This window comes from Rhinolophus hipposideros, assembly GCF_964194185.1.
Source record: "Rhinolophus hipposideros genome assembly, chromosome: 9".
In the NCBI taxonomy this organism is placed as follows: Eukaryota; Metazoa; Chordata; class Mammalia; order Chiroptera; family Rhinolophidae; genus Rhinolophus; species Rhinolophus hipposideros.
In genome coordinates this window covers 9398864-9459811 of record NC_138055.1, presented here as the reverse complement: position 1 = coordinate 9459811, position 60948 = coordinate 9398864, and the positions used below count along the sequence as shown (strand labels likewise).

At 53.6% G+C, this 60948-nt stretch overlaps 1 protein-coding gene across 2 annotated transcripts; it reads left to right on the top strand.

Moving 5' to 3' along the window:
• The first annotated feature begins 1733 nt into the window (after window positions 1-1733).
• Window positions 1734-31114, top strand: CYTH4 (cytohesin 4). 2 transcript variants are annotated; one of them, XR_013994002.1, is made up of 14 exons: window positions 1734-1879; window positions 9414-9496; window positions 11429-11493; window positions 12798-12864; window positions 14342-14460; window positions 15732-15812; window positions 17252-17364; window positions 19233-19381; window positions 24297-24408; window positions 25843-25919; window positions 26275-26346; window positions 26690-26844; window positions 27014-27126; window positions 28149-29935. XR_013994002.1 is itself a non-coding variant. In XM_081059568.1 (13 exons), the coding sequence occupies exons 1-13, from the start codon at window positions 1861-1863 to the stop codon at window positions 28219-28221; spliced, it is 1185 nt and encodes a 394-aa protein (XP_080915694.1). In that variant the 5' UTR covers window positions 1734-1860; the 3' UTR covers window positions 28222-31114. The 2 variants fall into 2 exon arrangements, 1 of the variants encoding a protein (XP_080915694.1); XM_081059568.1 differs by lacking the exon at window positions 27014-27126 and having other exon boundaries at window positions 28149-31114.
• The last annotated feature ends 29834 nt before the right edge of the window (window positions 31115-60948 follow it).

The window sequence follows — 60948 nt, the reverse complement described above, 5'->3', positions numbered from 1 at the left end:
CTAGTTTACCATGGAGATAATTTCAACAAGTTTCCTAGAAAATAACCTTGAGTTATGCAAGAACCTGTAGATGGGGGGCGGGGAGTGGCAGTTTCATGGAGGCCTGAGGGCACTGGACTGGCAGTAGGCCTGGCCTCTAGTCCTGAGCTGGCTACGAAGTCAAATTTCAACTTGGCCAAGCATGCCCCAGAAATGAGCCTCAGTTTTCCTCTTCAATGAAACGAAGGCACTGAATTTCATCTGTATCAGTGAGCTTTTGTTGCATAACAAGCCACCCCAAAAGTTGGTGGCTTAAAACAACAAACACTATTTCTCCCAGTGCTATGCAACAGCGATCAGGGTTGGGCTCAGCTTAGAGGTTCTTCTTCTGGTGTTGGCTGGGCTCCCTCCTGAGACTGTAACCAGGAGGCAATCCTCCATGTGGTCTCCCATGCTCCAGTAGACTAGCCCAAGCTGGTTCCCATGGCAACTGGGCAGGGGTCCAAGAACAAGGGTGAGAGCTACAAAACTTCTTAAAGCCTAGCCTTGAAAGTCATATAACATCACATTCTGGTAGTTAAAGAAACACAGCCTAGATTCAAGGAGAGAAGGAATAGCCTCCACATCTTCATGTGGAATGTCACAGTGCCCAGAGATGTGGATACAGGGAGGGATGGAAATTAGAACCAACTTTTGTACTAAATACACCGTTTCCCTTATGCTCCTTTTATTCATTCATTCACTTATTGCAGCCTTGAACAACCTCTGTGTCCCCAGCATTTGCCAGACATGGGGACACAGAGGTGACCTTGTCCTCATGGGGCCTCCAGACTGTTAGGGAAACAGAAGAATAAAGCAATATGTGCCACAAAGTTATAAGGAACGAGCATTTATTTTATAAGTATTTCTACCATACGTTTTTCCACAAAGGATTTGAATCAACCTGTCAGAAAAGTTACAAGCAATAAAATGGTGAATTTTAACCAAAAAAGAAAATCAAAACCAGAAGTAGAAAGAAGACAGAATTGATTGAGTACCCACTATGTCCCAGCATCTTATACACGCTATCTCCCTCCATCTTTCCTATACCCCTTTTATAGGTAAGCAAACTGAGGCTCATTGCAGATAAGTGACTTGCCCATGGTCACAAAGGGCTGAGTGGCAGAGCTGAAAGTCATACAGCTGAGTCTAGCCCCAAAGTCTGTATGCTGCAATAGACAGCTATAAAGGAGCTTCAGATTTGACTGTGAGTTTCCTAGTAGCCTGGAGGAAAAGAGAAACTGAACATATTGCCCAACTAGTCACTAGACAGGAAAAAGCCAGACATTTCATTGAGGAGAAGCAAAGCCCTTCCTAGCACTGAATTAATTTTTCTTTTCTCAAGGGAGAGTTGATGAAAGAGAGTTTGTGGGGGTAGAATCTGTGGAGCCCAGCTTAGACTGTCCAGGTTAAGTGACCTTTCACTTTACATGTGGGGAGGTTGCTGATTGAATACCCATTGTTCCCTGGTGAAGATTCTGTCCTCTAGTAACCATCTTCCTTTATGTACGTGTGTATGTGTGTTTCTTTCTGTCTCACTGTCTTTCCCTTTTTTCCCCCCACTCTCCCCCTGTCTCTTTTGCTTATCCCTCCCTTGTTCACACCCAAAATGCAGGGCCTCTGCTACTCAAAACTGCTCATTTTTAGGAAGTGCTGCTGCTACGTCAAGAGCCTACGCATCAGACCCCAGCAGGACGGACTTCCTCCCCACACGGGGCTGGGCGGGGCAAGCGAGAAAGGGCCTGTGGCAGCCGAGGTGACACATCTCTGCCTGGCCAACCCAAGGAGCAGCTGGTCAGTAGGCAACGGGAGCTCAAGCCACCCTTCCCTGGGGGCTTCAGAATGGACTTGTGCCACCCAGGTAAGCCCCTGGGGCCAACCTCTCCAGGCCTCAGTTTCCTCTTCTGTAGAATGGGGGTATTAGTGCCGGTCTCATAGGATCCTGGAAGGAATCGATGTGTAAACAGATATAACAAGGGTGGGAAATGCAAAAGCAAGTTGATAAGCTCAGGCTAGCTGCCAGGTGTGTTCCAGGGGCCGAGAATGCAGTAAACAAAACAGGCACTGTCGCTGCCCTCATGAACTTACATTCCAGAAGGGAGAAAGATAGTAAATATATGAATGTCATCTGTCAGGTGGTAACACAGAGACGGAGTGATCCTTGCGGGTTTCTGGAGAAGGAATACTCCAGGAGGAAGGAAAAGCCAGTGCAAAGGCCCAGAGGTGGCGCTGAGAAAGGTTGCTTGTGTTGAAGGTGACAATGTTGGTGACAGTGATGCCTATCTGGGTGTTACAAGAGCCCTGAAACCCGTTTGGCCTTTTGCGGGGGTGAGGGCGGCCTTTGGGGGCACTGCAGACACCACCTAGCGCCCATGGAGAGGGCCAGGAATAAGCAGCTGCGGGCCGTGGCTGAAACTCTCCCAGGGAAGCAAGACTCTGTGTGTGGAGGGAAAAAGGAAAGAAGGAGGCAGTACAGTTGGTGTGGGAGAGAATGGGATGGCGCTGTGTTTCTGTGAGGCAGAGAAGAAAGGCCCAGCCTCTGTGCCCCGTGTCTCAGGATGTCCCAGCATTGCCTGCAATTCCAGAAGACAAGGGCTGCCAAGAGCTGTCTGGTTGCTTAGGTCAGATGCCCTCAATCCTGTTAGCAACAGAACCCTTTCTTCAAACAAAACCTTACACAGAGCAGTCTGACCTCGCCCCTTGGGCCTCCCCTCACCCCACCAATCCATTTCAACAACCCCATTTACAGATGGAACAAAGGAGGCCCAAGAGGGAAACAGTCTTGCTGAAGCAGATCATTGCCCATCTCCCGAACAGGGATGATTGTCTTCATAATGCAAATGAGGAAACTGAGGCTCACTTTAGTGAACTGGAGGAGAGAACTGACTTGTCCAAATTCAGGTGGTCGGTAAATGGCAAAATAGGGACAAGCCCCAGAAAGGAGCGCGAGCCCAGGTTAGCCCGGGCTGTGGCGGGCAGGGGCATTCAGGGGAGGCCAGAAGGCGAGTCACTGTTTTGCTTTGGCTGGCCCTGGAAGGAAATAGATTCAGTGGGGTCAACACAAGCAGTCTCTTGGGAGATTTGAAGTCTCTGTTGACTGGTGCTTTTATTCATCCATTCATTCATTCTATACATAGTTCTCTGGTGTGCGGGCCCTGTGCTGTGCAATGCTGGGGACAGCACTAACCAATCCTGGGGAGATGCTGGTCTGGGGTGTTGGGGGAAGGGGGACAGATCTGCAGGACAATGACCCAGGGCAGATGTGCAGATGGGCACAGACCTGGAGCATGGAAGGAAGCGACTTTCCACCCAGGCAGGAGAAATCTGGGATGACTTCCTGAAGGAGGCCAGAGAAGGTCATTAATCTGTTTTCCAGACTGGGTCTTAACCAAAGCGCCTCCACGGCCTGGTGACTACCTCTCTCTGAGCTCAAATTTGTCATTTATAATCGAGTACTATCATCCCAGCCTGACCTGGGCAATGAAAAGGAATTTGGAATCAGCCAGACCTCGCTTGGGTCCCAGCTCTACACCAACCTGCCAGTGGTCATGATGGGCCTCAGTTTCCCCACCTGTACAATGGGCAGGTCTGTGGTAAAGGTCCCCCCAGAGTTGCCTCCCCTCCTCCAGTCATGGGTGTGTGACATCCAGGAGCAGGTCAAGCCCCCTCCCCCACAGCCTGCCAGGAAGGTGAGAGGTCCAGGCAACAAAGCCCCGACATAACCAAAGACAGCCCTGGGCTGGTGCAGCGACTGACCGACCGGTGCAGTTAAAAATAGAGGCAGCTCAGCCGCTGGGGGGAAGCCACACGGTGCACAGTGCACCCTGCACCCTGCACCCGCAGGGCAGGCTGAGGCTTGGAGCAGGTCCCTCCCCACACCCCCTCTTGCCCAGTGGCCCTCCCACAAGACTCAGAGGAGCCTCTGCCCTCAGGGCCCCAGGATAGCACCCTCCTCCTGCCCTGGAAAAGAGGAAGCGAGGCCAGCTGTCCTGGAAGTGGGGCTGCAAGCAGAAGGATTTCTAAAAATACGATGGGAAAGAGGAAGGACAAAGGGGAAGTGGAGAGGAGTGGGGCAGATAGTCGGGCGGGGGTCAGACCATGCATGGCTGGACTGAGCACTGGGGCCAGAGGGCAGCCCCAGCCCCAGCCCCCGCATGGGTGGGGTCATAGTTTAAAGGCAGCCCTTGGGAGGTGTGAAAAACACAGAGCCAAGTGGGGGGTAAACAGAGCTTGGGGGGAAGTGGGGGTGTGACGACTGTTATTACCATGTTGTTATTTTTTGTTTTATTACTGTTGTTGTCATTATTATTGTTGTTGTTGTTAAAACTCTACCTGCCCTGAGCTACACCAGTGACTGAAACATGCTTGGAATCAGAAGCAGCCATTCTCACCCTCCGTGAACCTCAGTGTCCTCAGCTCTGAAATGGGGAGAAACCCCCAATTTTTACCAAATAGGTGAAGGGTGGGAAGGCCCTCGTGTACCACATGATGGTTGTAGCAGTCTAGGAGCTGTGCCCACTGTCTCAGAGGTTCAAATGCACTTGGCCAGCTGCACCTGCTGGGGTCATGACCCCAACAGAGGGGACAGTGGACCAAGAGTATCCACGACTCTGTCAAACCACAAAAGGAGCTGCTGTATGAAAAGAAATGAAAACAGCCCCCTCACCCCCACCACACTGTCCCACCCTCCTGGGAAAACCACCTCCATCCACACCTGTGCCTCAGTGTCCCCAGCTCTATGATGTTGGCTTTGTTTAATTTCTTACCCCAAAGGGGCTCAGACTGTAGGCATCATTCTGCATTTCTCCTTCATTCTCAAGCATGTAACTATGGTCGGCATTTCCATGTCAAAATATCCAGGGTTAGCATCTGATGGGGTTTTGATGGTTTGTAGGGTGATATTCAGATGATTCACGTCAGGGTTGAGTCCTCAGAAGCCCAGATGGGCCTGGATGTGAATCCCAGCCAGCTCTATCCCAGTGAGTTTCAGCCGTGTCACCTTGGGCCAGTCACTTAACCCCTCGGAGTCTCAGATGTCTCATGTACAAAATGAAATTAGAAATATCTTCCTTCCAAAGCTGTTATTAGAATCAAATGAGATAGTGGATGGGAAGAGCCTAGAGCACACAGGGTCTGGCACATAGTAGGTGCCCAACTATTACTCCTGTCCTTAACCAATGGCTGGGCTTGTTTATTGAGCTACGCAGATTCAAGACCTACTACAGTGAGTGGTGAGAAGGTGAGAGAGAGGATAATGCCCAGTAAGCACCTGAGAGGAAAAGTAGGAGCTCCTGAGCAGAGAGGAGAAGGAAGGGCATTCCAGCACAGGGAACAGCATGCGCAAAGGCCTGCAGAGGGAGAGAGCACCTGGGAGCAAATGTAGGGCAGCCAGTGAGGCCTCAAGCCTAGGGGGCGGGGGTACACAGTGTGCGATGAGGATGGGGGGGGGACACAGCAGGACTGGTGAGCCCATACGATTGGGAGTCGTTATCCCAAGAACTATAGGACACCAAGGGAGACTGCGTTGGAAGGGCAGAGTGGAGGCAAGGAGACATGGGCAGGCTCTACATCAGCCAGAGACGGGAGCCCATGGTCTGGGTGAGGGGAGGGGCCATGGGAACAGGACGAAGATAGATGGGGCTTGGTGAGGGAGGAGACATGAGGGTGAGAGAGGTGTGTCTCCACCTGCCTCCTGGGCTTCTGGCCCAGGTATCTCGGGGACCATCCCACAGCTCAGGAAAAATCGAGGGGAAATTCTAGGCCTTCCATTTTGGTCGTAATGACAAGCCCCGATGACAAGCGAGATGATGGCCAGTGCCCAAGGGGATACAAGTGTCTGAAACTCAGGGAGGGGTTGGAGCTGAGGGTGTGCAATGTGGCTCCTGGCCTGGAAGAGGAGCTGGGAGCTCAGGAGAACTGGTGAGAAGAGGAGTCATCCTAGGAACTGGCTACCGGAGCCCATAGCTCACCTGTTGACCATCCACATTAGGGATTATTCATTGAAATGCTAAAACCTGGCTTCTCTCAGACGAGCAGTCTGTCTAGAAATATGTGGCCTCCAACAGTGCATCGCAGAAACTGGACTCAGGACACAAGCCCCAGCCAACAGAAAAACAATGGGAAGCAAACAAACAAAAGAAAAAATCTGATCTTTCACCCCAGAGTCAACTAGAGGTGCCTGGGTTTTTCCATGAGAGCACTCAGCCTCCCTCCCTGTCCTGCCTAAGGAGTTCCAGGTCCCAGCCTCTAGCACTGCTATGTTCTTGCTAATGTCTCCATAGAGATGGCTCCTCACGTCTCGTCTTAGTCCCCGGAATGTCCCCATAGCATGCAGAATGCACCTCTACTGGGACAGAGTGTTAGGTGTCAGCAAACCAGAGTTCTAATCCCAGCACTGCCATTTCTTGGCTGTGGGACCTGGGGCAAATCACTTCACTCAGACACTCTCTGAGCCTCAGTGTCTTAAATGGAAAAAGACTCACTTCACAGAATTGTGAGGATTGAACGACACAATTTAGACGAAGCTGATGGCATGGAGTAGAAGTTTTTGATCTTAAAGTTTAATGGAACTCTTGCTTTGCCTTCTGGTATAAGGGCCACTTCCCCCATCCCCCCACCCCTGGAAACCAGGAACTCTAGAGCTGCAGAGCTGCTGAGTTGCAGGAACAGAAAGGAAAACTCCCAAGTGAGTCACTAGGAAATGGTACTGGATCCCCTCCTCCTCTTTGTTCTTGGATCCGTGTAGGTGACCGGGGACAAAGCACCGTCTGATGGTCATTAATTTAAGGTGTCGAGGGTATCCTGAGGGATGGTGCCCATCCAAGCAGAATAGTATCTCCAAGCTGACACCTCAGCTGCACCTCCAAGATGCTGGTCCATCGTTCCACCAAGCCGGCGTCTTCTGGTGGGTAAACGCTGACTGGCCCACCAGGTCCTGTGGTCACATGCTCCTCCCACAGCTCCTTTACTGTAAAGAAGGTCCTTCAATCTAATGTAATGCCATGAGTGCTCTGTGTCAGCAGATCAAACCCTCTGGATATCCTTGGCAGCTGATGCTGGCCGAGGCTCTGAGGGCAGGAGAGGTTCCCACCTGTCCAGAACGTATGTGGATTCCAGTAAAGATGAATTGCTGGCCTCTGCAGCATAGAAGGGATGCAGAGTACTCAATTTGCTACCAAGTTGCTGGCTGATCTTCTTGAGAAACAATGAGTCTCTGTTGCTGGCAGGTCAGATATTCAGTAGTGGCTCAAGGAGCCTGAGTGAGTGGATCTATGCATAGCCTCCACCCAGGCCACATGGCTACTTCATTCATGTGCCATTGTACCAACACTGGGCTGGCCAATCAGAGACTGGCTGATGTCAACTGGCCAAGTCATTCTGCCTTTCCTGTGGTAGATGCTTGCTGGGGCATATAAATGTGCTTTACAAAAATCTTCCCACTCTGTGTCCATTCCCATAGGGCCATCCACTTGCCTCTTCCCCAGACCTCTCTGCTCCCAATCTTCCAATCTTTCTCCTTTCCAGCCTCTGACCAAGAAGCAAAGCCATCCTTTACTGCCCATGAACGTATGTATATTCCTACTTCACATCACTTCTCTTTCCACATGAAATAGATGACCAGGTACCCTGCCCATTGGCAGGATTCTCACCACTGTCTTTCTAGACTACTTTTGAATAGGGCTATATTAATAGCTTTCCAGTTTTCACTTGTACCCAAACACTGAGCCACCTATCCTGAAACCAAGCTCAAGCATTTTTATCCTTTGTCAGAAGGTCACAAGAAAGGCACCCATGCAGACAGGATGTGAGCTGAGGGACAGGTCCTGGTGCAACAGAAGTGGATGGCACGACCATCTATCCATGGGGCTTACTGGAACCTGCTTGCTCTGCTCATGCCTGTTCTTAGGTGAACCACTTACAAAGAACTGCTATTGGGCTTGCTTGACTTTATAACTTAGTGGGTGAGACAGACCCATCTTGGTTATTTGACCAGAGGAATCATTACCATATATGCATGCCACAGTGTTGCAGGACCCTTCCTTCTGGGGACCCAGCCTCTCCTTCAATCAATATGTCCTGGGTCTGAAAACTGACTCAGGTCCAGAAACAAGGCTTTTGATTGCAGTGACTGCCCTAGGAGAGGGGCATATGTTTGGGTGAGACAGCTCCGTTTGGCTGAGGCAAATTACTGGGGAGGGACTCAGCTATAAGACATTAGCAGGCTATACTCCTAGCAGCTGGGGGAATAAAGAAGAAAGCTGGATGACACAACATAGCATCCATTATACATGTGTTGGACCCTTACCATGTGTCAGATACTTGCTGGATGTTTGACAACGTTCAGCTCTTTTAATCCTAAGAACCACACTCTAGGTAAGGATTATGGTTCATATTTCACATGACATAGATCACAAATAAGGACACTGTATTAAGTTTCAGGTTTGGCTGCTATAACAGAGACTCAGAATAATGGTGATGGAGACATTCTCAAAACCTATTTCTCTTTCATTGAAAAATCCAATTGGGTAGTAGGTCAAGGTGAATATGATGACTCTTCTCCATGGATGCCCAGGGCCCAGGCTGCTTCTAGCTTGGTACCCTGCCATTTCAATATGCAGCTTCTATCTTAAAGTCCAAGACGGCTGCTCCTCATCTCACATACTAAGGATATCAGGACCACTCTACTACAAGCTCATTTTCCAGCCTCCCTTGCAGCTAGGTATGGCCATGTGACTACATTTAGCCAATGGGATGTGAGGCAAAATGATACACCACTTCCTGGCTGTGCAAATAAGTGAATAAATGACAGATATGTGATCCCATGAAGAAGTAAATTAAAGTTCCAGGAAAGGATGAATGGCTCCAAAAATATTTTATTGAGTATCTGCTGTGTGTCAGGTTCTTTTTAGCTGCGGAGGATGCAGCAGTGAACAAAATAGTTGAAGTGCTTGCTTTCATGAAGCTAAGAGTATAATGAATGCAATAGTACACAGATCATTTCAGGGTATCTATACCTGAGGGGTAGAAGAAACAGTAATCTGGGTAGGAGAGGAGGGGGGGAGGAGCTGATTTAGACAAAGTGGTCAAGAAGAGCCTCTTGTGGGGTGAACGGTCAGCTCAGTTGATTAGAGCCTGTGCTAATAACGACAAGGTTGCCAGTTCAATCCCCACATGGCCACTGTGAGTTGCTCCCTCCTCATAAAAAAAAAGAAAAGAAAAAAAGAAAGGCCTCTTGGAGGAGGTGACATCTGAGCCAAGTCCTGAGCAAAAAGGGCAAACAAGTCAGCGGTTTCTGAAGGAAAGAGGACCGGGAGAGTTAGCCCGTGTAGCTGGAGCTGAGTGATGGAGGGGAGGGTGGTGAGCCAGCCAGTAACCACTGGTTCACCTCTTTCCAGACCCAGCAGAGCTGAGCACTGGGGAAACTGAGGAGCTTCAGCTGATCAAATGGCACCGCAAGCAGCTTCTGGAGGACATCCAGGTGAGTGCACACTCTTACTCACAAATATACATACTCATGTCCACACACACGCACTTACACACGTTCATAGTGACACACCCTCAAACCACACATATCCACAAACACTCATACATGCTCACACCTCTCCCGCCCTCCCCAGAGCCCAGCCTGGTCAGAGAGGGGGCCAGGTTCTAGCCACACCTAGCTTCAGCCCCAGCCCCCAGCCGTGGGGAAGAACAGAATTCCCAGGGGACTTCTCCCCCCTCCTGGGCTTAGCTGCCAAGAGAGAGACAAGAGAGTGGGGGAGGGAAGGACCGCCATGGATCAAGCCCTTCCTGTGTGCAGAGCCCATATGAGGCTCTGTACACCTCATCCAATGGTAGGTTCTACTCCCACCTGGGTGCCCTCAATCAACTCTCATCCCCATGCTGGGCCTCAGCTTCATCCCCCGCTAAAATGGAGACCATTTGATCAACATAACACCAATATGTGCCCAGCACTTTCCAGTTTACCAGCTTTTCAGACTTGGCACATCTGATTCTCAGCAGCCTAGAATGTGCCATGCACAGTCCTGCCCCTGGGCCTTTGCACTCACAGTACCCTCTGCCTGGGACTCTCTCAAGCTCTCGTTATGCTCCTCCTCATTATTTCACTCTCAGTTCAAACACTACCTCCTCCTAGAGGCTCCTGACCATACTGGCTACAGTATGTTGGAACCCCACCCCACCCCACCCTGACACATGTCCACCTAAGATTCCAGAGAAGGATGAAAGTACCACAACATTCACTCAGCAAGTGTTTAACGAGTGCCTATCATTACTGTGATCATTTTCTGCACAGTGATTTCATTTCCCTATGACCACCATGATCCCAATCCCACCAAACTGTGAGCTCCATGTAAGCAAAGCTTGGGTCTGTCTTGCCCACCACTGTATCTGCAGCCCAACAGTCAGCACATAGTAGGTACTCAATTAGTACTTGAGAGTGAGCCCCCATTTTCAGTGGCTCGGCCAAGAGCACATGGACAAGAGCTGTCTGGGCTCAGATAGAGGCTCCAGGACCCATGTTCTCCCTGGGTCCCAAGACAAGCCCCTGGGACCACCCATCCCACAGATCTCGGGGGAGGTAAGGGAGGGTTGGGTGCCTTTCGGGGATTCTTGCCAGCGCTCATGCTGCTGCTTTGCAGGGGGATGCTGGAAGAGCTGACCCCTTGCCCATCTGCCCAGTGGTGGCAGTTAGCAGAGTGGGGGAAAGCAGAGACTTAGAGTCAGACCTTAGACATGTCACTTCACCGCTCTGTGCCTCAATGTCCTCTTCTGGAAGTTCCACTGCGATTGCAAAGTTCCTGAGAAGAGGGCCTGCGCTCTCCAGTACCTGGTGCACCCATAGTACTTGGCACACAGGGGGCACTGAGTCAGGGGCAAGTGACAGAGTAAACAGATGGATGGAGGGGAGCTGGCGAGGAGCTCAGGCCTGCTCACAGGGCCAGAATCTATGCCTCCTGAACTGGGGGGAACGGGGGGAGGTAGTGGGAGCCGTGGAAGGAGTTTGGGCACAGGCAGGGGAGGTACCAAGTGTGCTCCAGAAAGATGGCAGCTGGGTGGAGCAGGGCTTGTTGGGTGGGCTTGGCTAGTGGGCAGGAGACTTTACAGCTTCAGAGAGGAGAGATGGGAAGGCCAGAAATACAGTGGGGCGAAGGATGGGTACTTGGGAGCTGCCCATTCCAAGTCAGGAGATGCTGGAAGAAAGGGTACAGATAGAGGCGATAGTAGGGCCTGGGATTTTCAGGATATGAGACATCTGGGGAGGGGATCTGTCCGGACAAGGCCGTTTGGGAGTCATGACCAAGAGTGGGAGTGGTTGTGGGGAAGGGTCCTGAAACCCCTTCTGTCCTGGCCTCTGCCCCCTGACTCCCCCTCCCTGTCATGTCCTTCCCACCCCGCCACCCCACAGAAGCTGAAGGACGAGATTGCAGATGTGTTTGCGCAAATCGACTGCTTTGAGACCACGGAGGAGAGGTGAGGGGCTTGGCCAGGAGACCCTGGACAGCTGCTGTGGTGGCTTCCTAAGGGTGTCACACATGATGAATCAGCAGAGGACATGCCTAGGCTGGGCCCTGGTAAAATCAGGGATCAGGCCCCCCAAGAGGAGGAGGCAGCGGGGGGAGATAGAAACAGGACGACCCCGAGACTCCATCCCAGCGGTCTGGACCTTGTTTCCAGACAGCTCCCTCTCTTAAGAAACAGCCCTATCCTCCCACCTCCATCCAAAGCCCCTTTCAACCTACCCTGACCCAGCCCCTGACCAATGGCTGCCCATCCCAGGGACATCCTGGGAATGGGCCAGGGAGGAGGAAAACTCAGCCCCAAGGATGAGAACAGAGAAGCCAGGGGCCTCAGGGGGACAGGGGTGCTGTCCGTGGCAGAACTGAGGCTGGTCCACGTCACCCCACCTACATGGTGTCATTCATTCCCCCCCTTCTATAGGAAGACTCCCATGGGCTCTGTTACCCAGGGCTGGTCCCACCCCTCTCTGGGCCTCAGTTTCTCCACTTCTGAGATGAGACAGTTGGTCCCTACATAATCCCCTAGGACCCCGGACAGATTCCTACATCCAGTGTCCCAGGAAATCCCCACCTTGCCCCTGCCATCCCTTAATTCCCTGTTGCCTCTGATCTCCTCCACCTGTTTAGCTCCCTTCCCCGACCCACAAATGCACACAGGCACACCTACACCCACTCCTACATGGCCCTGTCTCCAGAGTCCCTGGTCAGGCCCCAATCACAACAATGTAACATTGCCAGAGCACGTATCACCAGATATTTTCAGTGCTTTTACCTCCCAACAATGCTGGGAGACAGGTGGCAATGTCGCCCCATTTTACAGGCTAGAAAACTGAGTTCCAGATAGATGAAATGACTTGCCCGAAGTGGCTGAACCAGAAGGCAGTGGAGTGGGATTTGCACCAGGTGGCTGGCTCCAGAACTTGTGCTCTTCCCCCCAGCTTCCCTGATTTCTTGCCCACATTCCAAGCACAAAGCCCCTCTAAATGCTCCTTCTGGAGTAATTCTGGGCTCCCAAAGCCATGGTGCTGGGCCCATTGGAAGAATCTGGTGCGGTAGCTCTGAGAGGGTCCAGACCCTGCATTTCTCATGCTCTCACAGGTGATTCCAACACGGGGTTTGGGGCCCCCTCTTGGAGGCCCCTAGGGAATATTGGCTCTAGCTGAGGGGTGTCCTCAGGTCCTCAAGGGTCCTTGGGTATTGGAGCGGGTGTGCCCTGGGGTCCTGGGGCAGCCCACACTGACTTTTTCGTCTCTACAGCCGGGCAGCCCAGAAGGAGAAGGAGCAATGCATTGGGCGCAAGAAGTTCAACGTGGACCCCGTGAAGGTAGGCAGTTTGGGGAGGGCTGGGTCATGGGGTCAGAGTTGCTGCATGCCGGACCTCTTCACAATGTTCTCTCATTTCCCTCAACGCGCACAATAACCCACCCTACAGATGAGGAAACTGAGACCCAGCAGGGCTCAGCATCTTGTTCAGTGCCCCATGGCAGGTCACGGCTGGGGCTTCCGTCACACACAGCAGAGCAGCCTCAGGCATGAAGGGGGAGCCAGGAGGATGGAATAGAGTCTATGATGGACTCGGAGTCCTTTGGCGCTAGGCCTTTGTTTCCCCCTCTGTGAATAGGGCATTGGACGGGGGGTCCTTAGATTCTGGGGCTCAGTCTCCAGAAGTGCCTTCCAGCCACCTGGCTGGTGGGGGGCAGACCTGGGGTGCCAGCACAGAGCACTGAGAGCTTAGCTGCTGCTCTCCCCACCCCAACACCTCCCCCACTGGCCTCAGAACAGCCCCAGCCCTCACCCCTCATCCTGCTAGGTGGCTGTGGGGTCCGGTCCTTTCCTGCAGGAACCGAGGCAGGAGGAAGCCACAAACTGACATACAAAGAAGGTGGGGCAGGGCAGCCAAGGGGCCCTGGAAATTTACTGCTCTGCCTTGGAGGCTGCCTCCCTTCCCTGTCACAGGCCCACAGTGTCACACACCCATTCACCTCCCACAACTGCAGAAATCAGACCCCTGCCCCCATCCACTGGGACCACACACACACACACATATGCACACTAACTCACACTCCCACCCAAGCACCGGGGAGGGGCCACTGCGGGGTCCCCAGGGCCCTCTGCCTGTCACTCAGAGTCCCCCATCAATTGCCTCCCATCTTCCAGAAGCTCCTTCTCCAAAAGGAGCAGGGACATGAAGGAACCATCACAGAAAACCAGACGCCAACCCCTAAAACTCCTAAAATTAGGATGACAGACTCCGAGTGCCTGGGTCTTGGGAAGACATGTTTGGGATGCTGTCAAATCAGAAAAGCAGGTTCCAACGTGGTGGGCGTGGCATGTTCCCACTTTCATATGGAAAGGGGAAGAAAGTCACCACCATGGCAACTGCCTACCTCCGAGTGATAGAACTTAGGCGATTTTCTCTCCTTTTGATTTAGCTGGGGTTTTTTTCCTAATTTTTATACAATGGACATAGATTACTTGTGAGACAAAATGAAACACTGTTTTTAAATACTGTGAACTTTAAGGGGACAAAAGGAATGGCTCAATCATTGAATCTTAAAATTATACATTCATGGAATCATTGAAGCATATAATCAAAGAACATCAGAATGAAAGGGACCCAGGGGAGAACTTGGCATGAATCTGGTTCATTGCAGGAACCCCATCTCTCTTTGCACGCCTCCAGAGATGGGGAACTCACCACCTTACAAAGGCAGCTTCTGTGAAGTAGGGACACAGCTTCCTAGAACGGGCTGCGCCAGTGCCAGCATGCCAGTCCTCAGGGCTCTGTGTACCACCTCCAGGGCATCCAATATCTCACTGAGCACCAGCTGCTGACCCCCGATGCCCAAGACATCGCCCGGTTCCTGTACAAGGGCGAGGGCCTCAACAAGACGGCCATTGGCACCTACTTGGGGGAGAGGTAAGGGAGCAAGGCCTTAGGGAGGCAGGGAATGACGGTGTGCAAGAGTGTGCAGGTGAGTGTGTGTGTGGTGCGTGTGTGTGTGTGCAGGTGAGTGAGAGGGTGAATTGTGTCATAATTCCTGGGGCTGGAGGGGCTATTGATCACTCCCCTCCAGATGCTGAATCAAAACTTTCCTTCTTTCCTTCTTCCTTCCTCCCTTCCTTCCTTCCTTCCTTTCTTTATTTAACAAATAGATATTTGTTAGTATCTACTCTATGCCAGGCACTCTGTATTTATACCAGTGATTAAAACAGACAAAACTGCCCTCTGGGAGGTACATTCTAACAGGGAAGATAGACCCCCAAACAGGTAAGACGTGTTAGAAAATTTTAAAAGCTTCGGCTCACAAAGCAAGCAGGGAAGGGAAGTGAGAGGTGCTGGGAACCACGGGCCGAGGGCTGTGATTTCAGTGTGCGTGGGAATGGTCTCACAGAGAAGTTTGCCTGAAACTTAAAGGAGGAGAGCAGTGTAGGTATCCAGCGGAAGAGCATTCCAAGCAGAGGGAACAGTATGTGCAAAGGACTCAGGGCAGAAGAATGCTTGAGGAACAGCAGGCTGGTGAGACTGGAAGAGAGTGAGGGAAAGAAGGAGGGAGTAGTAGGTGATAAGGTGGGGGTCTATGGGAGGTGTCTGGGCAGAGGATGGGCTGAGTGGACCCCTCTGGCTGCAGGGTTGAAGGGGGTGGCCTGTAAGGGACAGAGTGGAACTGAACCAGAGAGCCAGCAATCCTTCTCCCAGGCTCCCCAAAGGATACATGCCTTCTCCTGAGCAAGCAGGGGACACAGGTGACAAGAAGGGCAGCAATTCCTGACTGAAGAGCTGGAAAGAGAGAAGAAATTGAGTGAGGTGTAGTTGTCTCCATTTTAGATGAGGACACTGTGGCTTGGGAAAGTCCAGAGGTTTGAGTGGGGTCACCCAAGCAGGCAGTAACAAAAGAAGGATTCGACTCAGGACAAGCCACTCCAAAGCCATATTCCCCTCCTGGGTGACAGCAGTGCTGGTGAACTGGGGGAGTGGTAGGGGTCTGCTCATATGTGGGAGGACACGGGTGTGCACGTGGGTGAGGGGGTAATGTGGAGTTAGACTGATGTGAGCAGACCAAACAGTGGCTGGATCCAGAAGGAGGCCATCTCTCCCCTCCTCTCCTTGCCCCACATCAACCCCCTCTGGGAAGTGGGTACCAAAAAGTTCCCCAGTGCATCCCAGCCTCCCTTCTGCCCCCTCCACAGGGACCCCCTCAATCTGCAGGTCCTCCAGGCTTTTGTGGACTGCCACGAGTTCGCCAATCTCAACCTTGTCCAGGCCCTCAGGTGAGTGGTCCAGGGGACAGAGCCCGGCCCTGGAGGGTGGCACAGACGGGGAGGAGGTTGGGGGTCAGGGAATCACGAGCCACATGGCTAATAGCACAAAGAGCCAGAAGCAAAAATGAATGAATGAGGCGCAAACATGAATGAATGACAGTACCTGCCTCATACAGCAGAGGCTGGGTGAGATGATAGCCGTGGACGGCCTGGAAGAGCGCGTCTCATTACTGCTGCTAATATCACTGGTATTATTTCATTATAGCATTGTTATAACAATATTTAATCATTGTAATCATTATGACTACTATTACTGCCGTTCCCACTACTTTTTGGAATAGTGCTGCTTTAATTTTATTAATACAGATTGGTATGTATTGCATTGTTATTACTTATTATTTTCTAATTAAGAGAGTATCGTTCCTACTCTGATTTTTATCACTACAAGAAGCATGACAGTATATCAGTTAGGAGCACACTTTGCATCCAGGCTGCCCAGTTCATATCCCAGCTCTGCCATTCACCTCCTGTGTGATCTTGGGCAAGTGGCAAAAACCTCTTTGTGCCACAGTTTCTTCATCTGTAAAATGGGGATAGTAGTACCAACCTCATGCAGTTGTGAGGACTAAACAAGAAAATGCTTAGAATTGGCCCATAGTAAGTGTTTAGGAAGTCTTGCTGCTGATTAATGCCTGGAAAATTGGCTCCCAAGAGGGTGCATTTGAGCTAGGACTTGAAGGGTGAATAGGAGTTTTCAAGGCAGAAAAGGAACAAGCCACCACCATCCAGGCAATGTGGCCTTCCTTCCAACTACCATGCTTTTTGAGGGAAAGGGGTAGTCCTCAATATTCATTCATTCATTCATTCATTCATTCATTCATTCATTCATTCAACAAGCCTTTTACAGAGTAGTTCCTGGGTTCCCAGGCCTATGAGAGGCCCAGCGGGAGATGTGAGAGGAATAGGCGCAGCCCTCGCCCTCAGGGGGTGGAATTTAAAGCTGTGGAAATCATCAACTTCCAGAGCTGGAAGTTTAGGTTCCCAGAAAAGGAGTCCCATCCAGGAGAAGGCACTCTGCCCGGGTCCCATAGTCAGGTCATTGGGCCGATGGCCAGGCAGGGGGAGCTGCAGAACCTGGCGCAGGCAGAACCTCCATCATGGGCTGAGGTGCTGGGCCACAAAAGGTGCTAGGACTCAGATGGGTGGAGGGGAGCGCACACTCATTCCCATATTCTGGAAAAAAGGGGGGCCATTTCTTGGAAACTTTCTGCATGTTCCTCAGGACAAATCCCACTTACTCCCCGCCAAGAACCTAGATGGCAGGTGCAGACTCTCCCATTTCCAGGATAAAGAAACCAAGAGTGTAGAAGCAGAGCATCTTGCCCAGGGTCCTCCTGAGCGTCCCCACCAACCTTGCTGCCCATGGCCCTGCCCCCCCCCTGCCCCAGGCAGTTCCTGTGGAGTTTCCGGCTGCCCGGCGAAGCCCAGAAGATCGACCGGATGATGGAGATCTTTGCCACTCGATACTGCCTCTGCAACCCAGGCGTCTTCCAGTCCACAGGTGCCAGTATGGGGTGGGACCTGGGGCTCCGGAACCCCTTCAGCATTGCCAGCCACAGGTCCGCTTCCCAAAGCACCATGTCCACCACGCCCCCTCTGCCTGCCTTCAAGCAGACCCTGGGAGCCCAGATCGTTTCACAAGCCCTCACTGAGCGTCGACTCTGTGCCAGGCCCTCTGCTCAGTGTTTATTTGTTGGGCAAAGATGCTTAGGGCATGATCCTTGGAAGAGAAGGCAGGAAATAAAGGCACAGGGGGTTAGGGGAACAACACACCTGTCTGAGGGCAAGGATGAGGGAGTCAGCATGTCCAGGATGGCTTCCCAGAGGCAGTGGGGTCTGAGTGGGGTTCTGAAGAATCAATAGGAGTTCTCCAGGAGGTCAAGGGATAAAAGGGCCTTTGGGGCAGGAGTTCTAGTTCAAGCAAAGATCCAGTAGCACGAAACAGCCTGGGCAGGACACAGGGAGCAGAAGAGCATAGAAGGATATCAACAAAGATCAGTCCTCCATACTCTCCCGTACAGGGTAGATAAGAAGCCATCATAGCAGATTTGTCCTGGCCTCTTCTCTGGATCTGAAGTTACCATAGCAACAACAACCAATTTTATTTACTGAGTACTCCCCTGTGCTAAGTGCTTTACTCATGCAAAGTCATTGAATCCTCACAGCCACACGGCGAGGTGTCTAGTATTCTCAGTATTCTCATCCCTGCATAGAATACAGATTCAGAGAGGGGAAGTGACTTGTCCACAGATACAATACTTCCTGGCTGTGTGTCCTATAGAGCATCTGGCCTGGCTTGTAGGTATATACGATTTCAGTGGTTGCTTGTTTTATTATCTGCCAGCTCCACAGGTCTAACTGTCCCACAAGGGCAGAACCATATCAGAGTTATTCACCAGTGAATCCCCAGCCCTCGGCACTTAGTAGGTACTCAAATATTTGTAGAAAGGAAGGAATTTTAAAGCACCAGATTTGAATCACAATCCAACTACTTCTTAATTCTGTAACCTTGGGCATGTTACTTAACGTCCTTGTGCTGCAGTTTCCTCATCTGTAAAACGGGGGTGGTAACAGTACCTTCCTCACTGGGTTGTCATGGAGATGGGAAGAGCCTAGCACAGGGCAAGCAACAACAATATTAGGTGCCACTGTTATCAGAGGTAGAATCACTGATGGTTTAGAACATAAAGCTACTTCAAAGTTAAAGCTCCGAACGTCACAGATGGGGACGCTGAGCTTCAGAGAGCTCAGGGACTTTCCCAAGGTCAATCAGAGAGCTGGGGACGTTAGCTGGACTTCCCTGGTTCTGGACGTACACCACAGAGTAGCAGTCTCCTCCCTCCCAAAGGCGCCGCCCAGGCTCACTGCCTTGCACCTGAACGTCTGAATCACGGGACAGTCACTCTGGCTCCAGAAACCCCACAATGTCAGCCAGATTACCAAGCAGCACGTGACTAAGCCCTGAACAGTGGTGCCAACAATAAGTGCTCTCCGAGATCCAAGGAGGCAGAGAACAGAGTGGGCAGAGGGGCTGAAAGGGCTCTGCGGGGAGGAGAGCTAACGCTGGAGCTATAAGAGGGTGTGAATGGGTAGAAAAGGGAAGAGGAAGCATGCCTGGCAGGGGGCAGCAAGAGCAAAAGTGCAGGGGTGGGAAGGCACAGAGGGGCTTGGAACATGACAGCTGGATTTTCTTGGCAGCAAGGAGTCCAGTGAGAGTGGGAGGTGAGGCCGGGCCTCGAATGCCAAGACAGGAGGACACGGTGGACCTTTGGGCCTTGAATGGCTGACCTTCAATCCCTAGAAGGGGTCAGGACAGAGGAGAGGAGAATAACCAGGGCCAGGACTCTGACCTGCTGTCCCAACCCACAGACACCTGCTACGTTTTGTCCTTCTCCATCATCATGCTCAACACCAGCCTCCACAACCCCAACGTCCGGGACAAGCCCCCCTTCGAGCGCTTTGTGTCCATGAACCGCGGCATCAATGATGGTAGTGACCTGCCAGAGGAGCAGCTGAGGGTAAGAGAGGCGCAGCCTGACCCAGCCCGGTCCTCAGGCATGTGGGCGGGGCCTGTCTTAGATTGACAGCCCAAGGGGGCTGGGCTCCTCTGACATAGAACATCCAGGTTGGTGACTGTCTTGAGATGGACGACCACAAAAGAAGTTGGTCCTGAGATGGCTCTTCCTAAGTGGCCCCCATCTTCAGAATGATGGCCAGAGATAGACCTCCCAGGAGGTCCTACCAGATTTGAAGCTATGGGAGACTGGGCACCCTTCATTCACACCTTCCAGAAAGGGTGCAGCCCAGAACTATTTCTTAGAATCCCAGATTCTTAGATTCTCAATGTGTCAGAGCTAAAATCCCCCACACACTGTGCCCAAACCCTTCCCTTCTTCACAAAGAAGGAACTGAAGTCTTCCAGCAGGTTGCATGGCAGCTTGAGAGCTGAGCAAAAGCCAGGCCTCCCGTCTCCTCATCTAACAGCCCCCACCCCTGCCACACTGCACCAGGCACTCTGCCTGGCATGCGGCGTCCAGGGAGGAATCCCCCTACCCAGGCCAAGTTCAGGGTCTGGTGGAAAGAGGATACACAAGTGAATTACAACCCTGGGTGATTCATGCTAGGAAAACTATGGGAACACAGCTATGGAGACACAGAGGACAATACTGTCACTATCTTGGGGACAGGGGAAAGGTGCCAGCTTGGAAGACTGCACAGAGGAGGTCACTTTTGAACTGGGCCTTGACGGTTGAATGGGAGTTTCCCCAGAGGAGAAGCAGGGAAAGGACATTCCAGAAAGAATTGGCCAGAACCCAGGCCAGGCATGATTAGGAAAGGGCGGGGCATCCAGAGTACCTGGCTGGAGTGTAGGAACGTATGAACAGTGATGGGTGGAAAGGTGGAGCCAGAGTGTCCAGGGCTTCGAATGACAGCCTCAGGAGTTTGTCTGTTTCCTATGGGCAACAGGGAGTTAGGAGCATTTCTGTAAACACAGGAGTGAGATTCAGAGCCTGGCTCAGCAAAAATGAATTGACAGTTCATTTCTAGGATTAGCGATGCCCCAGAACTCCATAGAGCTTCAGTCCTCTCCAGGTCAGAGCCCCGCGGGAAGGAGAGAGTGTGAACCCCACTATCCCAGCTTAGCACTCTGTGTACCTCCTGTTACAGTAGTCTGGGAGGAGCCTGGGTCTGGAATGATTCTTGTGTCCCCTCCTTGTTTGAGAAGGGTCCCCTTTGCCCACCACCCTCCTTTGTCCCCAGAAGAGAAAATTGAGCGTGGTGGGGAGCTCAGGTGAAATCTCTGCGCCCCCACCCCCATTTGCCCTCTGGGTGACCTTGGGTAATGACTCACCCTCTCGAAGGCACCATTCCCTCAACCAGGAGAATGGGGCTAATGCCTGTGTCATAGAGCTGCTATGAGTAGTAATTTCTTTTAATGTAAAGGGCATAGCCCATGCCAGGTACATAGCACAGGCTCTAAATGGCAGCTTATGTCACTATTAAATAATTATGATCATTTTAAAACCCCGGCACTTAGTAAAATGGCTGAAACACAAAAAGCACTTGAGAATTGGTGACTCATATCATTGTGGTACTCTTGGCAGGAAGCTGGGCTCACCTTGTCTGGCAGTTAATGAGTTAATGATAAGCCAGCACCAGTCTTGCCAGATCTCCCAGGTGCCACATTATTGCTTCAGCCTCCAAAGAGCCTTCAACATCTCCCTCCTTGGATATTTTTCCCAATTTAAGCCTTTTGTTGACAACAATAGGCTGCATTTGTATAGAACTTGTGACTTTCTCCTCAAAGGGCTTTCAGGTCTATTATCTCAATTTAGCTTCAAGCTCTGCCTGGGAGGGCTGGGAAAGTTTTATTATCCTCGTTGGCATCCAAGAGAGGCAGGGACCCAGTGGGGAAAAGAACAGAGCGCTGGTCTCACAGCCACATCCAAGTCCTGGATCGCCCACTTTATGGTTGTGTGACATTAGGTAAGTGGCTTGACCTTCTGAGCTCCCAGCTCACGGGATTAGTGTAGAAAGGTAAGGTCTTTAGCAAAGTGCCTAGTGTAGTTGGAGGGGGCTAATTAATCCAGAAGCTTCCCAGGGCCCAAAGGGAACCACACAGGCCTGTTCCTTGCTGTTCAAGGCTTTTGCAAGTAGCTACTGTGGATTTAGGAAGGGCATGGTGGAGCTGGGGGACATCTCACCTTCTCTCTGGGCCTCATTTTCCCCATATGTAAAGCAAGGACGTGGTTTTAGGCACCTTCAGATATTCAAAGTTTGCCACTTTGCAAAAGGATTCTCCATGAAGCTACTGCACCTTGGGCCCTGCCCAGGACACGTAATGCTTTCAAGTGGCCTGATTTATGAAATTAAACTGACGCAGATACATTACGTAAAGAGAGTTCATCCCAAGGTCTCAGACCATGAGAGTGCGCATCTGGAAAAGGCTTTGGAGAGGGGCGCGGTGGGGATGAGGGACAGGTGGATTGAGCAGGTCTTGTTCTGGCCATCGTGATGGGGACGGGACAGAGTGCCTAAGAGACTCAGGGCAAGGGGTGTGGACTCAAAGGACAAGAGATCAAATCCCAGCTCTGCCCTGATGGCTGTGTGATGCTAGGTGTGGGCCTCAGTTTCTTCATCTGCAAAGTGGGCTGATGACCCTGACTTCATGATGTTCTTCTGAGAAGCAGAGAGTGATTCTTCTGCAGAACCACCAGAAGGTGGCCGTTGTCTGTCTGATCACATCTACCCAGAGGAGAGAAGACAGCCTGGCCCAGTGGTTTGGTGGTTGCGATTGCAGGGGTGTTTTCTTACAGAGCAGGGACGGTGTTTACAAAGTACAGGAAATGTGGTTGAGCTGAGCTGTTTTCTTTGTGGGGGCAGAATGTGTAGGCTGATATGGCGCACGCAGGAGCTGCCGGGCCTCCTGTGGGTGCTGTAGAGGCTGCCGGCTGCTCTCCCGCCCGCTTCCTTGGCCCTTCCAAATATTTGTCTGTGTTGACAGCTTTGCTGACAAGGCCTTCCTGCTGCAGGCCTTTGTTTAACCAGCCTGTGCCACTTGGGAATTCCCAGGGCCAGGCTGGACCTGGGCGGGAGGGGCTTCCTGGCTGCTCTGGGGGGTGCAGGGGCTCCAAAACCAGCAAGAGGTTCCTGCTCTTCCCTACACCGACGGACCTCAGTCCCCAGGCTGAGCCCAGGGACTCTGGAGTCCATGTTCGGAGATACCTCTGTCAAGACCAGGAAAACCTGCTTCCGCCCTCCCTTCCCTCACCCCCCTGCACCCCCCCTCCAACCTAGCTCTCAGGTCAGAAAAGACCTTTCAAAACCAGCATGCTATTTCTAAAACTTTTGGGGAATCAAACAGTACTTGTGAAATTTTTCAATTAAAATTTTGAGGAAACCTTCTGAACAGCAGCACACACAAATGCAACAAAAGGAAATTATTTAATTATCTTAAGGATGGAGACCTAGTATTGTGTCTGATTTTAATAAGCAGACATAGACAATTTGGAATGGTTGTCATGGAACATGGTGCCCCAGAGGGTTCCAAACACACAGGGGTGATCCATCGCCAACATCCACAACTCGCCCACAGGAAAGTCTCCGCTCTGGCTTGCATACCTCCAGTGACAAGCCACTCATTACCCACCAAGGTTGCTCCTTCCATATTTCAGCAGCTCTGACTGCTAGAAAGTTCTCCATGAAATCTGCTTTCTGGGAACTCCCCAGGCTCACACTCAGAACCCACCCAGAACAGGTCTTTGCCCTTGACAGCCAAGGTCAGCATTCTACCCTGAGTCCCTCCTTTGGCCAGGCCTCTATTCTGGTAACCAATCCCAACTTCCGGTAGCTCCTCTGTGTGCCCCCCGTTCCAGGATGCGCCTGCAAGTTTTGCTACTGCACCTAAGCGACAAGGAGACCCCTTCCCCATGGGTGTTGCCTAAGGAGGCCCTGACCTCAGCTGCTGTGCCCTGCAGTATGCGTGTGTTCGTATGCACACACACACACACGCATGCGCACACACACAGGTGAACATGTGTGGGGGTGTACAGGTTCCAGCCGAGTGTCCTTGTGTCCAACACTTCAGACACAGAGATAACTGTCTTTGACTCACTCATCTGACCCAGAAGAGCAGTGCTGGGTAGTCGGGGTGCAGGCGGGGGCTGGACTCCTTCCTCCTCATCACCTTCCCTTAACTTGGAGAGGTGGGGCTCTGACCCCTGCGTAGTCCATTTACTCCCCCCAGAACCCAGGCCAGTCAGCCTTGTTCTCTCCATTTATTGGATGAGGACACGGCAACTCAGAGAGGTTGAGGGACATGCCCAGGGTGACACAGCCATTGAGTGACCGGGCTGAGATTTTGACCAAGATGGCCTGACACCAAAGCCAATGCTTTTTTCCTTTTTTCCAATGCTTTTCCATACCATTGGCTGGAATTCCAGATGGGGGTGGGGAAGGGACCATCATTCCCTTGGTCAGCAAACAGTTGCCAACCTGGTTTAGCCCAAGCCCTGGGAAGCCTCGGGGTAATGACACCCAGGCCTGCCCTAGAGGAGCTCCCCCATCTAGGGAGGTCAACCCCAGCTGGCAAACTGATGTTGAAATATTGATAGCGTGGGGGCCATGGGTGGGGCAGCTGGCACCGTCTCTCTGAGGTACTAACTCCCACTGGCTCTGCCCCACAAGAGCACAGGGGAAGGCATGACATAGATGACATAGGGTGGGGGCAGAGGAGCACCAGTGGACCTAGGAGACCCAGGTAGGGTTTTGCCATGAAGGCCAGGGACCAACGATGAACTAACAGGAGGGGGAAGAGTTTGCCCAGGGGTCTTGTGACCTCTCTGAGGCCACATAGGTCAGGCCAGGCCCAAGTCCCAGACCGCGATGGACGTCACAGCCAGGCCTTTCCCTTCCTTCTCTCTCTCGGGGCAGAACCTCTTCGACAGCATCAAGAGTGAGCCCTTCTCCATTCCTGAGGATGATGGCAATGACCTCACTCACACCTTCTTCAACCCTGACCGCGAGGGCTGGCTACTCAAGCTGGGTAAGACGCACACTCAGGCACATGGGCGCACCCCTGAGAGATTCGTGCACACTCACTGCCATGCCCGCACAGTTGGACACACCACACACACACACTCACACAAGTTGACATGCAGGCTCAGGGTGGAGTCGGGACAGCCCAGGTGTCCTGACTCCCAATGCAGCAATCTTCCTGCCCCATCTCTCCATCTGTCTGTCCTGGAAATGAAGGGGGCAGTGGCTGAGGGGAAGGACGAGCAGGAAGTGGGGATAACAGGCTGACAGATCCACAAACCCTTCAATTGCAGTTCCGTCTCTCTTCCCGGAAGAGAAGAGAGACACCTGCCCAAAGCCACACAGCCAGCAAGTGGCACATTTTAGTGGGCAAAGGATTGGGTGTCCCTGAAGGATGGAGGGAGGGAGTGTGACAGGATGTGGCTCAGGGGAGCTCTCCCTCAACACAACTAGTGGGCAGGAAGGGCCTTGGACTTGCAGAGAGGAGCTGTGGGTGGGTGTCACGGTAGTGGGGGCTGCGGCTGCAGAATCTGACAGGGGAACCGCAGGGCCCAGCCACTTGCTCCTGCCCCCACTCACACTCCTGGATGCCACCCAGCAGGGGCACCCCAACCAGGCACAGTGGCCTTCAGAGGCACGTGAGGAGAGCGCCTCGCCTTGTGTTGGGGCAGGGGCCTTGGCCTGGGGTGTGCATGTAAGCCCTCCGGCTCTCCATGCTCACATCCCAGGCCTCCCTTCTTGCCCAACGGACTGTTCTCAGCCCCGGGGAGGCTCTAAGATACAGATCCCAGCCCTTCCACCCATGTGCTGGGGTCGGGTTGCTCAGCCTTAGCGCGCACACACACGAATGTGTGGGGGTGTACAGGTCCCAGCCAAGCTGTGAAGTGGGCAGAACACATAATCACTGGGAGAGCTGAACGAGTAGCAAAATGGCCAAGTGCTTAGCTGTGGAACTAGGACACTGGGGTTCAAATCTCAGCTCTGCTGCAGGACCTTGTACAGAGACTTGGTCCCCTCATCTATACAATGGGGTTGCTAATGATCCCTTCCTCCTAGGAGGTCAGGGGGTCAACAACAAATTTTTTTTTAACCCTCATGAACATTGCCTGGCAAATGAAAAAGGAAATACTTGGCCCCGTGCCAGGCAGGAAGCAGGCCATGGGATCATCCTAAGGGATAAAGCAGCAGAAAAACTCAGGGAACGGCCACTGTCCTGGGGGCTCATCACGGGGAAGCCTCAAAGGTCAGGTGAAGCAGCTCAGGGGAGCCTGCAGATGATGGGAGTCACTAAGGGTTTTGAGTGAGGAGGGAGTAGATATGGGGGAAACTGTGTGGGGGCTCAGGTGGGAGCCCAGGGGAAAGCATCCAAGTTCCCTGCTGTTCTGTGGAGGGAAGTGTTGGTAGCCTGGGACTGACTGACTCCACTGTTGACCCCTTGCAGGGGGCCGTGTGAAGACGTGGAAGCGGCGCTGGTTCATCCTGACCGACAGCTGCCTCTACTACTTTGAGTTCACCACTGTGAGTCTGCCCCTGCCCCCTACCCCCTTTCAGACTCCCACCAAGAGGTCAACTCACAGAGCTGGGGGCCCCTTCAAGATCACACAGTCCACCCCCATTTCACAGATGGGGAAAATTGAGCTACAGAGAGGAGGAAGGGCTGTGCCGAGGCAAGGCAGAGCCAGGGCTTAAAGTCAGGTCTCCTAACTCCCAGCCAGGGCTCTTCCCGTGCTGTTCCCCCTACCCTTCCAGGGCTGGACAGAGTCTGGGAAGATGGCTACACTCCTCTGGAGTTTGAGGAGCCCAAGTTCACTCCCTATCTTCTGCCTGAAGGCTCTCTTTGCTGATTTTGAACTTCTCTCCCGTTCGCCTGCAGGACAAGGAGCCGCGGGGAATCATACCCCTTGAGAACCTCTCAGTACAGAAGGTGGATGACCCCAAGAAGCCAGTAGGTGTTGGGGTGGGGCCTGAGGCCGGAGCAGCTGGGAGAATTTCTGAAACAGGGAGGGAGGAGAGGGCAGCTGGGCTCTCCAGGAAGCTAGGCATGCCCAGCACACCTTCCTGGGAGCTCAGGGTTGCCTCAGTCTCCCTCCTGGGGCTGTGGACTCTTTGCCTGCCCCTTCACCTCTCACAGGAAGCAGGCCTGGGGCAGGTGGGTGCCACTGCTTGTCTGAGCTCTGGTCTTGCCCAAGTCCTCTTGCCCTAGTCCTCTCTGAGTCTCCTGGAGAGCCCACCCCAGCTGCCCTCCCCTGCCATCCCTGCCCTGCTCTCACCTGGCCACCTCCCCACAGTTCTGCCTGGAGCTCTACAACCCCAGCTGCCGGGGCCAGAAGATAAAAGCCTGCAAAACAGATGGTGACGGCAAGGTGGTGGAGGGCAAGCATGAGTCTTACCGGATCTCAGCCTCCAGCGCCGAGGAGCGGGACCAATGGATCGAGGCCATCCGGTAAGGGGTAGCCAGCTGCTGGGGATGGGCTTCCTGTCACCTCCCAGAAGCCCCTGCTTCTCTCAGGGCCTTGTTTCCTTGTCTGCAAAGGGGGCTAACTCTGAAATCTCCCTCCTGGTCCTGGCATGCAAATCCCTCCCCGTTTTCTGTGAGCACCTCCTCTGTGTAGGCACAATGCCAGGCGCCAGGACACAGGGGAGTGAGGCACCAACTTCATGGGGCTGGTGGGAGGAGCTGGCGAGATGTGGCTTGTCAAGCTCTTGGCCCAGCACCTGGCACTTGGTAAGTGCTCGGGAATGGCATCCTTGTTAGCCCTGGAAAGATCTGGTGGAGATGGAGGGAAGGGTTTTCCAGCTGGAGGGACCAATGCAGGCAAAGATGGGAGGGCAAGTCAGTGTGTGGCAGCCCCTCAGAGTCCTGGGTAGCTGCTGCTGAGCAGTGTGGGGGCAGGCAATGCCAAGCAGTGCAGGGGCCTGGCTGTGTAGGGACAGGGCACTGTGGGGGCTGAGCAGGAGGAGACGAAGCTGCAGAGGGTGGCAAGGCCTTGGTCGCCATGGCAACCAGCTTGGGTTTCTCCTGGGGGCTCTGGGGAGCCACTGACTGGTAAATAAAGAAGGGGTGTAGCCCCGTGAGAAAGGCACGGTGTAGGGGCTGGGTGTACGAAGACAGGCAATGGGAGGACAAGTAAAAGGGAGCTGGGTGAGGGACAGGATGACAACTTTGACCGATCCAATGGGGAGATACAGGCAAGGGCGCACCCCGTAGGCCAGAGGAGGACACAGGGCTAGTCTCTGGACTGGGCCACGTCCCAGGGACTTGCAGGGTCTTTTCCCTCAGGCTTTGCAGCATCCCTACGAGGCTGCCAGGCCGAATCCATTCTCACCTCCATTTTACAGATGAGGAAACTGAGGCCCAGAGAGGGAAGGCCCTTGCCCAGGGGCACACAGACAGTGAGGGGCAGAGCTAGGCCCAGCAAGCAGGTCTGCTGACTCTGCCCACGCTCTTTCCTCCTCCTTCTGAGAGTCTGATGGGAGCTGGAAGAGGGGTCCAGGGACATTTGGGGACAGAATTCCCCAGGCTCTCAGTCTCACTTTCTCCAGCCCTGTTCATGGGACTCTGGGTTAGACCAATAAGGCTGGACTCCCCCTGACGTGCTCCTGGTTGGGGTCGTCTGGCCTTTCCCCTGTAGTGGGGCAGGCTGACCCCTCCCTGAGAGACCCACACCCTTGTTACAAGCCCTGGGTGATAAGACCGCTTTGATGGCCAGCTCAGCCCTGAAACCTTTTCACCTACTCTCTTTCCAGAGCCAGCATCACCCGTGTCCCGTTCTACGACCTGGTCTCTGCTCGGAAGAAGAAGATTGCCAGCAAGCAGTGAGCTTTCTGGGAGGTGGCGCTGGGGGCTGGGCATCCAGGAAACCCCATGACTGTGGTACCTCGAGACCCACCTCCCCCCCAGGGCACCCTGTCCTGGCCTGCAGCCATCCTCACCCACCCCCCATTACTCCAAGTTGACAAGAGGGGGAAGGCAGAGCTCAGCAGGGTGGGTGGGAACCACCAAGGGCTCAGAGCTAGCAATGAGACCCCTCGGCACCCAGCTGCTGCCAGGAAAGGCCTGAGGAAAGCAGCTGAAGAGAAACCAGCCTCAGAACCCAGCCGCCTGTTCTCTCTCTGGATCTCGGTTTCCTCTGCTGTGAATGTCTCCTTGATTCTGAAATACCATCAGTCCTCACAGTGAGAAGGGCTGTGGGGCTCCGGACCTCCGTTTCCAATGTGCCGTGTACCCTCTGCCCAAGACAGATTCCTCCTCTGGTTCTTGGAACACTGTGGTGTTTGGATAGAAATGTCTCGGCCCCTCAGACTCTGTGCTCCCTGCCATCCTGCCCGGTGACAGTAGGCACAGCCCCAGTGCAGCTTCCAGCGGTTGGACTGCTTCCTCCAGGCAGAAGGGCAAGATTGCACCAGGTCTCCCTAAGGATCTTCTGGCTAAAGATATCTGCACTTGTTTTACTGATCTGGAGGAGACTCAACTGAAAGCTGCTGGGGAGCTGAGAGCAGAGTGGGTTCCACCCTCAGGATGTCCATTTCAGGCGAGGGCCAGGTGGAACACCTCAAGAAAATGGCTGAGAACATCCCAGACAGACGTATTCAAGCAGCATCCGGGGTACAATCAAGAAGCCAAACAAAGAGAGCTTTGTGGGTATGGTTACCAGGAGGGCTGCCTGGAGGCAGCAGCCAAGCCAATGAGGGACACAGAAGTTCGAAGCAGAGTCTCAGCCAAGGTTTCCCTACGAAACCTCTGAGCGGGGGTCCCTTGGTGGTAAGGGGCCCCCAACTGGATCCTCACATCCTGAAACCCTCTGCAGCAGCACTATAGACAGTTGAGCTGACTTCCCAGCACACTGGCAGGAGCCTCTGTCTCCAGGGAGGCCCCAGCCTGGAGGAGGATTCCGTGAATTCTCAGAAGCACTTCTCGCCCCCTCACTGGGGCCCTGGGGGAGCCCCTAGAGGGAAGTTCCCTGGAAGGAAAGCAGGATATGGGGTTGCCTCTGCCCTACCACCAGCCTGAGTGGATAAGTGGGAGTAAGGTGCGTTCCCCAGGGGAGGAGAGGCAACCTCCGCTCCCCTCCACTCCTACCCCCACATGCACACCTTTCATAGTGTCAGGATGGATTAGCTGCCTTGTGAAGTGGTGAGATCCTTGTCCCTGGGAGTGTGCAAGTGCCTGGTAATAATACTGCACTGAAGAGGGTCTGGGTTGGGGGACTGCAGGAGGAGGCTTTGCAGGATGTTTTAGGACGTCCACAGATCCTATGTCAGCCTGGGAGCTAAGTGCCATCTCTGCTACCTCATTGGCCCATTAAGGGACATCCAGAGGTCATGGAAGGAGCACTGGTCTAGGGCTCATGAGGTCTAAGGACCTTTCCTGCCACGGGCATAAACAGGCTGTGTGATCTTAGTCCACTCCCTTCCCCTCTCTGGTCCTCAGCTCCTCCCCCATCATACAGGGGATGGAATCAGTGATTTTCTGGGCACAAGTGGCTGTGTGGGAATCACTCAGAAGAGAGAATAAAGCTCATGATCCACCTTGTGAGTGGGGCTCTGTCCTCTCTGTGACCACATCTGCCATCTTTGACTCTACCCTGCTCCTTCACCTTCATCGTCTTCCCAGCTGAGGGCAGGAGGGCCAGATGTGGAAGAGTGGGCACTTGGAGGGCTCTGGACCCTCATCCTCGGGACACTGGGGCTCCCACCCTGGACAGACATACCTGGAGGCTAGATTTGCTACAGAGCTCCCTCAGATAAGCAGCAGGGTGCACTGGTTCTCCCTAGGCTGAAGAAAGGCAAAAGAACTTCCCAACAGGCAGCACTGTCTGAAGAGAAAGAGCTGCTGTCTGGAAAGATAGGTAATAAGCTCCCTGTCTATGAAGGGATGCAAGCACAGGCTGGCTCCAGTGATCACTTGGGGTGTTACGGAGGGGCTTGAATTCAGTAACCTTCTTTTATTTGTACTTTCCACCATATTTATTAAGTACCTCCAGTGTTCCAGGCACTGGGGGAACAAGACAGAATCCCTGCCCACACGGGCCTTGCATTCTGGTGGTTCTGAAGTCTAAGACTCTAGGCAGCCCTCTCCAGATGTGTAGGACACCCAGGTGGCTCGCGTACCTTAACCCAGCCCCCTGCTTAGGTTCCACCAGTGAGTCACTGGTAAAGACCCGAAGGCCCTAGACTGATCAACTTATCCATAGATTCGCTCATTTGGCCCCTGCTCTTGAGCATCTGCCGGGTACCAGCTCCACGCAGAGCCAGGGACCCACAGGTGATCCAGACAAAGCCCTTGCCCTCAGAAGGAGCTCAGATCAGGGCGGGGAGACAGGTGCGAAAGAGCAATGGCAGCTCAGGCCGCCTGTGCTGTTATAGATGGGGCGCAGGGGCCAGTTGAAGCTGGGCTGGGTAGAGGGGTGTGGGGACAAAGCCCCAAAAAGCAGTTTCCAGGCTCTCGGCCTCACATAGAAAGGTGCTGGCTCGGGTAGTAAGTGGCCATCAACTGTGATCAGATGCCAGCAGCTGTGGCTAGCTGGCCGTCAGCTGTAACCCGTAGGCCATTGGCCACTAATATAACGGCTGTGGCGACGCTAGCAGAAAGAATGGGGGCTAGCAAGAGGATGGTGGCTGGCAAGCGCAGACTGCTGTTAGGCAGATTATGTAGATCCTGCTTCCTGTGTCTCGCCCGGCCGCCAGCGAGAATATATTGGTTTGACTCCCCTATCTATGGCTCCGTGGGTGTTCCTTTTGGCCTTACCGTGTCCTGCGTTCTTGTGTGGGGAGCGGGAGCAGAGACTCCGCCTGATGACTCCCTACATGACAAGGGGCAATCCAGGGAGGCTTCTCAGAGGAGCTGTGCTTGACTATTGGCAGCCAGGTGGGGGAAAGAATACACACCTGAGACTGCAGTGAGTTCTTCTCATGTCTGTTACCCAACACACACACACACACACACACACGACTGTGAACCCTCGCAGGCCAGACTGTTACTGCTCAGCGCCTAGTACACAGTAGGTGCACAGTAATTATTGAAGTCATCTGAAAATGCCCCCGGGGCCTCAGCTTCAGCAGGTGCTAATGTCTGAAGGCACAGGGAACTATGGGAAGAGTCGTGCTGCTGTGGGGTTGGGGGAGTGAGGGGAGAGGCAGGCAAGGCCACATCACAAATCCGGGCACCCGAGTAGGCTCTGACTTGCTGGCCCAGACCCCCTTGCCCCTCCCACCCCTGGGTGGCCTCCTCCGCTTTCCCACCATTTTGCCACTCCTCGCTTTGGGCAGCAGGGGGCTCCCACCACACGTGAATGACAAGTCCCCACAAAGCAACCGGACTGGATCCCGACACCTGGCCTCTGGAAGGAATGGAGCCCCTGCCCAGAGTAGAGCCTTGGCCTGGGCGGCCTGGAGACGGAGGCATCTGGCCTTCGAGGACCTGTGGGCTCGAGCAGCCCTAAGATATCGTGGCACAGATGAGTACAGGCCTCCCTGCACCTTCGTGCTGGCTTCAGCCTGGGAGGCAGGATACCCAGCTCTCTCACTTTCCGGTTTGGGGCCCTGAACTAGTGGTTTACCCTCTCTAGGTGTGATCTCCCTCCCTGAAAGACTGGGCCAGGTGACCTCCAAGACACAAACCTTTCACGGGGACTTCCGTGAGCAAGGGGTTCTAAGACATGGGTACAACACATCCCCTGCCCTGGGATGGACTGAGACAGGTATCGGGGTGGAGAGTGGCAAATGAGGAGGTGCCACAAAAGCCCCTTGCTGCAAAAGGCCACAGCGGGAATCGTGAGAACCAACCCGAGGGCCTGGGTTCAAGGTCCAACTCTATGGCTGTGTCTTAAGCAAATTTCCTAAGCTCTCTGATCCTCATTTAATGGGAGTAAATATATGCAAAATATTTAGAACAGTGTTGAGCACGTACTCAGGTTATGGTAAGAGCTATTTTTATTATTATTATTATTATTATTATTACACAATGTGTACATGCCTTCTTGGAGACACACAAAACAGGTTGCAGCCATTAGAGGAGGAAAGATTCATGGGTCTAGGGGGCTGAAGATCTGGGAAGGCTTCTTGAAAGAGGTGCCCATTAAAGATAAGCAGAGTGGAAGCCTGGCTCTTCAGTCAGGAGGAGTCAAGACAAGGATGTGTAACAAGGCACGGTACTTCTTGGACTCCCTTGGAACCCCAAAACTAGCCCCAGTGGGCCAAGAGAATGCAAGCTTGAGGGGGGCTGGGCCCTGGCGAGAGCTGAGCTGTGTGCACAGTGCTGTAATCCCTTGCATCTCCGAGGACACCCAAGCCCCTTTACATCAAGCTCTGACTGGAGATCCAGTAACAGGGCTGCTGAACAGCGACCATCGCAGAAAGAGGGAGGACAAACAGAATGCCCAGGCATGGAGTAGGCGAAGGCACAGGGAACCCATGCCGGGTGCCTGAGGAGCGGCAGTACACCGGCTAACCCAGACCTGGCACTGGGGCCCTGCCCCTGTTTGCCAAGGGCAGGAGATGGAGGACAGGCAGGCAGCCGTCCAGAGGCAGGTGTGAGAGACCTGGAGAAATTGATTTATTAGGGACAATGAAAGGAGCTAAATATGTTTGCCGGCTCAGCGATGACTCAGGCATTCCCTAGGGGTCCACAAAGTGTGAGCATCAAAGAATCTAAGACCGGCCTCTTCCCACCAGGACGCTGCCAGCCTCAAGCCCCTCCTTCCCGGTAATAGAAGGACCACCCCCTGAGTGTCCAGAGGGCCTGGCCTCTGAAGGGCAGCAGAGACCCAGCCAGTCCGGTCTGCCTGCCACCATCACCCCCCAACACACACACACACACACACACACACACACACACACACACACACACTGCCAGACCTCCTCAGAAAGGCTGAAGAGCAAAGCCTCCTAGTGAGACACATCTCGGTCAAAATCCTGGCCTTCCCAGTGAGATCTTGGACAAGTGGCTGGCCCTCTCTGGACCCACATTCACCAGAGAAGATGGATCCCCACTGAGCCAGGCCCCTATCTCCCCCTCCCTGTCTGGCAGTGTCATTGCCACCCCGTTCAGCTTATTCCAGACAGCCCTAAGCACAGACTCCTCTGCGTAAAACCCACCAACTTCCCTCCAGGAGAAAAGCCAGCTCCCACAGGCCCTCAAGTTAGGGGAGAACATGCTCTTCCGGTGCTGGGTTCCAGGCCGGTGCCAGGCTCCAGGAGAAACGGGGATGCATCAGAGTCTGAGACCAGAGGCAGGATAGACAGAGGAGGAAGAAATGACCTTGTCATGGGGCAAAGCACTGGGGGCTGCAGTAGAGGTGTAGGAAGGGGGCCTGCAGTGGGGGTGGGGGTCGTTAGGAGAGGCAGAGAAGGAGGGGCTACAGGGTGTAGGGAAGGACATCTGCCAAGCACTAGGGGAGACAGGCCTGCTGGGAGAGACTGTGCAGGGAAATGCATAGAGCCCAATACATCAGTGTGGCATGTTTTGGGGAGCAGTGGACTGACTGTTTAGTGGGCATAGAGGGGGCCTGATACTGGAACGGCAGGATTTGGAATTGAACAGAAACCGGGACCAGGCTGGCCAGCTGAGTGCCACCGGGAGCTGGGGAAGGGCTAGCAGCAGGAGAGAGGGGGGCTGGAGGCTGTCTGTGGGTGGTCCCTCTGGCTGTGGGGATGGATTAAGGAAACACAGAGACCACAGGGAGCTAGAAGAAGCACTAAGGGACAGGCACTGGAGATTGGGCACAAGGCAGAGGAAGAGGGAGGAGGCTTGATGGGCCCCCAGGAATAAGGCTTGTAGGAGGGTGACGGCAGCCCCAGTAGCCAAGTGAAGGGCAGATAGGCAGGGCAGGTGAGTGGGAAAGTTTGGGGGGAATGGGGAGATAAACAGGGTCACACTGAGTTGCAGGAGCCCTGTAGGATTTCCAGGTGGAGAGCTCATTCTGAAGTCAGATATGGACCCGGGGCTCAGGACAAGGCTTCCCCCACCACCCCCTCTGTGCCCTTTCGTCTGCTCCTCCTCTACCTTCTCCCCCCTTTTCCTACTTGACCCTCCCTTCCTCTCCTGCCCTATTTCCCTCTCCCTGTGCCCCACATCCCTGGGTTCAGCCTCCTTCTTGGTCATCCAGTCCTGGCCCTAGGATATATTGACAAGCCCTGGCCTGCCTACAAAGCTGGGTTTGAATCCCAGCTTCCCTATCCCCAGCTGTGTGACTTTGGGCCATATACCCCACTGTCTCTGGACCTCATTTCTCCAACTCAAAGCTGTGGGTGGCAACTCCCACTGTTGGAGGCCAGGGACTCCCCATCAGCGAGGTCCCCAGAGTTTACAGGATGACCTGAGGGGACTCAGGCCCCTCTCTATGGCACAGACTGGGAGGCAGCTCACCCAGAAGCCCAGGAGGCTACTTGAACCCCAGGCCTGCCCAGGAGAAGGAGGACACTTCTGTGGGTCACAGTCCCTGCCCCTCTTAAGCCCACCTGGCTTCTCTTGAGCCCACAGGTTGAGGCCTCTGCCACCTTTGCCACCAAAGGTGACATTTATGGAGGTCTCTTTATATTCTCCTGTGAGTTCTTAGCAGCAAGTGACTCTCACAACCAGCCCACAAAGACCCAGTGCTCCAGATTTCACCTGGACACCCCTGCCCCCACCCCATGCCCAGCAGCAATAGGTCACGGCCAAAGCAGCCAATCATGAGGCACTAACTAGGACCAGATCCCTGCCAACATGCTGCCTTCCAAATTCCAACACTCTCCAGGGTAGGCACTGTTATCCCCACTCTACAGATAAGTGCTCGGACGCTCACGGGGGCACCTGGCCCAGCTAGAAGGGCCTCAGCCAGCATGGAACCAAGACCATCTGACTCAAGACCTGTATAGATTTCAGGTGGCCACAAAATCATCATCCAAAATGGGACTCTTCTGAGAGTGCTGGATTAGAGGGGATGCAGGGACAATAGGAGTAAACCAGGACAGCCCCAGGCACCTCAAGACATATGGTCCCCCTAGAGATTGGACATACCTGCAAGAATCCAGCAAGGAAGTGGGGACATCCTAGGTGTCCCTGGAGGCTGGAACAGATGTGGCCTATGGCTGCTTAATCCTGAAGAAGCAAAAGGCAGCTATTTTATCCAGCGTAAACTGGGCTCTAGGCCTCTACCATCACCGAACTCCAGTGAACACTTCCCCTTTATTAGTCTCCCCAAGTGCTGCCTCAAAGGGGTGTGGTGTGGCCTTATCATGAGTGCAGCAAGCCTGGTCCACCATCCACCCTCTCCAGATACTAGCTGCCACTGTTATACTTTTGATGGGGTCTTCCATGCGGGACTGAGAGCAAGGGCTCTGGAAAGAACCACCACAGGTGTCAGGGGCTACCTATCCTCATCCTTCCAGGACCAGCTGAAGCCCCCCTCCTATAGGAAGTCCTCCTTCACCATCCCAGCCCCCTCTCTCTGCTTCTACACAGGGCTATCTAGCCCCTTCCAGGAATGCCTGTAAAAATCACCCTTCCCCTTCTTCATGAGAAAACTGAGACTCACAGAGGTTACAGGACGTGTTCCAGGTCACCCAACAGGGAGGCTCCATGAGGAAGACAGAGGCAGAAGGCACCACCATTTATTAAGCATTCTTCTCTCGTCTGGTCCCCCCAGCAGACCACACGGCAGACAGAATTCTCCCCATTTAGCAGAAGAGAATGTGGAGACTCAATGAGGCTGTGACTTACCCAGAATCCCACAGCCAGGAAGTGGCACCTGATCAACTTGTTTCCGTTGAGTTGTTGAGGCCAAGAGGACCCGGGACGGGACCGCAGTTTCCAGCAGAGTTGGAGGACTAACTCCTGCCTTCACAGTCTCTTTGATCCTTTGAAGCTAAAGCTTAACTTTCTTCTCTTCCTCCCTCCTCCAAGGGACGTGCATTTCACAAATAAGAGTCCAGGGAGAATGCAGCTTTGACTAAAGAATTGATTTTTTTAAATAAAACATCCCCTATTAAAAAAATAATAGGGGCGGCCGAGTGACTCAGTTGGTTAGAGCCCGAGCTCTTAACAACAAGGTTGCTGGTTCGATTCCCACATGGGCCAGTAAACTGCACCCTTCACAACTAGATTGAAAACAAGGGCCTGAGCTTGGAGCAGAGCTGCCGGTGGGAGGGCTCAGTAGTTGGAGCGTGGTGCTGTAACACCAGGGTCACCGGTTCGAGTCCCATATGGACCAGTGAGAAGCAATGGCTTGAGCTTGGAGCTGGGCCACCAGTGGGCAGCCGGTTTGCTCAGTGGTTAGAGCAAGGTGCTGTAACACCAGGGTCACCGGTTCGAATCCCACATGGGCCAGTGAGCTGCGCCCTCCACAACTAGATTGAAAACAACTTGAATTGGAGCTGAGCTGCGCCCCCCACCCCCATAACTAGAGTGAAAAACAACGACTTGACATCCTGGAAAAACATACTGTTCCCTAATATTCCCCAACAAAAATAATAATAATAGAACACGCTCATTGGAGGAAATTGGAAAATGCAATGATCAGGAAGAAAAAATTTAAATCAAGAATACTTCAACCTGGTATAAACGTTTCAGATTATTTCCAGCACACCTGTCTGCTTTATGTGTTACATCTCTGCCTTGCTACTGCATAGGCAAGTTTGTAACATGTCCTTAATGTCATGAACCCATATTTACCCCTGTGTACAAGTCAGGACAAGCTAGGTTACGCTGTGGTAACAAATAAGCCCCAAATCTAAGTGGCTTCACACACAAGACTTTATGTCTTGCTCACACTGTATGCTCAGTGCAGAGTTGGACAGGGGTATCTGCTTATCACAGGCGCTCAGGGACCCAGGCTGAGGAGGTGCCAGACTGACACAGGCCGCCAGGAGCACTGTCTGGAAGGGACACATCACTTCCGGCTCACATTTTGTTGGCCAAAGCAAGTCACATGGCTACCTAACTTCAAGGGGGCAGAGAAGTACCACCCTACCACCTGCCCATCGAGAAGGAAGAACAGAAATATCTGGTTGGCTGCTCTAATGGCAATTATTTCTAGGGTAACTCATTTATCAGGACCAGTGGGTTTCCTGAAATGCAGGACAATCAGAGCTGAGACCGAGAAAGTCCTGGCAAAGGGGAACAAGTTGTTTTCCCTCACTGCACCATGTTACATACTCTTCACAAATTCCCTTCTCAGTGACCGCATAAGAGTCTATCGAGGAGATGCGTCCTGGTTTTCCTCCTGAATCCCCTACAGTGGGAGACTTAGATTGCTTCTAGTTTCACATTCATATAAATACCCTGTCTTAAATAAAACCGTGTCCATCTGGCCTCTCTTTTAAGAAGAGAATTGCACTTGGCCAGAAGTGCAATTACTGGCCACTCTTCAGGCTCAAAATACCTGCTATCCATTCGTACTTCAAAAGGAATGGACCAGCACACCTTGCCTTCCACAGCATGAGCAGGAGGTACCCACTTCTGAACACTCGCTGGAGCCCAAAGCAGAAATTCTCAAATCCTAGCATCACAATCACCAAGGGGATTTGTGAAACACAGATTGCCGGACCCCAGCCCCAGAGTTTCTGATGTCGTAGGTCTGAGGTGACACCTAAGCTTTTGCATTTCTGACAAGATCCCAGGTAATGTTGGTGGTCCTGATCTGGGACCATTTGAGACCATTGGCCTGGTGGTGAAGCTCCCTCACTTTGTAATCTGCTGGGCTATTCTGCTCAACTACTCACCAGTTGTATAGACTAGAACAAATTACATAATTAACCTCTCAGCCTCAGTTTCCTCATCTGTGGACTGGAGGCATTGTGATGAGCTAAAAATTGCAGAGCTCTGAAAGGCGTGTCACAAGGTTCGGTTAAAGATAGTTGTAGTTATTCAGTGGTAGAATGAATAATTTCATGCGTTAAGATATTTGTTGATTTGAATGGAATTGCATTTGTGAAAGTTCTTGTGCCTTTTCCGTCTCTGAGTGGGACTGCATTTTTCCCCACATGGTGGTTAAGCATTTGATTTTCCTTTTTAGTGTGAGTTATCTGCTCCTGTACTTTGCCCATCACCTGCGGGGCTTCTCTGTCTTTCCTCATGGTCTGCCTGGGCTCATTATAGAGCAAAGATAACAGATCGCATGGCTGGTCTTATTTTCTACAAAAATTTTCCAAGTTTGCTGCTTGCCTTTCTACTGAGGTCATTTTTCTGGCTTACAGAGTGGCCAAATCCATCTGACCTTCCCATTTTTATTTCCTCTATCACTTTTAAGCTTAGATTGTCTCCCTTCTCCAGCATGTGAAAAATATAAAGGAATTGGATTTTGAGTGATGAGATTCTGTGCACCTTGCCGGTTCGGGGGGTGAAGGGGGAGAGTGCCCTCCTGGCTCACCTCAAACCTTCTGGTCACAGGAAAGGCATAGACAGAACCGTTAGAACTGCAGGCCTCTCAGCACTACCCACCACCCCACACCCGCAGCTCTGCCCCAGACATAGGCATGTTGTCTGTCTCCCCAGTTGCAGAGGCCCCTCCAGAGAGGCTCTGGGCAGTTCGGAGTTGGATGGGGCCACTGCAAGTTCCAGTGGCTCATCCTCCAGCTGGAGATGGTATGACCAAGGCTGTAAGAAATGGCCATAGGCTTGGGCCCCCAGTTCAGATCTCTCCTTGGGTGCTTTGCCCTGTGAGCTTTGCCTCTGAAGCTTTATTTTCTCATCTCTAAAATGGGAGTGATAATGTCCACATCAACTAAAGGATTTAAGTAGATCAACAGCCACGGCGTGCTTAGGACAGTGCTGGGTGCAAAGTAAGCCCTTGAGAAATGGGACTTGTTGTTATGCCCAATTCTATTCCAGGGGCGGGGCATGAGCCCCACAACCTTTGCCTGTTTTGGACTGAATATCCAGCACCGCAGGCCCCAAGTCCCCGGGTCTCAGGAAATGACCTCCCAGTGCCTCAAAGCCCTCGCGAGTCCAGGCTTTGGAGCACCAGAGCACCAGGACCCCAGAGCCCTGGGCTGCGGCTCAGCCCATCAGCCCCGCGCGGGAAAAGCGCCTCCGGACTCCGCGGCTTGGATAGGCCACGCTTGTACCAGGAGCGGAAGGGGGCTGCGTCACCCACCTCTGCCTCCTCCCCGCAGATCTGTCGGCTCCGAGCCCCTGCAGACGAGCTGTGCCACCTCCCGCTCCCGCGCCAGCAAGAGCACTGCTGGGCCTGATTTCCATTATAATCAGCCACACATCTCCCGAAGGGGCTGCGAGCGCCGCCGCCCACCGAGGAAGCTCCTGCGGCCCGCGCCCCGCTCCCAGCCAACCCCCCACTTTACCCCCCCCACACCGACCCACCCCCGCCTTCCCGAAGGAAGCTTCATTTTTAAAAGCTTTCGAGAAACTGTCGGCGAGAGAGACGCCCAGGACGTCGTCTTGGCTTTAAGGAGTGGGGGCGGCGGGGAGAGGCGGCCGAGCTAGTCTAGACCAGGCTCAGAGGCGAAGGAGGGAAATTGAGGCAACCAATGTAGGAGACACGTTTCCAGGCACGTCCTCACTGCGGCCTCACAGCGACCCTAAGAGTTGGTTCTCTGCTAAGCCCCACTTTACAGATGGGGAAACTGAGGCCTGGATAGCTTTGAGATCTTCCCAGCTGGTGGGTAGCTGGGCAGGGAACCCCCTCCCTTCGGGGATGGTGAATCCAGAGCTCATGGCCTCCTTCTGAAGAAGGGCAGCCTGGGAGAAGGGTGCCAGCGTACATCCTGAGATGACTGGACCACAGGGTATCGACGGGGGCCACACAAAGCTGAGCCCATGAGAGGAAGGCCGAGCTTGTGCCCAGCACTTGGGACCGGCCTGGTCTGGAAGTCCATGGGTTTGCAGAACCGAGTTCCAACCCAGCTCCACCACCTCCCAACCAGGGGGGAGCAAACTACAGCCCACGGCCAAATCCTGTCGCCCAACTGTTTTGGGAAAACCAGAATTACGCATGGTTTTTACATTTTTGAATATTTAAAAAAAAATCCAAAGAAGAAGAATATTTCCTGACATGTGAAACTTTATAAGATTCAAATTTCAATGTAGCTTTATTAGATGCAGCTATACCCATTAATTTTTGGTCTGAATACAGCTGCTTTTCCACGACAATGGCAGACTTAAGCAGTTTTGATCCAGAGGTATGGTCCCCGAAACAGAAAATGTTTATTACTTTAGCCCCTTCCAGAAAAAATGTTTGCCTGCACTAAAGGGACAAGTGGTGAAGTCTCTAGCCTCAGTTTCCTCATCTGGACAAGTCAGAAAAATATTAACTGAGGATTGAATGAAAAAACGGGCAAAGCACCCCACACAGTTGGCTCCCTTCCCCTCCCCCACTGGAAATACATGTTTCTTTTCTCCTGGTCCCTGCCCCATGCTGTCTCCCACTCCCCAATCACAGCCACCTGGATGAAGGTACCTTGAACACAAAGTATGTATCACCCCCCCACTCCTGCTGGTCCTCATTCCATGCTCACCAACTGAGCCCCCAGCCCCTCCCCAATCAGTGACTGACCTTGGCGGGTTCCACCTCCAGCACCCAGCACAGTTCCTGGCACACAGTCGGTGCTCAGCAAGCATTTTCTAGGTGGATGGATGGGAGGATACTTCGCGGTCTCTCCCTTTTCTCCATTCCCTTTGCTCTGGCCTTCTCATCTCCTGCCAGGTCTCCTTGTCCCCTCAAGCTCTCTCGCTGCAGAAAGGGTGGTCTGCCTATGTCACTCCTCCCCCCTGATTCCTAACGGCCCTCTCTGTGCAGGCCATGCTCCCCATGCAGTCCCACACAGGGTGCTGAGTGAGCACCCTTCTTCAGTCTTACCATACACCCAAGAAGCTGGATCAGGCCTCCAGGTGGTTGTTCATGCTGTTCCCTCTGTCTAGAATCTTCTTCCTTATCTTCCAATGAGCCCAGCATCCTTTACTCGACACCCCCCCCCAAGACTCAGTGCAGGCCCCGACTCTATGAACCTTTCTAGATCTCTCTGCCCCCCCTCCACTGCTATCCTGGCACCAGTGGGACTTCGGTGCCATTAGGAGTGTGCATGAATATAAATGCATGAATATGCCTTCTCCTGGTGAGCCTATGAGCCCCTTGAGGGCCAAGAGCCTGACGGTATTTCTGTATCACCAGTCCCAGCAAAGGTATAGCCCAGAGAAGGCACTTAGTAAATTTTTTATAAATGAGTCCATGAACGAAGGAGGGAATTAATACAGATGGGCCCTTGTCCCTCCCTGGCTCAGTAACGTTCAGTGGCTCCCCAGTTCTCCTCTGAAAAGGCCAGCCACCCAGCCAGGTCTTCAGGCTTCAAGCCCTATATAAAGTGGCTCTGATCTCTCTTCCTGTCTTGTCTCAAACTGAAACCCCCAGGCTGTCTTCCCCAAACACTCCCAGCCTCCAAACATTTGCTCTAGTATCTTCCTCACTCACCTGCTTTTGGGCCTTTGGGAGTCCTGACCATACTGGGAGACCCACAGAGCTTCAGGGACCCAGGGGCACCTAATGTAGGGGACCAACTATGCTTAAAGTCCTCAAACCCCACAGCAAAAGAGTAAGCAGGGGCTCTGACCAGGGTTCAGAGTGAATCCTGCCAATGTCTACAATGGGGACATCGCTGCACCTCTTGGAGTAAAATGGAGACTTACATCGCCACGTAGGGTTGCTGGGAGTTTAGAGATGCTGTGGTCGAAAGTTTCTGGCACATAGTAGGTGTTCAGTAAAGAGCAGCTATTTCTAGCCCTGCCAGAGCCCTTCTGCCCAGAGAGGAGGTTCAGGGACCAGACCTAGAGCTCCCAACCTACAACCCCGACCTCCCTCCTTCTCACCCTCTCCCTCAAGCCCGACTGTGCCTGCAGCCAGCGGCTGAGGCTGCCAGGGGCAGAATGGCAATGAGGACAAGGACCTAAGCAAGCCCATCGGGGAAGCTGTAGGACAGGGACTCAGAATGAAGACAGGGCTGGACAGGGACAGGGGCAGGGGCAGACAGGACTGAGGCAGGGGCAGTGGCTGGGATAGGAGTTCTGAATGAAGATGGGGCAGGAGCTAGACAGGGGAGAAGGAAAGAAGGGCAGGGCTAGAGTGGCAAAAGCACAGGATGGGGGCTGGGATGGGCCAAGGACTCCTCCAGGCCCCAGCAAAGGGCAGGCAGAATCAAGACCAGCCTATCTCCAGACTTGGAAGGAGGCAGGAAGGAGGGGTGTGGGGAGGGAGCAAGATGGAGGACAGGGTGTGGCCAGCACAAACTTCTAGGAGACAAACCAGAGAGATTACTGCCTTTCCTCCCAGCTTATTCAAGCCCACATCACAGACGGAGGGTCCGAGTCCTGCCACATGCCCTACTCATCCCACGTCCCTTCATCCCAACCTCCCTGTCCTGCCTCTGACCACGCCAGTGACCCACCAAGGACGCCTGTACTTACCCACTGCAAACACTTCATCCCCCCAGCCCAGCTCATCCCCCGTCCATGTCCCCTGACTCTTCCAGCCCTCAGACACTTCAGCCCCGACCTCTAATAATCACCTCTCCCTCTGCCTCAGGGCTTTATGCTACTGGGGTTACATTCTGGTGGTCCAAGGGTGCATTTGGGGCCCCCATAAATGTGCTTAGTCCTCACAAACATTACAGGGAAGCTTCCTAGCCTAGTAGTTAAGCCCATGAGCCTAGGACTCTGCTGCCCCAGGCTCAAGTCCCAGTAGCTCCATTTTCATATAGTAGGTGCCTCATAAACACCAGATCTCCCCCTCCTCCCATTAGGAGCTCAGGACGCTCACAGAGCAGGTGCCCAGTAGTGGCTCCTGGGCTGCGCTGAGGTGCTCCCCTGTTCCCAGTGAGAGAGTCATAGGAGTCTCTCCTGTCTTGCCTGCCAGCCCCAGCTCAAGCGGTCCAGGTTGGGAGAAAGGCCCATTGCTCATTCCTCTTGAGTCTCTGCAGCTCCAGCAATCAATTGGTTGCCATGGAAACCAGCCCTCCAGTCAGAGGCAGGCACTTCTTGGCTGAGCTAGCGCCACCCACCCACCCACTCAGGCCAGGCTGTGTCCCTCACCTAGGACTGCTCTGGGGGAGACAAAGGGCCCTAGCATAATCTGAGGGTACCTGCCTGCGTCCTCAAGACTCTGGGATCCCCAAAGAGAGAGCATTTTCTTGGGTGGGGACAGCAACCCACTCCAGCTGGCCTCCTAATTTGTATAAGGTTCATTCTCATACATCACTGCCCTCAGTGCTTAAAATAGACCTGAGAGGTGGGGCTCATTACCCCATTGGGCAGAAGGGAAAACTGAGGCCCAGCTGGAAAGCCAGTGGAAGCTGGGCATATACCCACTCCCTGAGCCCCCATCTCCCACCCTCTCCTTTCTGGCCAGAGGAAAGAGGAGCTCTTGGCCCCACTACAACCAGCACCCACCTTCCCACTAAATCCGCCCCTGACATTTTCAGTGCCCATAGTGCCAGGTCCACCAGGGACCATTAGCCAAGATCTATGAGCCTACCCACCCACCTGCCTATCCATCTATGCCCGGCTGCAGCCTCCAGCCCCAGTCCCCCGTCTTCCCACCGTGCCAGCCACATTGTGCAGAGCCCACACTCTGAGTTAGAAAGCTCCAAGTCTGACTACTGGCTCCTCACTGGTGAGCCTGAGTAAGCCAGCTAACCTCTCTCAGCTTCAGTTTCTCTGTTTAGAACATGGGAATAATTATCCCTGTTTTATATGGGAGTGGTGGAGTCAAACAAAAGCTGTAGAGACCTTAGCACAGGGCCTTGGATAGGGCTCATACTCAGTAAATGCAAAGAAGCCCCTCTCTCCATCCCCATGGTGCCCTCTCAGTGCCCAAAACCATCCGCTGGAGCTGATCGAAGGCTCCCACAGGGCACCCTGGCTAGGAGGAGGCAAGAGGCAAATATTGCTATTATTAATAACCAGCCCAGGAAAATATCAATTACAGATGAGTTTTACAGAAGGGCAGCAGCTTGACCCCAGGCATAGTCAGGAATTCAAACCCAGGTCTGTCTGATTGAGACCTGAGCCCTCTCTGCTGCAGCCCAGCCTCTCCTGGCCAGTCTTACTACAGCCAGAGCCTGTCACCCTATGCTACTACTGCCCAGCTCTCCACACTGCTCAACACTGACTGAGGATCTGCTCTGCGGCTGGCATACTGGGCACCCACACCACGTACAGCCCCATCAGGGCTCACAGGCTACAAAAGGGAGTCAAGGGGTGGTTTAGGGTGATAGGGAGACTTCTGGGAGGAAGGAAGAAATTATTTTCACTCCTCAAGCTGGAGTGCTGACACCATGCAGCTGCCCCTGATATCCAATGGTGAGAGTTTTTGCCCTCTGCCTAGAAGTCCCAGTTGACCAAGACCTGTCTGCTGTCTTACCCAAGGATGCTGCATGGAGAACTATCTGGCCCAGCACCTCAAGCCCAGCTCAGCAGGGGTCAATTGTCACAGCTCCACTCAACCTGACTCCAGCTTCCTTCTCTTCCCGGCCAGCCAGACTCCAAACTCAGCATTCTCTCCTGTCACCTTACTGAGCACCTATTATGTGCCAAGACACTACATGAGGCACATAGACAAACGGTAGCCCAGCCACACTGCTGGGCTGTCCCCCTCTTAGAGATGAAGAAGTGGAGGCACAGAGAAGCTAAGTGGTTTCCTCAAGGTCACACAGCTGATAAACGCCAGAACCAGGATTAGAACTCAGGTCTACGAGACTTCAAAGGCCATTAAACGGATGCAATACCTGAAGGAAGACACTGGGCCTCCTCTACTGGGTCTGCCTCTTCTCCCTACCCCCTTCCTAACGACTCCTGTAGGACAGGATGGAACAACTTGATTCCAGTTATTATCATATTTCCGCTTCCCTCTTCCCTCCTCCAGAAAACAAATTGATTCATCAAATTATACCTTTAATCTGTCCTGGGGAAGGGAAGGAATGAGCCTCACCCCACCCGAGGAGGAAGCGGGGCTGATAATCAGCCCACCTGTCCATGTGCTGGGAACACTTCCCTATGTTCTGCCCTCCTGTGATTGAACACTAATTGCCACCATGCTCTCAAATTGAGGACTTTAACTTCCCGAAACGAGACGTACATTTCAATCAGTTCCTCTCCCAAACTATCCTTCCTGAGAAGAGCCAGGACCAGAATGCAAGCTCCTCAAGGCCACAGACAGATGAGCCTACTTCCTGCATGCTTGTCTTCCCCCTTCCCCACCACTGCCACTTCTGTCCTTCCCAGGTACCTCCTGGGGGAGGGGGGCCCTGTGGGTACTTCAAGCGTTCCAGGAGCACCCAAGAGATTCCTACAATTGTGGGCTCAGAAAAGTGAGGCAGGGCCCCCCAGCACTGGAATCAGAACCAAATGACAAGGGTACAAGGATGGTCAGCCATAGGCAGGGTCACAGCTGCCTGCTCCCCCGACACCATCCAGGACAGCCTCGTCCTTAGATGCTTTATCTCAGCCCAGCAGAGGGCAGAAAGCTGGGCAGGGGGCCCAGTAAGAGAACGACTGGGGAGCAAATGACCTCCTCTCTCTGGGTCTCAAGATGGGGCTGGGGAGGGGCTCAGAGTCAAGAGGTCTTTGGTCAGTGCCTTCCAGGCACAGGTCTGGGGATCTGGAGATTCTCCCACTTGGATCCTAGGGGTGCTGGCTCACCAGGTCTGAAAAGGGGTCCAGGAGCTGACATTTAAAAAAAAAAAAAAAAAACTCTGCAAATGACTCTAAGTGCTGCTGGAGTTTGGGAACTGCCAAACTAGTCCAGCCCCCTCAGTTGACGATGTGAATGTGGGTCCAGAGAGGGTGAGAGTCTAGCTCAGGGTCACACAGTGAGCCAGAGAATTAGGCCAGATGACCTAACAGCCCTTTAGTTCAAATACATCAAAGAAGAGGATAAAGGCATAGAGGGAGGGGAGGAGGGCTCAGGTGTGGAACCCATTGGCAGGAGAGAAGGTCTGTAAAAAAATAATATACAGGGCGGTTGGTTAGCTCAGGGTGCTCTTAACAACAAGGTCGTGAGTTCGATCCCCACATGGGCCACTGTGAGCTGCGCCCTCCACAACTAGATTGAGACAACTATTTGACTTGGAGCTGATGGGTCCTGGAAAAACATACTTAAAATAAATAAAAGTGTTTTTTAAAATGGAAATTTTAAAATAAATAAATAATATAAACGGAGCCACTTTAAAATGGACTCGGAGGTGCCATCCCAGAGGAACTAGCTTGTTCGTTTTATGCCTCAAACCTTTGAATGTTGAAACAGGGCAAAATAACCTTTGGACTGGGCCTAACGCAACAATGCGTTCCAAAAATCTCTTAGCTGGAATAAGAAAGCAGATACGATGACTACCAGACTGAAAATTAAAAACATTCTTTAGAATTAGAGTCACCATGTAATGTTATCTGCACCAATAGAAATGTCTTCTTTCTGTTGATGTCATTTTCCCCTTCTCTTTCTCATAAATACCCATTGCCTTTGTCTCTTAATCAAAACACTATTTGGGCTTCTGCCTGAATCAATACAACCTGAGTAGCTGTGAATAGCTATTCCTTTTTTTTTTTTTAATCTCAGATAAATGCTTGTTACCTCTCACCTTGGCCTTTTATGTTTAGGTTAACAGGTCGCTGAGCAGTAAGCCAAGAACCCTCAAATTTCCACCTGGAAACCACATTCTCTCCCCAGCGTTGGCTGTAGACCTTGAGCAAATTACTCCTTCATCTCCAGATGTAGAGGGGCTGGGGATCTCCAGGGTCCAGTCAGGCTCCAGAATCCTCCAGCCAGGCCAGCTGGAATCCTTGTCACCACCATAATCATCCTGGCAGACATTTATTGAGCATTTACTTATTCCAGGCACTGAGCTAGCAACCCGCATGGATTACTCTTTTCTATCCTCTCAACCATCCTAAGAGGGATTTTCCCTCGGGTCCCCCAACCCTTACAGAGGAGCAAAGTGAAGCTCAAGGAGGCATCTCTCATAGGAGCTCAAGCAGTAAGAAACAGCTGTATCCAGATTCGAACCCATGGTGGGTCAGTGGCGCAGTGCTCTAGGACCGGGCAGGGTACAGGAACCGGGCAGGGTACAGGAACCCGGCGGGGTGACTGCACAGCCGGGGCCCAGAGCTCTTTAGCCATGCGCTGGGGTCCCTCATTAAAGCTCAGCGACCCCTCCTGGGCGCTTCCGGCACCTACCTACAGAGTCAGACAAAGAACAGCTGGGAAGGTGGAAGAGGGGCCATAGGGCCCCTTATGCTCAAGGACCTCCCCTCCTTCAAGCCAAGGGAATGGGAGGAAGGAGTGCGAGTGCAGAATGTGTGTGTGTGTGTGTGTGTGTGTGTGTCCAAATAGGGGTGGCGCCGTGTCAACACAGAGAGCAAGGAGCCCAGAACCGCGGAGGGGGAAAGGCCCTTAGTCATCTCGCCCCCCCCCACACACAACACACCCATTTTACAGGTGACTTGTCCTAGGTCAGAGGGCCATAGCAGGACTAGAAGCTGTTGCTCTCCGCTGGGTTTCCAGACTTGACTGAGAGGCTGGGAATTGGGGAACGGGGGAGGGGCGAAGACCTGACCGGGCCCCTAGAAGACAATTTGGAAGTGGGCAGAAGAGGACAGCCAGGAAGCGTCCTCAGCTTCACCACCCGCACCCGCCCCCCCGAGCGAGTGGAGGCGACAGGAGACCGAGCCTCGCCCGCCCCAGCTCTTCTGAAGCTTCCCTCTCCCGCCCCGGCTCGCGCCTCCGCGCTTTGCTGGACCCCTACTCCCTGCCGGGTCTCCGCTTCCGTCCCCCTTCCTGGAGAGCCCCTCCCGCCTCTTTCCCGAAACAGATCCTCCCCACCCCCACCCCACGGGTTTGCGTGGTGCTCGCCCACCTCTCCATTCCTGCAGTACGACCCTAGACCGGTGTCTTAATCTCTCTGAGCCTTAGTAGTGGTGTGATATAAAACAGATGTAGGGGGGGGGGATCAGAAGACCCAAGTGATGGAATGCCATCTTTAATGGGTTAACAGGGGGGAACTGTGTGTGTATGCATTTGCTTTCCTATGCATAGGTTTGCTTGTCTCTGCGCAGACACCCGGGAAGGAAGTGAAGTCGCAGGCGAAGCTGGCTGCCTCCAGGGAGGGGGACCTGGTTCCTGGGGGACAGCACCAGGAGACGGAGACCCGGTATTGCGCACACTTGTCTTTTAAATACTGAAATATATCAATGCATTAGCAATTCTATTTAATAGATTACATAAAACGCAAACATTTACCAAACTAAACTTTAGAAATTATACCAGTACCTGAAGGTGTTGTGAGAATTAAGCAAAATAATGTGTTTGAAGCAGACAGACTCGCAGAAGTGTCAGTAAACCATCCTATTTGGATTGTCACTGGTGACTCACTGACTCTCCTGCTCTCGATGTCTGTGTCCCCTTTCTCCCCCACCTTCTCCCTACTTCCTCTCTGGTCTCCCTTCCCTCCGCTCCTCCTCCCTGCAGCCCCTTACTGTGCTGAAGTACCTTCTCCCCACCCCCAGCCTATCTCCTGGGAGGGTGGTGAGGATGTGTGACAGTGGAACAGGGCTGCCGTGGAGCCAGGGGAAGGGATAGGGGCAGCCGTGCCTCCCGCCAGCCCCAGGACCCCCTTCACTCGCAGTGTGCACACACAGCCTGTGACAGCGTCATAGGAACCTCTCACACTGCACACTACAGAGCCCCCTGCCCACTCATGTCCCTCTTCTCACTGACACGCTCCTCCCCTCCCCTCCCCAGCTTCCCCCAGCTCTCCTCTTCACGTTCTGAGCAAGAATATAACCAGAGATGGCAACAAGTAATCAGTACCTGGGAGGCTTTTCTGAGGTGCAACCCCACTTCCCCTCCACAGTCACCTCTCCTGTCTCCATTCTGGGAGCTGAAAGTGCTAACCTACCCACCTTCTGTGAGACCAGTCTGTGCTGTCTGCAACCACAGCCCAGCCCCTGGGCTGAAGACATAGAGATTGTGGGCTGACACATCTCTGAGTCTCCAGGACCAGTGGGACAGAGTGACTGCTGAAGGATCAGAGGCATGACAGCAGGTTCAGGTAGAAAAAGGCCAAGCAGGGTCCAGTCCAGACTTAGTGCCACCAATGCTGCAGAGAGACAGCACGCCTGTCTTTACTTCTGGCTTTTACCACAGACCTGCAAGGTCAATGTGATTGGCCCCTTTCGCAGATGAAGAAACCGAGGCTCACAGAGCTAAGAAACTCGTCTAAGGCCACATAGGCAATGTTTCCCAGGCTCCCCTATCCGTTGGCTTCCAGCTCAATTCAGCCAATGGGAGGTCCTGCTGGGAGGCTGGAAGGCAGGAGGAAGGGAAAAAGCAGGGTGTCTCTCCCCCTCTGCCTGCTTCCGGCCAACTCCATCTCCTCCCAGGCTCCGGCTCCCACTTGAAATGCTCAGCCTGGTTGCATGGTCTTACACTCGAGTAATACCAACCCCTTGGCCTAGGGGAATCTCTCCTCCATGTCCCCTTCCAACTCTCCTAATCTCCCGTACACGAGTCCCCTGTGGTGAGTCCTGAGTGTCCAGGCCTCAGCCCATTTGACCCCACTCTCACTGTATATGGCTGCTGCTCCCTCTCTTCCTCTAGGTTCCCCAATCTCACCAATGTCATTTGCACCTCTGGGCCATGTCACACGCTGTTTCCTCTGTGGAGACGCTTCCCGAAGCTCTTTGCCTGGCTCATCCATCCCCCCCTCTGCTCAGCAGCCTCTTAAGGAGGGCCTCCTCCATCTCCCCGTCTTAATCCAGCTTGTTTCTTACTCGCTCACAAGGCCCTGACCTTCCCCTCAAAGCCCTGGGCACTGCCTGAGGTTGCACATCGTCTGGGGATTTGCTTAGTGTTGGATCTTACTGTTTGGACCACAAGCTCAAGAGCTCCAGGTGAGTAGGGCACATTTGTCTTCTGCGCGGCTGTGACCACGACCCCAGCGTCTGACGCTGCGTGGCATAGTCATCCTCGGTCGATACTTGCTGAAGGAATGAATGAATGAATCCGTGGAAGGGTCATTGGCTAGCAGGATTCATAGATGGACACAGGTGAGCCAGATCACAAAAGGCATTAAGTTAGATTAAGAAGCTGAGTGGGAGCTGGGGAAATCTTTGCATCTCCCCTTCCCTCACCAGATATCTGACTTGCTTACGTCCCCAAGCTCACACCAAGAGCATAATAAATAGGTTTCCCAGTTCCTAAACACTTGCCAGCCACCCTGACCCTCTTCAAACACACACACACAGAGCCTGGGAAGCCTGAGGGGGAAGGGAGATGGGGGGCTGTGTAGGCAGTGAGGGTCACCTGGAGGCCACGGCCCAGATCAGACTCTGCTTTGCTCAAGGCGGACCCTTAGGCCATGTTGCTCTGCTAGCCTGTCCCCTCCTTTACCCAGAGAGCCCCAGGGAGAAGTAATGTCAGTACAGCCTGAGGCAACCACGGGGTCTGGTCATCCAGCTTAGCCTTGGAAAAGATACTGGGACCTGCCAAGGAGCATGGTGGTCTCTGACGCGTTCCCACCATGGAACTGACCAGCCCCTGGGCCCTCCCTGGCAGAGGTAGGCACTGTACTGGGAGTCTCTCAACTCAGGGGTTCTTACGCCCTTGGGGCCTCGGACCTGGTAGCTTTCCCTTCCTTGGTGAAATGGAGGAGTGACCAGCGAACTGAGACACTCACAGGGATGTAGGAAACAGGAAAGAGGAGGTGGAAAGATATGGCATAGGACAAGATTGGGGGAGCCCCATGGTCTCTCTGTGCCTCGGTTTACTCATCTGTTAAAAGACGTCATCTGATTACGCTGAGCCAAATAAGCCAGTCACAGAGGACAAATATTCTCTAATTCCACTTACATGAAGCATCTAGAATAGGCAAATTTATACAGAGAGTAGAATCCCGGTTTCCAGGGGCTGAAGGAATGGGGAGTTTGTGTCTAATGGGTACAGAGTTCCTGTTTGGCAGATGAAAATTTTTGAAGATGCATGATGACAATGATTGTGCAACATTAGGAATGTGCTTAGTGCCACAGAACTATGCACTTAAAATGGTTAAGATGGTCAACTTATGTTTTACATAGTTTACTATAATTTTTTTAAATACAAAAAAAGGGGTTTAGCCCCACCCCACAGGGCTGGCTGGGGCTCATACCAGGGAAGGGTGTGGAGACACAAGCTGAGGGGCTGTGTTGGGCCATGGTAGTGTTAGGGCTGGTGGGAGCCCTGCCTTCCTGCTAGGGCCTGGGGCTGGCCCTAAGCTCAGGGCAGGGTAGAGAGCAGGAGGAGCCCAAGGACCCAGTGAGAGCCAGAGAAAGAGATGCTGGGGTCTCTGCCCGCCAACTCTATCACCCAACAGTCACTTCATTGCCTGGTCTGCACCTCCATCTGCAGCTTGGCAAAGTTCTGTCCCTTCTTCTGGGGGCAGGGCATGGATCACCAGGCCCATTTTCCAGGAGAGAACACTGAGGCCCCAACAGGCTCAGGGAAACCCCCACAGTCAAATAACCTGGGCTAGGGTAGGTGGAACCTGTGACCCCACTCCCAAGCCTCTTCTGCTACATGTAAACCCAGACCAGTGCCTGCGAGCTGATTTGGAAACAGGCACTGCCTGCTCCAAGTCCTGCTGGAACCAGGCCCCCTCCCATTCCTAAGTATCCCCCTTAGTCAGCAAATACCTCAGGTGTCCCCGCCTTCCTTTCTCCTCAGCAGCCACCCTGAGAATATTCTCACAGAGAAGAAAGGGGCAGAGGAGACTCCAAAAAAGCCAAATATCCCTTCGAGAACCTGCTATCAACCTCCTGGGAGGCTCTGGAGGAGAACTAGCAAGGAGTGGGGTGCTTGCCGGGCGTCCTGCTCTGTGATGGAGAGCCGGAAAGAAGGTGGTGTCAGGTGGGTGGGAGATACCGGGAATCCAATGATTTCTATCACAAGTCCCCATCACCGTGTGGCAGCTACCTCTGAGAGAGCACCTGCTGAATACTCAGGGGCTCCGTAGACAGGGTAAACCTTGAGAGGAGAGACCGGCACCGTGGGTATTACCCCACTGTACAGAGAGTAATGAGGCCTGGGCAAGGCAATGGACATGGCTCCATGAAGGTCACAGCTGAGAAATGCCTGGGCTGGGACTTTGAAACCACAACTGTCTGAAGCTCAAGTCTGAGAGAGACAGGACAGATGGAGATAGCAAGGGAGAAAGGGAAGGACAGAGAGAAGTGGAAAGAGGGAGAGAAGGATCAGGAGAGCAGCAATCCACTGTCATCACCACCAGCCATGGGGGCAGCGATATAAATGGAAAGTAGGTGCTGAGTGGATTGATGTCGCTGCCAGGAGAGGATGGAGGTGGTCTTGAAGGGGCCAGGCCTGCCTCTGAGTGCTCTGGCTGTGGCTGGGGGTTCCCCAGGAGCTGAAGAGGGCTCAGTATCCTGCTCCATTGCTGTCCTCTTTGCAGCTTGCTGCCCCGTCATCATGGCTGGTTGCCATGGCACTTGCCCTCCTTCCCTCCCTGCCCATCCAGCTTCAGAGGCAGGGAACACTCACCACAGCTGGGCAGTGCCTGCCCTTCCTTCCCAGCTCAGGGCTGAGTCCATGGTGCCCCTTAGCCTGGGCCCAGATTTGGGGGAAAAGTCTGAAGACCTGGGTCTTTGTCGCTGCTCTGCTACTGTGTGACCTCGGACAAGTGACTTTCCCTCTCTGTGCTGTTTCAAAAAATGGTTGAACATTTCCCAGATGGTTCTGTTCCTGGGTCTTTCATGCTATCTGACACCAGCACCAGCTCGGAGAAAGCTCTTTGGTACCATCTGGAGAGCACTGATTCTGGAGTCCAAACGGGATTCAAATCCTGACTCTCATCTGTTCATAAAGTATCAGAAATACTGGTTTCCTTGGTGACTTCTAACCCGTAACAATTCTAAATCTTAGTTTCCTCATCTGTACAATGGACCGAGGGAGGAAGAGGCACAAATGAGGCCATTTAGGGGAATTCCTCCTATAGCCAGATCACAGCCAAGGTCCCCTTCCTGCCAGGGCTCTGTAGTCAGAACCAGGCTCAAAGCCAAGTTCAGCCACTTACCACTTGCATCACCCAGTAGGGAGCCCTGAGAGCCTGGCAAAAGGGTGGCGCTCCATCTGTTAGATAGGTGCCACCCCTAGCCTCCCTCCTTCTGCCTCCCTAACCCTCCCCCAGGAGAGGAAGCTTGGGTCTTTAGAGGCTAAGTCTTCCCTTGTAGGCTCCCATCCTAAAAAGTGCAGAGAAGATGGGTGAAACAGAGCTTTCTTCACATCCGTCTTCTGCTCCAAAACCTTCCGTGGCTCCTTAGTGTCCTCCAAATGAGCCAAACTTCTCCCAGGCTTTCAGACCCTTCAGAACAGGACTCACCTCCCTTCTGTCTTCCCCTCCTATCCTCTGTCTCTCCCCAACCCCCTAGCCAGGCCTGACTCCCCAATATCCTGGGAGCAAGCCAATCATACCATCCTAGTTTACTCCGGCCTTTCCCCTGCCTAGAGGGCCACCCCTATCTCCTTAGGGATGAGAGGACAGGGAGAAGAAGGGGCCAACCCGTTTGATGAGAAGGGCAGGGTCCCTCCCCCTTCAGGGCTAGCACAGTCGGCAAGCACACGTGGAGTGTGGCTGTCCCTCTCCCTCCAGATCCCACAGCTGCCCCTGGGTTTTTTCCACCCTGCTCCTCCGGAAATCCACTCAAATTTCTCCAGAGGCCTGGGAGCCTCTGGGCTTCACTGTTGATTTTTCACAAGTGATTATTGGCGGCAGAATTTGTCACCTGCACAATGAAAGGAAAATGAACCTTTCATCAGAGCCAGCCTGCAGAGGCTTCAAGCGATGGAGGAACTGGATGTAGGGCAGGGAAGGGTGGAAGGAGAGGGAAGGGTGAGGAAGCCACATTCATATGGCTACTCTATGCCAGGCCTGGGCAGACAGATCCCTTTCAAGCCCTGTTGGAGCGGGGGGAAACTGAGGCACAGAGCTGCCCAAGGTCCCACAGCAGCTAAGGGACAGTCCTGGGTAGAGAGCTTAGCTATGCCCACGCAGCACCCCATTAATGCTGACAAGGTGGGCCTCTTGGGGTTCAAGTCACAAAAGCTGTAAGAAATATGGCAGATGGTCTAGTCCGAGGCCTTCTCCATTTCTCAGATAGAGAGACTGAGGCACATGGAGGGGCAGGGACTTGCTAAGGACACACATTGAGGCCTCACAGGGTAGAGACCAGACTGAGGGCTCCTGCCAGGCATCCCCAGGAATAAAGACATGTAAGGCAGGTGGAAGTCCCCAGCCCAAGGTCTACACCACACACCCCTTGCTCCCCTGCCCCCTACAAAACTGTGGGCTTTGTAATCCCAGCTCTCACTACATGATTTGGGGACAACCTGCCCACCCTGAGCTTCAGTTTCCTCAGGGACACTGGGCAGCACACCAGCCCATTTCTCGATCTGCTGAGAGGAGAAGCCTGCCCCCCCCAACCCGCCCGGCTCGCCCCCACCAGGCCGCCTCCAGTCTGAGATTCTGTCTCTCTCTCAGCCCCCAAGGCTCACGGTCTGTGTTTCCCTCCTCCTCCACCTCCACCTTGGCAAACTTCCCGCACTGCTACTAACCCAACGTGCCCCCTCCCCAGTGCTCCCGCTGCTCAGTGCTGTGAAGATGATCAAAATCCCAGCTGCCAACCAGTGAGAGAGGAGAGGCGGCAGACAGCAGCCTCGCTGGCACTTTTCATCTTGGCTCAGAAATCTCCATGGCCCCCCAGCCTGCTCAGCCTCCCCCACCGACCTCCAGCCACCCACCCTCTCCTACCCCCCAGCCCCTTCCAGGCCCTCAACTCCTTCCCCAGTCTCCTCTAGCCAGAACCCCCTTTCACATCCTCAGGGCCCTCTGTCTCCCTAACCCCCATCTTTCTGAGTCTCCCACCCCCACACCCTTCCAGCTACTCAGCCATCTCCAGATCCCTCCAGATCTCCCCAACCCTCCTCCCCCTAGCCACCCCCACCTTTAGCCCTTTCTTGCAGCATGTCTCTGGGTCTCCGAGGCCTGTCAAATAGAGGGTGAGGCAGAGCAGTGGGGGAAGATGGAGGGGTGAGCATTGTTCGCGCTCCTGGCCACCTGGGAGGACCAGGGGCTGTGAGAACCACACTGGGCTCCTACATTGCAGTGGCACAGCCACCACCTTTCCCACGGCCCAGTCACAAGGGGCCACCACCCTCTTCCCACCCCGAGTGGCAGGCACCTCCCTACACTGAGTTGGCCGCAGTGTCCACACCCATCACCACCGTGCACACACACACAATCCTGCAGATACATCAAACACACATAAATCCACACACACACACCACTCACCCAGGAGCTCTAAGCTCTCCACAAAAGCCCCTGGCGCTGCCCACTCTCAGAGGCCAGGTGAACAATGCCCTGGGAGCAAACAGACAAGGCTTGGTATCAGGGTACCCCTTGTCACACCCTAGGAAATTCTGCTCAGAGCCCACCTCTGCTGCTCTCAGCCAGGCTGCCTGCCTCACCTGGTCCTCATCCTGGAGCCTTGGCAGGGAACACCCTCTCCACTGCTCCTTCCCCATCATCCTCAGAAGTCACCTCCTCCAGAAAGCCCTCCACTCACGCTCTGTGTGGTGACTGGATGGTATACAAGCTTTGGCCCCAGGCTGATCTGGGTTCTCCCCTGTCTGTGACCTCAGATAAGTTGCTCCACCTCTGTGAGCCTATGTGTCAGTTATGTGTGAAATGGATTGATAAATGCCAAAGTCCTGGTTCAGCAAACCCTGAAGCTCACACCTCTTCCCCTATGAAGGGCTATCCAGTCCTTCCTTTTGTCCTGGACTTGGCTGTGACTCTTACATGGCATGGAGGTGCAGTGCTAAGCCTGTCCTAACCGGAACCTTCTTCATGACTTCCTCAAAGAAACCCACTTACCTCCCTGGCTAGGGTTTGTTTTGTTTTGTTTGTCATTAAAATGGGACAACAGTGCCGATCCAGAAATGATATTAGAATTAAATGAAAACTTGGCAGCCACCTTTATTTCTGAATGTATTGTTGAGACCCCTTTTGCCCCAGAAGACCTTCAGCTTGGGCATGAGGTGGGCACTTCCCAGAGTATCCCACACCAGGCCCCTGGGCAAGGGCTCTAACTGAGGGCCCACGGGGGTGGGGGTGCCCTGGCTGAGGCTGGGAGCAGGGACTGGCCCAGCCAGGGTACCCGAGTGCCCTCTGGCACTGCACCACCATCCCACTCTCCACTCCTGCCCCACTCCTCCTCACCTCTTTCTGGCCCTTGGAGGCCCTGGAAGCTGCTCTGTTCCCACCCCACACCCCTCCCACCTTTCTCCTCTGATTTCTCTTTGGAATCGTTTCTCCAAAAGTTCATTTTGAAAGAAATCGATTTTCAAGCTGCTTGGAGATGCAATTTGGTTTTTCATTTTGAAGAAATGATGGTTAAAGAAAAGTTTGGAGACTTAATCACTGTGCAAGGCCATGGAAATAAAGAATTCCTCTGCCCTTGGCCAGAGACTGGGGGGCCTGTGTGCATTCCTCTCTGTGGCAGCAGAAAACAGGTGTACACAGGAAGGCACGGGTTCCATACACACACGTACACATCACATGCACACACACCACATGTACACACACCACATGCACACACACACACACACACCAGACACACTGTCACGCACATACATGATACGCATAGGTGTGTGCACTTATGCACACATACACATAGCCCCCACTCAGTGAACAGCCTGTACCCACCCCTCAGGTATCCCCAGCCACTTCCCAGCAGGCCCCTCAGTAGCGCAGGGAGGGGGCACGGCTGGACTACATTAACCCCCAGCTCTCCCTGCCTCCAGCCCCCAATACTCCAACGCACCCTGCTCTGGGTCCAACCTCACCTTCATTATTTCTGGGAGGGCGAGGCTTCCAGGCCTATTCCAAATGGCCATTCCAGATCTGAAGCTCCAGGTATTCGTAATCAGACCTCACTGCCTCATTCATCAACCATCACGCGCTCCCTATTGCCTGGCTACACAAAGATCACAAACACAACCATGGACAGAATAACCCTCATCTCCTGCTGCTAAAGCACATCTGCCCAGCTGCCCCTGGGCCTGGGATAGTAGCCTCCATGTTGTGGATAAGCTCAGAGAGGCTGAGGGATTCACCCAAGTTTGCACAGCTGGTGCAGTACACACACACACAGTACACACACACACACACAGAGGCTAGTCACAGGGCCCCCACCTTCCCATTATCAATCCATTCTTTCGCATCTGGAAGATTTCCAAGATTATTTCTCTCTGAAAATGCAGATTCCCCTGGGAAAGGTATAATATCCGAAACTCTAAGTCAGGAACCCTCAAATTCCTTGGATCTGGGGCCAGATGAGACCCTAAATTCCATCTAGTCAACCCCTCTGATATCCAAATGCCCTTCCCAATATCCTTGCCTTCGGCCATAAGGCCTGTCTTTGCACACAGAGAGGGAGAACACAGCCTACTTCATATGTCCTAACTTGGGCCTTCCACACTCAGCAGAGACAGGCACGGGGTTGGGGAGGGGGTGAGGGGACATGGGGCCCTGTGCTGAAGGGGGGAAGGGATGAAAGGCTTCATGAGACAAGAGGCAGAGTGAGGGAAAAGACTGAGGCCAGCACAAGATCAAGGAGTCCAGGGTCTCTGGCTCCCCCACAGCATGTGATGGTCTGGAAAAGGCCAAACCCTAACCCAAAGAGGCCTGGGCACAGATCCCAGCCCCACCACGGAGCTGCCCTGGGATCAGAGATGGGCTGTCACCTCTTTGAGCCTCAGTCCCCTCATGATGGAGCCAGGGGGCTGCAAGGGGCTACGCACTATGAAGGGCAAGGACTGACCAATGGGTGGGCAGGCGGCCCTGCCTTGGACTCCCCCAGCAGGGACGGGCAGCAGGGAGTCGCCAGCGCACCAGGCACAGCCCCAGGGACCAGCCAGGCCCTCGGCCCAGATTCCCTGCCCCTGCCCCAGTTTGGTCGACCGGCCTACTTCTGCTCAAGGATGCTTAGAGGTTCCTGAGAAGCCCCCAGGGGCCCCGCCCACCTCCAGCCTTAACTCCATCTTAGACCCACACACTCGAATCCCAGCTCAGCACAGGGTGAGCCCCGGCATGGCGACCCCCTCCATGGACCCTCCCACCTCCTGGTGTCCTCATCTAGCTGAGAACCACCGGGGATTTGGGGGGGCACCAGCACATGTGGGGCCCTGCAGGGCACACACAGCATCCTGCGCTGCGCTCACACCCCGCTCTCACCACAGCCGTCTTATACTGCCTGCTTCCTCCAGCTCAGAACATTCCAGGCTCACTGCCTTCAAGGCGTGGCTGTGTCCACAGGAGTTAAGGCTCAGCTTTTGAGTTTCTAAATAAAAATCTGAGACTTGTGTCAGCGAGCAGCGCTGAGAGGAAGGAGATTCTGCGATCGGAGGGGTTCGGTGGGGAAGGAAGGGCTATTGCCAGTTCAGTGGTGGCGGGGCCCCTGCCCAGGAGAGGAGCCTCGGTGGGTTCTGGGATCCAAGGGGGCAAGGAGGAGCCCCCAGCTCTGCCCAAGGCGGTGGGGTGTGCAGCACCTGGCAGTCTAGTGTGTTCCTGGTGTGGGTGCTTCCTGGGCAGGGTGGGGTGCAGGGGCACAGAGAAAGCTATCTCAGGAAGAACACGGGGACAGAGAAGGCTAGTGGCACCAACCCTGTGACACCCTAATCCTGCCAGGGGACACTGCCCAGCTGATCTCCGTGAGCCAGAGCCCATGGACCTAGACAGGCCCCCAGGAGCAGGTCCAAGGAGAAGCCCCATGTGGACTGAGTTTGCCTAGAAGGGGCCAAGTAACAGAACCATGTGAAAAGCAGGAGCCCAAGGAAAAGGTTGCCTTTAGTTCCTATAAACTCCTGCAGCCTAAAGAAAACCCCTCCTGGCACCCGGTGTGCAGCTCAGCAAGCAACAGGTGCTGGGTGGCTACAGGTGGCTTCACGTGGGGTCTGAGGGGAAGGTGGACACTCTGGGCCCAGCTGGCTGAGCACATGCCCACTCTTGACCCAACATTGCTGAGGAGCATGGTGAGGCCGACCCAGGTGCCCTTGGGGGCCGGAGGGGCCTGGCTGCCCTTCTCCTCCCTACTTCCCTCACTCCTCCCTGAGGTGGTTCTCCAGCGAGGCTGAGTGCGGTGTGTGATAACAGAGCCCCCATTCCTGCCATTAGTGCTAATGACTCCAATCAGCACCATGGGGGGGGGGTGGAAGGGGGCGGCTCTGGCACCCATCCAGCCATGTACCCACGGTGTCAGAAGTGCCAATTATCTGTGCTCCACAACACTCTGCCACTGCAGGTGGAAAGGGCTTGCAGGGAGGCAGACAGCAGGCAGACGGTACCCAAGCACTTTCGCATGGCCCAGGGAGGAGGTTGGGGCCACCCCACCTCCAATCACCCCAGAAGCCCCCTTCCCTTCCCCTCAGGATTCTATCTCCCTCCTGTGCCTGAGAGTCTGAAGGCTCATCCTGTCTCTGCCTCCCGTTGGCTGCATGACCCCAGGTAAGTGCTTCTTCTCTCTGGGGCTCCTCTCTTAAACCAGGGGGTGGCATTTCTCTCCATTCCCTTCCAGCTGCATCAGCCTGCAAACCCTCCTCCCACCAGTGTCAGCGTCCACCTGCCTTCCCTAAGGGATAGCTTTCTCCTCTCCCCCTCCTTCCTACCTTTATCCTCCTCCTTCTTCTCTCTTCTCTCCCTCCTCCTTCTCTCTCTTCCCCCTCCTTCTCTGTCCCTCTCCACCCTCTTTTCTCTCCCACCGCTGCCCCCACCCCCAGCAGCCACCTCTCTCCCTGTCAATTAGACCGGCTCTAGCAGGATACTCAGAGAGCCTGCTAGGGCACCCAGCTGGAAAATTGGGTGTCTGGAGCTGCCTAGAATCCTAATGCCCCAGCCCTGCCCTCCTCCTCCTCCCTCACCTCTCCCTGTGTTGCCAGGGCTGGGCGCTAAGGATGATCCCATTCCCCCTTCTCCTCCCTCTTCTCCGAGGCCTAGAGGAGCCCCTCACTTCCCCAGTGGGAGCAAACAAGCTTCCACCACCATGCCCCACCATCCCCTCCCTTGAGCTCTGGCTATCCTCAGAATTCAAAGCTTGGAAAATAAGGCACTGGGCTGGTTGTCCAGAGACCTCTGTCCTGGCCAGTCCCCCTCTCTGGGCCTCAGTTTGCCCATCTGTAAAATGAGGCTCCACCTCAGAGCCCTTCTGGCTCAGGCTGAGTGGTCTCCAGATCTTTCAGTTTTTCATCCATAGCAACAGATTGTCATCGGTTCGCTCCATACTTACTCTTGTGGCTGGCCTCATTTTTTTTGTTTTTGTTTTTACTACCAATGGCTTTGGGCCAGGCACAGAGTTCCATTTCTTCACAGACCCTGTCACTCCCTCTGTGGCTGAGGCTGCCTCACTCATCTTTGTTCTTGCCTGGCCCCTGAGCAGATATCATTCCTATTCCTGGGCTCCCTGGGCTCCCTGACTCTGAGCTGGCAGCCATCAGGCTGGTGGGTACTTAGGTAACCCAAACTCCACCCC

What these genes read in the sequence shown, in the direction of transcription:
- CYTH4 (XM_081059568.1), top strand. An exon ending in TTTGAGACCACGGAGGAGAG is followed by an intron (nt 11,494 to 12,797) that starts GTGAGGGGCTTG and finishes TCGTCTCTACAG; the next exon opens with CCGGGCAGCCCAGAAGGAGA. An exon ending in AACCTTGTCCAGGCCCTCAG is followed by an intron (nt 15,813 to 17,251) that starts GTGAGTGGTCCA and finishes CCCCTGCCCCAG; the next exon opens with GCAGTTCCTGTGGAGTTTCC.